The sequence below is a fragment of the Heloderma suspectum genome, chromosome 1 (genome assembly GCF_057233095.1).
Source record: "Heloderma suspectum isolate Gila_16-S chromosome 1, 16-S_ref, whole genome shotgun sequence".
NCBI classification, from domain to species: Eukaryota; Metazoa; Chordata; class Lepidosauria; order Squamata; family Helodermatidae; genus Heloderma; species Heloderma suspectum.
Window position 1 is genome coordinate 314,711,351 of NC_139458.1, and position 72,089 is coordinate 314,783,439.

Below are 72,089 nucleotides of genomic sequence, written 5' to 3' on the forward strand. Positions count from 1 at the left end.
TTGCCTTTGGCACAGAGGTTACGCAGGACAACAGTGCAACAATACTGCTAGGGTGACCCTGGAACAGGCAGTCACCTTCTCTGTTTAGTATGCATATGTGCTCACTCTGGGAAAACAACTGTGTAGACTGAACAACTATGTTGGTCCTGCATTGGACTGCGCTGGCAAAATATTGCATCTATGCACAATCTAACAGTTGGATGCAGTGAAAAACAATGCAGTTTGGGTGCGATCCTGTGTGTGTTTAGACAGAAAAAAGTCCTGCAACTCCCTGCCATGGGGCATGCTGAGAGTTGTAGGACTTTTTTCTGTCTAAACACACATAGGGTTGCACCCTTAGTGCCCCAGATTAGAGCAACGAGATGGAAATACTGGCAGCACACATCCCTAAGCCTGCATGCTTGAGAAAGCATCCCAGCTCCTTTGATCAGTCCTCTGCATGAGCAAAGAGTGAGAAAAACTCTCCTCTTTCCACAATGCAGCATTATTGCCGTGAGAGGAAGCAGTTGCACCAGGCAGTAGAATCCCAAGAAGGAGCCATTTCCTGCCTCCAGTGTCCATTTCTGTATGACCTTAAAAAAACCCAATCAGCTCCAGACCAGAGTGGGGGGGGGGGGAGGGCAACTTTGCTATCATTCAGGAACCAGCTAAAACCCTTTGTATTCTCTCAGGACTTTGAGCCATTTGTGTTTGTATGTATGAAGTATTTTAATACTCCGTAGCCTGCTGTTTTTAAAAATGTTCAGAGACATCACACTGACAACAAAGGTCCGCATAGTTAAATCAATGGTATTCCCCGTAGTAACCTATGGCTGCGAGAGCTGGACCATAAGGAAGGCTGAGCGAAGGAAGATAGATGCTTTTGAACTGTGGTGCTGGAGGAAAATTCTGAGAGTGCCTTGGACTGCAAGAAGATCAAACCAGTCCATACTCCAGGAAATAAAGCCAGACTGTTCACTTGAGGGAATGATCTTAAAGGCAAAACTGAAGTCCTTTGGCCACATAATGAGAAGACAGGATACCCTGGAGAAGATGCTGATGCTAGGGAAAGTGGAAGGCAAAAGGAAGAGGGACCGACCAAGGGCAAGGTGGATGGATGATATTCTGGAGGTGACGGGCTCGACCTTGGGGGAGCTGGGGGTGGCGATGGCCGACAGGAAGCGCTGGCGTGGGCTGGTCCATGAAGTCACGAAGAGTTGGAAGCGACTGACCGAATAAACAACATTTAACTGATTTTGTTGTTTGAGTCATTTTAGCGCCCCCCTCCGATCTGTTTTACACCTGTCAGGTGTAAAGACAGATCTTTTAAACAAAGCATAAGGAACTTCTAGGTTGTGGACTGGACGTTGCTCACAGGACCTTCCTCTCTGACTGACCAGCTTCCTGCCAGGCCCGCCTCACCCTGCCCCCTGCAATTCTCCTCCTTCCCTGTATTGTTGGAAAGCACCTGAACAGAGAAAAAAAAGAGGGGGCTATGGAATTCCATCTTCCCTGCTGCTCTGTTGTTTTCGAGCCCTCAGATGAGCAGTGTGCAATCAGTGGGGGATCACAGGATATGGTTTAAATCTCACATTCCCCATGATCTCTGCCTCCACCCCAAGCTGCTCAGCTGATCGAATGGTGTGTGTGCCTGTCTGTGAGTATATTCCTGCTTATGTGTATGTCTGTGTGTGTGAGTGTGTGTGTGTGTGTGAATTCTCACCCACTTTTGCCCCAGGAATGTGCATCCCAAGAACTTGCCCAGGGGTGAATGCAGCTCTCAAAAATGTTCTCCACTTGTGTTCTTTCTTTCTTTTTCTTTTTAATATACATACATGAATTTGTATATATCCATAGCAATTAGTACATATAAAATGCATATACGTATATGAAAAAACAACTTTCTAGCAATTATCCATAGTCTTCAACTAAAGCAGATCAGATATCCAAATAAGTATCCATTTGAAGGTGGTGCTATATGCCACCCGTTCAAGTGTTGAAAGCTTGGAACACTCCTGTTCTAAATAAACACACAAACAAAGTAGCCAGCCTGATGGTAGAAACAGCCCTCATTTTTGTTTACTGGAGTAACATTTCTAGGGATGCCAATTTGTGGCTTGGGAGGCCTGCCTCAGAATCCAAGCAATGTTTCAGATGGTGCTCAGGGTGCATACACCTATGCACAGTGTAAGAACCAATGCTGTGCTGCAATTTCTTCCACATTATTTTTGACCATTTTCATTCAATTTGACAGACAATAAATTGCTTTCAAAAAGAAATTCAAAGGAGAAGAAATTTTGGAGAAATTCTCATGGGTTGGGTTCAGGTTTTTTGTGTTTACCTCACTTATGAGATAGCTGAGGAATGTGTATGAGCATCCTGTCTTTCATTGTATAATCATCTCTCTGCACCTGCACTAGAGGCAAGATGCATCCACCATCACCCATCAGAAATTTAACATTTGGAAGATCCTGGAGAAGGTGCTGAATCCTAAAGAATGACAACTAGAGTGGAGACAAAATTTCTCAGAAGACGTTTTTTCTTAGAAAGGTCCTGAGATCTCTCTTCTCTCATCCCCCTAAAAATAAAAGGCCATTTTGTAGAATTTACCCAATTTTTCTTCCCCACATTTTGGTGGGTTTCACCTTCCCCACCCCCATGCCCCAGAATAATGATAGGTATGGGGTACTGTGGAGAAAGCAAAATGGGGGCCAGGCTGCCAACACAGTTCCTACTGTTGCCACTTGCAATGGTAGTGCAACCCCCCCCCCAAAAAAAAACCCTTAGGGAAAAAAGGAAGAAGCTGTGCTACAACCCTTGCCAGTGGTGAGCTCTAAGTTTGAGAAACCACTGGAGAATTTTTCCTCCCACTGGAGAAATTTGGTTAAATTGCCCCCCCCCCTCCCCACAAATAGGTTGGAGAATTTCAAGCAGTCATTTGTGCGCAGCTCTGGTAAGAATGTTCCAGCGACTGTTCCAGCGACCTTCAGTAGTATTGCAAGGGATCCTGGGGCATATTCCCTGATGCAATCTCCCATTCCAGGATAAAGGCCAAAAGGGCATGCCAGCAAAGCACAGCAAGAGTCTGGGGCAGACCACACACATGGTCAGTACTGTGGACAGCTCACTGTGGCCCAACTTTTAAGAAAAAGCTGAACATTAGGCAAATCAATAAACAGGAAATTTGAAGCGTTCTTCAGCAGTAGACTAGAGCCAAAAGTAGTCCTCTGGCAAGGGAGGGAGGGACGGAATCTACATGAAAATGGAATGAGAGACGCATTGGGGTATTATCTGGATTTTCATGAAATCCGCTTTGGTCCATCAGTGGCACATGAAGCAAGAAAAGCAGAGTAAAAAGTACCTAAAATCCTGGTTTTCCAAGGTCAAGCTGCAGTTAAAATTGCCTCACTTTGGGGTTGAGTGGGCAGAAGTCGTGCTAGTAGAAGTAAACATCATCACCCCATAGATGCTGCTCAGCCAATGAGAGAGGCTTGCTCCCTGCCCCGCTGCATGCACCTCTGCTCAGGGAAGTTTCATGGAGAAGTAACATTGTAGTTTTCCTTAAACACTCTGGAGCCAGCAGCAGGGCTGCTGCTGCCGCCGCCTCCACTTCCCGATCATGAACTAAGCCTCTGTCTCCTGCCCACACTTTTATGAAAGGGACATAAAGGCTAGATGCTCTGATGGGCGAAAGCAACAAATACGCAATTCCGAAGCCCCAAAACAGCGCTGTAGCACTTTTATGAATGAGAAATGCAGGGCCATTGAGAACAACAGGCTCGCTTCCCTCTGCAACCCCCCTTTCCATGCTCAGTGATATGTGAGAGGAGACAACCAGTTACTTCCCCAATGTGGTCCCCACGAGTGCCTTTTCAGCAAATTCGATCCCCAACCTGGCACCCTCAGAAAAAATAATAATCTGGGGCAAATTAAATTAAAAATGTATGGATTGAAAAGGCAGGCTAAGTACTCCCAGTGGTGAAAGAGTGAATGGGGCAGGGGGAGAGAGGGACCAACAACTGTGCAATTGCGAATGGCAGAAACAGCGCTGTAGCGCATTTACAAATTGAAAAAGCAGGATAGTTACTTCGACTGGTGAAAGAGTGACTGGGGGGAAAGGGCGCCCCCACCCCTTGACCACATCGCTGCCAGGTCACAGCCATACCACAGAGGCATGCCCAGGATTTAATGTGGAAGGATGGGGCACATGACAGCTGAACTGCTTGGGAGCCGCTTTAGGTAAAAAATATGGAGTAAAAGGACTTTCTGAAAATGCAGCTTTTCAAGAGGGAAGCTGCTGGTTGGCTGTGGATTGGTGACGATGTCACGTGTTGCAAAGGACCTCAACTGCTCTCTCTCTCTGCATGAAATCACTCATGTAGATTGGCCCAAGGTGTGTGTGTGTGTGTGTGTGCGTGCGTGTGTGTGTGTGCGTGTGTGTGTGTGATGAGTCTAAGCACCTTGAGATGTCTGACAGCTCCAGTTCTGAATCAGAGTTGGAGCAGCAGCTAGATCAAAGCCTGGGAGAGGTACCCGCTCTAGTGAGCCAAAACGCTGGAAGAGAGTCCTCCTAAGACCTTGACCAACAGATGGCCCAGACCGAGTCTTTGCCCCCTCCCTCCACCTTGAGAATGCATGTTTCTGAGGAGGAGGAGGAAGAGGGGTGTGACTTGAAAGATGCTAGGGCATGATGCAAAACAAAGCGGGAAAAGTTAGGGGCAGGGCTCAGATGCTCCACTCAGATAGCCACTCTTAGAAGCCAACATAGGAGGGAGCCACCCTAAGGGAGGGGCTTCACTGCAAAGCTAGCTTGGCCAGGAGGCTCATACCCCAAACACCTTGGCAACTTTCTTTCCCTCTGGTTTGTCTCCTCTGCTTAGAGATCATTGATTAGTTGTTTAGAACCTGCAGGCATCCTGAGAGCTTTCCTTGAATCTGCAATTGTAGAGAGACTAGGCTCTAACAAAATAAAGTCGTATTAGCCTGAAGCTTTGTCCGTTGTGGTGTTGATTGCGAAGGGAAAGGACGATCCATATCTAGCAGTGTGGATTGGGTGGGGTGGGGTGGGGATGGACTGGTGATGCATCAAGCTTCACCTCCTCAGAGGAAAACTGCTTGACCTTAAAGAGGCCAAACCCAGTTCACAGGGTGCATAGGGCTGGAAAGCTCCCTGTTGGATGAGCAAGGTAGTGAAAGCTGTGTGGATGGGTGGCTTACCAAGCTGAAGGTGGTTCTAGGGACAAGTCCTCAGAAACAGAGGACAGGACTATCTTCTTAGGCAGAGAAGATGGAGACATCACTGCTACCTGAGGCTCCTTATCCTTTCATAGGAGGTTCTGACATATAGCTGCCTGGGGCAGTTAATTTCTTTAGGTTCACCCTGCCCCTGCAAAACTAACATTGTACAAGCATCTGCAGGTGGCATCACGGGGATCCTGAAGAAAGCCCCTGAAGCATCTAGTTTTAAAAACCAAACCAAAACCAATGTGCCCGGAATGCTGTTTGGACAGTAAGGTTGCATCTTTCTGCTCCAGTGGCTCTTCTGATGTGATTGCAGAACGGCTCTGTCTAAAGAAGGAACTGTGTGGCACAGCAAAGGACAACCCAGCACTGATGCCTCTTCTGACACAGTGCACAAAATCACACTGCAAATGCACCAGTGATCACACTATTCGGCTGTGAAGATAAGCAGGTTGATAGCACATTCGATGTGCAACTAACCAGAGGCTCTATTGTGGGTCATGTGGGATTGTGTAGGTCAGTGGAATATTCGCTGTGTTATTGATGCACACAGATATATAAAACCCAACTTGACTATTTCAGTTTACTGTGCCCCTATTTTGTCCAACGGAGCGGGCGGAGGGACTGTTCTGAAAGGATCTCCTTAGTTCCACATTATAGATAACTGCCAGTGCCACCATAGCATAGTTTCCCTTTGCTCCAGCAAAGGTTGATAGAATGCTGTTCCCATCTATTATTAACATGGTTTAGTGAATGCTGTTGAATCTGCAACTGGGAACACCTACCACTGTGGTACAACACAATGCCACCATGCTGCTGAGGATCAGTGTTCCATCCCAGCTCTTATACGGCTTCCTTGAACCACAAAAATGATATTTTATTTATTAATTTTATTTATTGCATTTATACCCCGCCTTTTTTCCTCTTGCAAGGAGCCCAAGGCGGCTTACATTATCCTCCTCCTCTCCATTTTATCCTCACAATTTTCTGAAAGAAATGGGGGCAAAGAAGGGTATGGGCAGGAGAGAGAGAGGAAGGCAGGACGCACTGTCACAGTTGCTCTGGAGTAGAGACATGAAGCCTGGAGAAGAACTGGAAAAATTGGGGGAAAATGTGCTTCCCCCCCATTTTTTTCCAAGGACTGCTTTTGTTTTGTTTTTCTGAAAAATTGGAAAAATTGAACAGCTTTGGATTATGAAATATTTTCTTTTTGAATTTAAGACAAAGTATTTATACATTGCTACCCAGCCTTTAAGGTAAAGGTAAAGGTGTCCCCAACCAGTCGTGTCCGACTCTAGGGTGCAGTGCTCATCCCCGTTTCTAAGCCGAAGAGCCAGCACTGTTTGAAGATGCTTCTGTGGTCATGTGGCCGGCATGACTGAACACCGAGGTGCACGGAACGCTGTTACCTTTCCCGCCGAGGTGCTACCTATTTATCTACTTGCAATTTTTTGCTTTCGAACTGCTAGGTTGGCAGAAGCTGGGACTGAAGACGGGAGCTCACTCCGTCACGCAGCACTCGGGTCTCGAACTGCTGACCTGCCGACCTTCCAGTCTGCAGTTCAGCGTCTTAACCACTAAGCCACTGCAGCCCTTTACTCCCCACCAAAATGATTTCTAAAAATTATGTAATAAAAACACTTTTATAGAAATACTGGAGATATAAACTGTCTGGAAATAATGAAGCCATGGGGGAAAATATTTTTTAATCCTCTCTGTAAGATTCCCAGCATAGTTAGTTCTTTCATTCCTACTTAAAATTATTGATCTGAAGTATATTTTACTGCTAGACATTTATGCTTGGTATCCCAACATCTGTGTAGAGTCACCATTGTGCGTTCTTGAGAGTAAATGTGCATTCTTGATAGCGTGGGTTTTGTTCTGTAGAGCCTGTGTTTCTGATGCTGTAGCAGTCATTTAATGTAGTTCTAACCTATTCAGACAATTATTACAAATTTTCTAACGGGGTTTACTTGTAAAAGTTTTAAAAAATAATGATAATTTTATTAGCAAACTAAGTCATACATAAATAACATTAGAAAGAGAAAGACTACTAAAGCAGCACTAGCCAACCTGGTGCCCTCCGGATGTTTTGGACTACAGTGCCCAGCATTTCTTTCCATTGGCCATGCTGCCTGAGGCTGATGAGAGTGGAAGTCCAAAATATCTGGATGGCACCAAATTGGGGAAGGCTGTCTTAAAGCAACAAAGTGACTTTAGATCTGTAAAGCATGCTAACAAAATAAGTATTGCTTATTTTTCATTTTTTCTATTTTTTTCAATTCTCTAAAAACCCCTGGAAAAAAACTGTTTTTTTCCCATGGCCTCAAGATTTCCAGAAACTTTACATCTCTACTCTGGATTGTGAGAATAAAGACTTTTTGCAGTAGGGAGAACTTAAAGGCTTCCTATGGTAACTGGGAAAAGGCTGGATGATAATGGTTCTGGTACTAAACCTCTGCTCATACTGTAGTGGCTAAAAAAGAGGCATTGGACTAGGTTTCCCAAGACCTATCCACTTTCTGAATGGCTTCAGAAATGGTTGCAAACCTTGTCTGACTCTTCATCCTCACATATGGCCGGTTATACACACAAGACATTATAAAGGGCTTTCCACATGGCTGTAATGCATTGGTTTTCAGACTTTGCTCTGGGTATCTTCGGAGCTTATCAGCGGTCAATTCCAGTAATGGTGGACAGCTAGCCCATCTCTGTCAATCTTCTTCAGACATCTGCAGCTGAAGGGGAGTGTTGGATGTGGTCTAGGATACACTCTCAGTTAATACACGACAATGGTCAAGCCCAACTGGCCTGGATATTGCCCAGTGTAAATTGCATCTGGACTCAAGGATATGTTCCAGAATCCTCTGCAACACATAGGGATCTGATGGCAGACACTCAGGGACTCTTTAGCAAACAAAACAAGCTGATTTGGAAAGTGTCCCCTGGGAGTAGGAAGTCTGAAAAGCACTGTTGAAATTGTACCAAAACTGATAGTAATCCAAACAAATAAAAAACAAACAAACAAACAAACAAGACAAGAGATTCAACTCCCATGCATACATGGAATCTGAATAAAGGAGACAAATTTTATCTCAATTTAAACATGAGTGTGGATCACAAAATACGATGTCATAGAATCATATCACAGAATCAGAATAGTAGGGTTGGAAGGGGCCCACAAGACCATCGAGTCCAACCCCCCGCTCAGTGCAGGAATCTAAGTCAGAGCATCCTCAACAGATGGCTGTCCAGCCTCATCTTGAATGCCTCTAGTGTGGGAGAGCCCACTACCTCCCTAGGTAATTGGTTCCATTGTCATATTGCTCTAACAGCCAGGACGTTTTTCCTGATGTCCAGCTGGAATCTAGCTTCCTGTAACTTGAGCCCATTATTCCGTGTCCTGCACTGGGATCATAGAATCACAGAATAGTAGGGTTGGAAGGGACCTATAAGACCATGACTGAGAAGAGATCCTGGCCTTCCTCCCTGTGACAACCTTTCAAGTACTTGAACAGCGCTATCATATCTCCCCTCAGTCTTCTCTTCTAAAGGCTAAACACATCCAGTTCTTTCAGTCTCTCTTCATAGGACTTTGTTTCCAGTCCCCTGATCATCTTTGTTGCCCTCCTCTAAACCCTCTCCAGCGTGTCTGCATCCTTCTTAAAGTGCGGTGCCCAGAACTGGACACAGTACTCCAGATGAGGCCTTACCAGTGAGAGTAGAGGGGGACTAGTACTTCCCGGAATTTGGAAGCTATGCTTCTATTAATGCAGCCCAAAAGAGCATTTGCCTTTTTTGCAGCCACATCACATTGTTGGCTCATATTCAGCTTGCGATGGACAACAATTCCAAGATCCTTCTCACTTGTAGTGTTGTTGAGCCACGTATCCCCCATCTTGTAACTGTGCATTTGGCTTCTTTTTCCTAGGTGCAGAACTTGGCATTTATCCCTATTAAATGTCATTCTGTTGTTTTCTGCCCAGTCTTTTACTATGCACATAGGTGAAGAAAGCTTTTTTATTGCTTTTAGCATCCCTCGCTAACCTCAGCTCATTCTCACCTTCAGCCTTCCCTGCAATTCTGTGCTACCTGCCTGTACTCTTCCTTTGTTGCTTGGCCTTTTTTCCACTTCCTATATGTGTCCTTTTTTGTTTTCAGGTCATCTCTTAGCTTTTTGTGAAGCCACATTGGCTTCTTCTGTTGTCTTCCACCTTTCTTTCTTGTTGGAATTGTTTGTAATTGTGCCTTGAGAATTTCCTTTTTTAAAAACTCCCACCCATCTTGGACTCCTTTTCTCATTAGAGTCGCTTGCCATGGGACCTTACTGATCATTGTTCTGAGTTTATTAAAATCAGCTTTCCTAAAATCCAGGGTACATGTTTGGCTACACTCGGCTTTTGCTTCCCTTAGAACCAAGAACTCAGGTACATCATGGTCATTTCCTCCCAGAGTTCCTGTAACTGCTACTTTACCCACTAAGTCATCTCTGTGTGAAAATGGATGCGTGGGCTTCAAAAGCAAATGGCATGTGTATTCCCCCCCCCCACTACCGCTAACCAATATACCCTGAACTTATTTCAGTTCAAGCCATTTGCAACAAATGGCTCTGCAGTGAAGTAGATATTTCTTTCCTAAGTGGCTTTCCCTTTACACTTGGCCAATGTTTAGTTGTATATTCATAAGGAAGAGAAAAGATCTGAGGACCTGTGGCCTGGGCCTATTATGTGCTATTCCATCTGTTTTTGACAAACCAGAAAGAGCGACGCGTTAGGTCCTGCCTTATGGCAATCCCTGGTCTGCAGTTGCTACTTTCCCACACTTACTTAAGCTTCCCTGCACAGGGACACACACAAAGCAGATGCTGGTGCCGCAGCAGGCCTGAGAGGCTCCTCCTGCGTGTGACATATTTTTATATAGCCAGGCCCTCAGGACTGGCTGGCAGCAATACCAACCATGCAAACACAAAAAGCTGCTTATAGTTGACATCAGACAACCTGAAACTGGTTTATTGATTGTTTAAGGGGAACTAATATGTCAAATCATCAGTTATAGACTACAAGGCTTTCGAAAAACCTAATTGTTTTATGTAACCATATATATCTATATCTGTATATATCTCTTGAAGTTACATAAACATGTTTTAAACATAGGGACTTATAGTACAACCCTGTGCATGTCTGCTCAGAAGTAAGTCCTACTGAGTTCAAAGGGGCTTACTCCCATATAAGTGGTTATTGGATTGCAGCCTTAATAACATTTTCTTCAGTAGAAATAGATAATGAAAGCATACGTGAAAGCATAATGCGGGCAAATATTTAACCTGAATAAATTGATTAATGAGCTTTGTTGGGATTTAGATAGATGGGCATCTTTAAAGCTGAGTTTGTGGGGCAGGATAAATACACTCAAGATGAATACTATATTTCACATTGTTTATGTTATACATGGGATTCCTCTATCTATACCTGGCAAATATTTTCAAAAAATCAGTGCTTTGTTTCATAAATTGGGGTGGGGGGTCCTCTCTGCCACGATTATCTTTGAAACGGATGCAATTTCCAGTTAAAGAAGGTGGGCTTGCTTTTCTGGATCTTGCTTTATATCACGGAGCTTATTTGTTGACTTGCACTAAGTTTTGAACTTTTCTGTTTAGATCAGATTTTTCACCTTGGTCAGTTTTGGAATCTTCTTGGCTGGACCCTCTCTCTAAATGGATGGCATTAGGATCGAGATATATTAGAAGGGATAGGGTTGCTCCCACAGTTATGACGGTTAGGTATGTGGCATATAGTGTCACATCAATCACATTTTGATCCATTTTGTCATGCTAAATAGACACTATGGGGAAATCCAGATTTAAAAATTGGCAAGAAAACATTTTTGTGGTGGACATGGACAGATAAGAAAATGTTTACCTTAGATGAACTGGTGGGTTCTTATGATGAGTTTTTGTCAGTCTCTATTTTGCTGGCTAAATATGATTTGCCAGCTATGGCTGAATGGCAATACCTGCAGTTGCAAAATTTGTTTGTATCAAGATTTTACCCCACTACTTTTACAGTTTCAGCATCTCCCTCACTACTGGAAGCACTTGTTGAAGCTGATCAGGCAAATCGATCTATGATCCATGTCCATAAATACTTATTATTGGTGAATAAATATGATATACAGGGTCTTAAGCAAGAATGGAATAGGAAACGGGATTGTCTCATTTTCCCTAATTAATGGATCCACCTTGGCATCTGTATCTGATGCATCTATGGATCTCAGGTTGCATCTTATTCTGCAAAAAACATTTGTTTAGTATCTATGGGATGCCACAGTGTCTCTTTAATAAGGGTTTATCTAGGTCAGCTAATTGTTGGAGGTATAACACAGCTGATGCTTCTTTTAAGCATATGTTTTGGCAATGTTCAGTAGTTGCCTCTTTTTCGGAGGAGGTCATTATATGGATACATTTTGTATTGGAACACTCCTTAATATTTACTTATGTGCATGCTCTTTTAAATGATCTACCTGCTTCCTGGAAATTAATGCATGGTCAGTGCAAATGGATTCTCCGCACCCTTCTGACAGCTAATAGACTGATATTAAAATGTTGGAAGGATAAACACTCACCTCCTATAATGCAATGGGCTGAAGACCTTGCAGTGCTTTCAACATTTGAACAGGTGGTGTATAGATGCCATCTGCGAATGGATACTTATTTGAATATTTGGTCTGCTTTTGATATTTATGTATAGTTCTTAGAAACCTGTATTTTCATACGTATATACATTTCATACGTATGCATTGAAATGGATATATTCAAATCTACATAGCCACGTTTTTCTTTTCTTTTGTTGAAATTTTACAATAAAAAATAATTATAATAATTGTAACAATAATAATGTGGTCAAAATGAATAGCAACCTTTTAACACCTCCTCAGTGTTATATGGTGCAAATTTTTATGTATGTTCAGATATATGGAACGCTTAGCATTCATATATTCCTTTCAAGTATCCAAAGTGCTTCGCATACAATATTTCAACAATGCAGCCAAAAATCCTGCAAAGGTAGGTCAGCATTATATTTTACATTATTTTTCTCAGTTGCAGAGGGGGACTAAGAAAAGCATGACTTTCCTGACACCTCCTACTGAGTGGTTGACTGAGGCAGAATTTGAAACATGGACCTTCCGGTTTCCAACTGAATCATTTACGACTATGCTACATATGGCTGTGTGACGCTGCACAGCGTGGCTTATAGGTGCAGTTATCACTGATGTGGGACTAAAGCACCACATTTCTTGCTCTGATTCCTCTCAGTGCCAAGAAGCTGCTTTGGATTCGACAGGGAAAATGTATGACATAAAAACACTAAAACAGATTTAAATAAATACATAAATAAATGTTGATACATGTCGTTCGTTTTAATATTGCTTATCTAGGGCGCAAGACAGCCTTCTTGTTTGTGCATGGAGGGCAAACGAAGTGCAGAGACATCTGCATGTGCAAATAAGCCTTAGGGTGTGTGTGTGTGTGTGGCAGAGAGAGAGAGAGAGAGAGAGAGAGAGGAGAGAGAGCTTGAGATGTGGATGCTGCCCACACCAGCATCTAATCCCCAGGGTCAATGCACCCATGAGACAGCCCCAGGGCATGGCCTGAAGGTGGCCGATGCAGTGATTTTGCTGAAGCTAAGCAGGTTTAGGTCTGGTCTATGCTTGGATGGGAGACTGTTTAGGAACATCCTTGCATTCCATTGATCAACAGTGGGATCCACATTAGTAGTTCTGGGTAAATGAAAATGCACGGCACACAGTCATAGCAGCACACCAGACCTCAGAGAGGAGAGGAGGGAGACAGATCTCTCTCCATTCCCCTGCTGCCACTGGAGCAGCAATAAAGCAAAGTGTGGATGGAACAGGAGGCAGCTGGGTGGGTAAGGGCAGGAGTATTGGACTTTCACAGGGTGGTAATGGGAGCGATCAACCTTGTTGCACTCCCAGTGACATAATCAGAGATGTGACAAGACTGGAATCAGGTTTTTTGGGGAAAAACTGACTATTTTCTGAGCTGAGGTGTGTAATTAAGTTTTTACAAGCCCAGTTGTGAGCTTGATGGGGTGGGACAGGGGTTTCACACATTACTAGGGATTACTAGATTGTGTAAAATCCATTCCGTCCGTGTGTTGCAGTTATCAGGCACCTCTCGTTCTGTCATCTGCTCATTGATGGAATTAGTTTGTTTTTTTTTAGTTTCCAAATTTGTGCAAATTTGCACATGCACAAATGTGCAAAATCCCACAAAATGCAGACATCCTACAAAATGCACATCTTCACACTTTAGCCTATGGGGGAAATGCACATTTTCGGCTGTTTTTTTTTTTTTAAATTGTGTATTTTTCTGTGACAAAAGTTGTGCAAAATTCCGGAACGTTACAAAAATGGTTCACGAGTCAGCAGAATCTGTCAGACAGGGGGCAAGCTGGCCCACTGAGGAATCCGCCAGTTGGATTCATAAAAATCCGAACTCATTTGGTTCCATTGTGGATTTTTCCAGCACCCCTACCCATCACTACTTACAGTTTGTCTTCTTGCCCAGTTACCTGGTATGCAATAAAAGTTTGTCTAGAGCCAGAATGAAAACCTTTTAGTACTTACTCTTCTTGCAAGACTCACAAAAAGCAGAGGACGAAGACATGATGGCCTCTATTACATGGATGGGGAGCCAATGGGCTGGATGTGTCACGTTCCTTCATCCTTTCTCTCTTCGCAATCAACACACTCTAAGAAACCACAGTCAACACACTTTAAGATATCAGGCTTCAGGCTCACTACTTTATTAGTTGAAGACCAGGTTCTTTACAGATGGAAATTCTAGGAAACTCTCAAGCTACAAAGGAAGTAGCTACTCTACACAATTATGAATAAAAACAGAGGAGCCAAGGTGGAAGTTAAAGAAGTTGCCGGCAGTTTGAACAAGAACTTCCTGGCCAGACTAGCTTAGGGAGGACTCCCCTCCCTTACAGTTGCTCCCCCCTATGTAGGCTATCATGCATAGCCAACCTGGTGGAGCATCTGAGCCCCGCCTCTAACTTTTCCCGCTTCGCTCTGTGATGGACCCTAGCATCCCTCAAGTCACTCCCCTCAATCTCCTCCTCCCTCGAGACCTGGGTCCTCATGGAGAAGGAAAGGGGGCCCCTTCAGGTTGAGCCATCTGTGTGCCAAGGTCTTGAGAAGAAGGCCTTGCCATACCTGAGCTCACTAGGGAGGGAGCCTCCCCCGGTTCTGGCTGTTTCCATTCTGAGTCTGAGCTGCCAACTATCTCCACATGCTCAGATTCATACCTGACAGGATGTGGCTGTGCTCCCCTCCCAGTATGTAGCCAACATGATCTCTCTCCATCCCCCCGCAGCAGTTAGTTTTTTTCAGAAGGGTCTGTTGGTGCCAACAGAAGTTTTTGAAAAAGCATAATTGCCACATTGGTGGGCATTTTTTTTGGGTGGGATACAGATGGGGAGGGAACCCTCCCTTCCCCATTCACTGCAATCCCCTAAAAAAAAAAAATTACTGTCATGCTAATTGTGTTGCTGCTGCTGCTGGTGAGTGTAGAGTTGGAGAGGGAAGGGTTAACCCTGTCGTCCCTGCATTCTGTGATTCTCCAGAAAATGGCCTCCAGGCAGCAGTTAGTCATTAAAAAAACTTCCATTGGCACCACTGGAAATTTCTTTAAAAGCATAATCAGTGTATGTGTGTGTCTGACTGACTGGTTTCACACAACATGACAACACATACTCAAAACTGAGGTTGACTGTGGCTTGCTGTTGAACCATGGGTTATTGTTGAACCATGGGTTGTTGTGTAATATGAATCCAGCCCTGCTAACAAACCATGAAGGGCAGAATCCGATGGGGCACTTCTGCCTCCGCTGATTCTCTTGTGCCCCACTACTTGTCTTGCACAAGTGGTGGGTCCTGTTGATTACGTTGCACAAGTGGGACCCACCACTTGCGCAACAGGGATTTAGCGCTTCCCATAAGAAACTCTGAAATGAGCAGAAATGCTCTTACTCTTAATAGGGGCAGGTTGTAGGAGCTCCCATATGTGAGCTCCACTGACCTGCCTCATTCCACAAATGAGAGTTTTCACTCGTGTCCAGTTGCCTTGGAAGTGCTAAATCTTCCTTGTACAAGTAGTGGGTCCTGGTTGCAATCAGTAATTGGTGGGGTGTAAGCACCCCATTGGATTCCGCTCGAACAACCCACAGTTCGTAACCCAGCAACAAACCATGAGTTCTCTTTGTGGGTTGTTCGTGGTTAACAAACCATGGTTTGTTAGCATGGCTGAGTTCACTCTGGATTGTAGAAACAGACCATTATGCCCAGCTGTGTTGGAATTTGGGGAATGAGGAGGCATATCGAAACGGTTTCAGAAATTAGCCTTAATCCTTCTCTACACTGTTTATTTTGTTGTAGCATAGCTTTTAAGTTGATGATTAACAGAGTTGATTTTCATTCATTCATTAGCTTTCCTTTGGGGCTAGTCTAAGGGCATCTCGACACCAGCCTAAAATCCTGCATGTAAAACGGGGCTTTCTGCTTCTGTTTTAAATGCAGGATCACAACAACTTCATTTTTCACCCGCTTTCTTTCTTTCCTCCCTCCCCTTTCTCTCTCCTCCTCCCCGTATCTGAGTCTTCCATTATCTTTCATGGATCTCACTCCTCTTCTTGCCGCTTTAACTCTTTTCACGGAGGGAACTCAAGCGGAACACAACGGGGTGATTTGATAGCTCATTTTCTGCGATCTATTTAAAAACGGAACAAAGGGCATTTAGTGCAGGAGATGCCCTGGAGGGTTACGGCATCATGTAAAGAGCCCGCAAACTTCAGTGAAGGAGCAATCTCAGTCGCAGGATAAAAGCTCTGCCTGAAGAAAGCCTAAATGGCTACTAATATATTTTTCTTCTGCATGGAACATATACGTCATATTTGCCGAGTCACAAATATTTGTTGTTTTGATTTGTTAGTTGATCTATGTTTCATTTGAAAAATACACACTATCAAAATTCTATAAGGGATGTGTTTAAAAATATGGATCTGAGAAAGCCACCATGCAGATGTCTTTGCTTTTGTTACGCTTATGAGACATTATTAAATGTAAAGGCTAGTAAGGGTCTGGCCAGTGCTCAGAATTTATTTAGGACCTGAAGCATTTTGTAATTTGAATGAACACTTAAAAAAATGCATCTATGCAAACTGAGTAAAGTTAATCAAAGTTAAAGAAGTGTGCATTTTCAGGAAGCTAGAGATAATTATGCATTCGTCAGCCTTCATTGACTTCTCTGACAATAACTAACTTTGTTGCAACCAGGTAATTAAATTATAGCCCGCTTTCAGCTTGTCTTTTCCACATTGCTAGGATTTTCAGTAAGTTCAATATGTTATGTTTCATTGTATTAAGAGTCTTTTAGGCTTATTGTTTTAAATGCATTAGACATCATTATGGGTTTTTGGTTCTATTTTGAACCATCTGATACTTTATTTGTGGCTGTTCTAAATCAAACCTGCTAAAACTTAGTACCAAAACCGATGGTGGCTGGTGGTTACCGCGATGGTTCTCTTTACTTTGCTAGGCATTCTCTCATTACTACTAGGTAGTAGCTCCCTGGCTTCAGTTGCTGTTTCTGCTTCTTCACAATCACTACCACCTATCCCACTAATGACAAGGAGCACCCAACCTTTTGGGGATGGTGAGCTAGAATGGACATTTGGAATTTTGAGGGGGTATCACAAAATGGCTGCCATGGGCAGCTTGCCCATTCATAAAATGGCTGCCATTGTGAGCATGGTTTATCACAAAATACTCATTTCCCGGAAGGCAAACTGGTGAGACTAAAAGAAAAATAACTTGCACAAGAACCTAATTGCAAGGAAGAGGTGGGGTCTGAGCTCCAAAACACAAAAACGTTATTTTGAACCCAATAAAGATGGTGCTGGAGGGCAGTACTTTGCTTTTCAATATGCCAGCATCCCAGTTAATAAATCTTAATTACAACAAATCTTAAGAAATAAAATAAAAATCAGGAGGGGCAGGGAGCCTGATAGGCACCAAGAGAGATGCCCGCAGGCACAGTGCTGCCCATGGGTATCATGTTGGAGACCCCAGGACTATAGTAATGGCTCCAGCTGCTTTTGGCTTCAGTTGTGTTTGACTTGGGATGATGTTTCCTTGTTGGTATTTTATGTGTTATGGAGCCACAGCCAGACTCTTGCAAAGTTTATCTTAAGTTGCAGAGCACAAGCTTGTGGATGATTAACTAAAAGTAAAACCAAAGTAAACCTTGATGCTGTTGTTAGTGCAGTACCAGTCGAGGTGTCTGATGCCACCATCTGCCCGATTTTGTGGGATCAGTTCCAGTTGTTATGGCCTGATGATGTGGACAAGATGCTTGCAATAATGCGACCGACCACGTGCCCTCTTGATCCCTGTCCCTCCTGGCTAATAAAAGCTAGCCGAAGGGGTATGACTGGGTGGGTCCAGGGAGTGATAAATGCTTCCCTACGGGAAGGGGTGGTCCCTGCTGTCCTTAAGGAGGCAGTAGTGTGGCCACTCCTGAAGAAGCCCACCTGGAACCAACGGTATTAGACAACTACCGCCCAGTCGCAAATACCCCTTTTCTAGGGAAGGTACTTGAGAGGGTTGTGGAGAACCAATTGCAGGCACTCTTGGAGGATACTGATTATCTAGACCCATTTCAGTCTGGGTTTCGTTCTGGTTATGGGACTGAATCAGCCTTGGTCGCCCTGATGGATGACCTTCATCGAGAGAGGGACAGGGGGAGTGCAACCCTGTTAATTCTGCTCGATCTCTCATCAGCTTTTGATACCATTGACCATGATATCCTCCTGGATCGACTCCGTGGGATGGGTGTTGAAGGCACTGTGCTACAGCGCTTCTGGTCCTACCTACGGGGCTGAGTTCAGAAGGTAACATTGGGTGACTATTCCTCGGCACCTTGGCAATTGAGCTATGGGGTGCCGCAGGGTACCATCCTGTCCCCAATGTTGTTTAACATCTATATGAAGCTGCTGGGAGCAGTCATTAGGGGATTTGAAGCTAAATGCCATTAGTGTGCTGATGACACGCAGCTCTGTGTCCCTGTGACATCTGAATCAGGAGAGGCTGTGCAAGTCCTGAATCAGTGCCTAGACTCAGTAATGGGCTGGATGAGGGCCAATAAACTGAAGCTGAATCCTGGCAAGACGGAAGCCCTGTGGGTGAGTGGTTCCCGGGTCTGGGAGATAGGCTCATTGCCTCTTCTGGATGGGGTTGCACTTCCTCTGAAAGATCAGGTCTGTAGTCTGGGGGTACTCCTAGATCCATCATTGTCGCTGGAGGCCCAAGTGGTCGCGGCAGCTCGGAGTGCCTTTTACCAGCTTTGGCTGGTTCGCCAGCTACGGCCTCTCCTGGACAGGGATAGCTTGACCATGGTGGTACAGGCATTAGTAACCTCAAGACTGGATTACTGCAATGCGCTCTATGTGGAGCTGCCCTTAAGGCTGGTCAGGAAGCTGGAGCTAGTGCAGAATGCAGCAGCTTGGCTGTTGTTGGGAGCTGCCCCTTTTCAGCGTGTAACTCCTTTGCTGAGGGAACTGCACTGGCTGCCTATTCGCTACCGGGCCAGGTTTAAGGTATTAGTACTTGTGTACAAAGCCCTAAACAACTTGGGACCAGGATACCTGAGAGAGCGCCTCCTTCCCTACCAACCTGCCTGGTCACTGAGGTCATCAGAGGGCATGTTCCTGGTGGTTCCACATGGACCTATGGCCCGGTTGGAATCCACCAGGAGAACAGCCTTCACTGTGGTGGCCCCCTTCCTATGGAATTCCCTGCCTTTAGAGGTCAGGCAGGCGACAACATTGTGTTCTTTCCGGAGCCTCCTGAAGATGTTGTTCTTTCAAGAGGCCTTCCTTGCATGACCAGCCGTGGGTTGTTGAATTCCACTTCGTTGGGATTTGTCTTTTTAAAAATGTTTCAACTTTTTAAACTCTTTTAACCATTGTTTTATTCTTATGTTGTTCACCGCTCTGAAATCTTCTGATGAGGAGCGGTATATAAATATTGTAAATAAATAAAATAAATAAATAAACCAGCAGTTCAAGCATCCATAGAACATCAGACTTGCAGATGTATTCTGTCCTGCTTGTAAATGCTGAAGATGTAATTAAAATTCATTTTAAACAGTACAACCTGTTTCGCAAAGAGAAACCTTATGTGCATTTACTCATAAACATAGGACTTCCTCCTCCTTTGACTTGCTGACGTTTGTCACCTTAACAACGACACAGACAGTTGCTCCAGTTTTATATCTCTGTGTGCAGCCTCTCCCAGCAACCCCATTTCCCTGGCCTCTATATAGGCTCTATATAGAGGTCGGGGAAACAAAATTGCCAAGGGAGGATTATCTCTACTGTATGCCATTCTTTCTGACCCAAATGAGAGCAGGTCCCCTGCTTCAGACCTGCCCCTTCCTCACAAATGCATGGAAGGTGGTGGGGACAAGCGACAGGGATGTGAAAGAAACAGCAGGGCCAGCCAGCATGGTCCAGCTTTTCCCTCTGACGAGATTGGAGTCATGTGAGAGAGAATGCCTGAGTAGGGCTGTTATCTCTGGAATGGTGGTGATGACAAACTTGCAGGGTAGTGCTCTTATGCAGCTCCCGTCCTTTTCAACAGGGCCTGCACAGGAGAGACGTTCAGGGTGCCCACACTTTGTTTGGAAAGAGAATGCTACCCATTTGATGTTATGAAATCTGTGCCTATCTGATCTGAATTATTGCCCTTTTAATAAGGCCAGTACTTTGTTCAGATATTTCAGGCATTATGGTATAGAGGAGCAGGTGGCACTGTTCCTAGTGAAAAACTAATACTAAGATTATATACAACTTATTCTTTAAAAAATGCACAAAATCATGAACCTGTATAGCTTTTCATGGTAGTGTAGAGTTGTATATTGTAATCTAAAAAAAAAGAGAGTATATACCGGCTGACCATATGAACATGTTCTCATTCCCTACTCAAGCCTTTGAGCAATTTGCAGCCCTTTGTTAGTATATAAAAGCTTTCTGAGCCTCCTACTTGAGTGCAGAGTTTACCAGCTGCTATCCACTACTAGGCCTCATTAGAGGCCTGCTGTTCTGCTGAGAACCAAACCACATGCTACACCCTCCGTTGTCTGCCTATTAGCCTGTTGCTGCTCCTTAAATTACAAGGTACAAAAGGTTGTTCTATTTCTCCACAGAGAACAACTATTCTTACTCCCATTTCAAGAGGCTCTACATCATGATCTCTCTAACTAATTATGGTTTGTAGACAGGCCACAGGTTGCTAGAGAGAATTTGTCCCCATGGTTGATATAATTCCCCCCTCCTTTTTTTCTTTCTTCTGCTAAAGGTTTAAAGCTGGTGTATCCCATCTTCAATGGTGTCTAATAAAAATAAATACGAATGTATGATGAAAATTAAAAAGAAGAAAGAGAAGCCACCCCTTGGTTTCAATCAGGTATTAATGCAAATCTTTCTATAGCCACTCAGCAAGGTGAAGAAAAAAGGGGAAAAAAAGCCATATAGCAGGAGTGCACAACTTTTTTGGTCCCAAGGACTGCATCTGGTGTCAGGAGGAGGCCTCACATGCGTGAGCACACATACACATGCAGTATTGCTGGGATGGGGTGAGGGTTTAACCTGCCCCCCATCCCAGTAATTCTGTGCAAGACTGCTGAGGAAAGGAGGCTATATGGCGTATAACGGGTGGGGAACCTTTTTCAGTAGAAAGGCTGAGTTTCAATCTGGGAAAGGTCTCAGGGGCCACATTCCATCTGTGGACAGAGCCAAAGGCAAAGTGGGGATTTAAAGCCTACTCAGAAGTAAGCAGAGCAAGCCTCTGAGCATGTACGCAGCAATAGGCACGACTGAATCACCCAACAGCAATTTCAAATAGCAGCCCAAATACCAAGCCTCTGTACGTCTACTCAAAAGTAAGCAGGTCTGAATCACCCAGCAGCTTTCTCCCCAGGCCCCATCTCCCTTTCCCTACAGGGAAAAGCTCTATCTCCAATCTGCAGCTGATTGGAGATAAAAGCAGTGAATGCTTAGAAAGGAAGCCTTTTTTTCAGTGCCCAAGAAAAAAGCCCTGCGAAAACACCAGTGAAAGGTGTGGAGGGAGGACTGATCAAATATAAGAGGGGCATTTTTTAAAAAACGGGCATGTCCACCAGGAAAGGCTTCAGAGGTCAGATTAGACCTCTAATCTGGTCTAGGCATATAGTCTAGGCATATATAATCTGGTCTAGGCATATATCACCAGGCATATAGTCTTGGATGATAATTTGTATAAGTGAGCGGAACCTTCTTTTACATTTTCTCCATCATTTGTATTGTTGACACATAGTGTAACAACTATAATGCATTTGATTCATATGAATGTTTGTTCTCCCCCAACCTACATCCCTCCAGATATGTTCGACTACAGCTCCTATCATCTGATGGCAACTATAATCTAACATATTTGGAGGGCACCAAGTTGGCAAATACTGTCATAGGGAATACGTATGAAAAGCAATAATGTTTTGATACCCATATTTACCTAGAAGTTGGCCCCATGTATGTCAACAGAGTTTACTCTACTGTATTTCAAAATGAGCAGGAATTCAATGAGCTCTTCACTGAATAAACCAAGGAAATGTTCAAAATCACATACCTTCAGAAACTTGAAGATGATGAAGTGCCACTCCCATGTGAGCCTGCCCATGTATTAAGATAATTGTTAGAGTCCCTTCTCTGGGCATCCCTACCAAGAGAGGGCAGAGGTGGTGAATGGGAATTTATTTATTTATTACATTTATATAATGCCCATTCGCCAAAGCTCTATGGGCGGTTCACAAAGGAAAAGAGCCTCCTTTGTTGTGGCACCCTGTCTGCACAACACTCAGCCCAGGGATGCTTGCCTGGCACCAGATATCATGAGCTTCTGGCACTGGGCTAAGATACTTCTATTTAGCCAGGCCTTCCAATGCTTTTAATGATTGATCTGATCTGCTGCTCCTTTTTGTGTTTCTAGGGTTTTAAGCTTACGTGCTATTTTATTTGGTGTTATATTGCTGCTTGCTGCTTTTACTGTTTATGCCATAATTTTTGAAATTGTTTTATATTTTAAAATCCATAATTATTTGATTTTAGAAAGATAGGTGGATAGATAAGCTCTTACCCTGCTCCCTAATTCCAGCCATCTTGATCACTGCTACTACCACAACTGATCTTGTTTATTTTCTGTTTGAGAAGTAGGCAACAGCTCTACACTTTTAGATACAATAATCTTACTTTGTATTAGCATAGTTGACACCATTGGAGCTATGCACTTAATGGACTGGATCCAGACTTCTTCCTTCAGTTTGTGGAGGAAACTGAGATCCAGTGGAATCTTCCTCCTGGGGGAATGGGGTGGGGATGTTCTGAGATTCCCTGTAGCGCCTTGATACATATTAACTCTTGCAACAAGACCTAGCTTTCCTGAGGACTACATTCCTCAGGTACTGTTAAAGATTTATGCCAGGGGAGGCAATGATTGACACTTTAGATCAGAGCAGGGCAGGCTTGTTGGATCTACTTTTTTTTTTTTTTTTACTAGAACCCCGAGATCTACCAACCAGAGCCAGGTGCAAGAGACATACCCTTAGAATTAAAGAACAGGGTACATTCTGAGCTCAGGAATTTGTTTTCAGCTTATACTTAATTCCACTCCTGGTTATTCCAAGTTTTCTTCATTTCAGCAGCTGAATTTAGGTGGAAAACGTCACTTTGTTCTTGCTATTGTTAAACAGTTGGGAGCCAGAAAGAAACCCTTGCTGATCTACTGCAAATCACCCAGTGATGTAGCAGCAGATCCCTATCTACCTTCTGCTCACCCCTGGTTTAGGAGACATTCTGCTGTAATGTAAACGCCTTTGTGTAGAACATGGAATAAGAGATGACCAAAAACAGGATTTGGACTTTGGTCATGCGAGAGTTCTATATGAAGATTTTCTATCTGAAGATTTTCACATGCACAGCTGTGGGGTACTAGGCGCAATTAGTGTTTAACAAAAGGATGCTGATTATGTACAGACATACCAGGAACAAATGATTCTGAAACCTATTGTCATAATAGCTGGCAAGGTGGGGGTGGGAGGAGAGAAATGAATAGAGCAGGCTCAGTGACACCAGCTGAGTTAATACATGTGGCAAAGTTAACATATAGTTGCATGTGAATTTATATTCATATCAGCTGCTGAGTTGCTCTTTACCTCACTTTGTTATGCAATATATATTGGAGGACCTCAGCATTTTCTTCCTAAATCAGTAAAGAGAAATGGAAGATAGGAAAGCTACTCTGGAGTGGACATATCACTGCAAAGTCATTTCAAAGGGCAGGGTAAAACCATGGCATAGGTACATACTAATATTGCACTCTGTTTGGCTGGATCACCAGTGAAAATGTCCTGCCTCTGGAAAACTCCAACGTCTAGCACTCATTGAGGAGGTAAACCTGTGTCTGGGCTGTATCACTTAAGTTTGAAGATGGGGGCTCACATGAATGAATGCTCCTCTCCATATAAAGATTCCCTTCTTTATATAAGCTCTTTATGTATATTCAAAATATGTGAACACATGTAAAGGGGCCCTCTGTCCTCATTCCTCACCAGAGATGTCAAAGTCTAGAAAAAAAACCAGGGGCGGTGGCGGTGGCGGGGGGCGGGGGGCGGGGGGGGGGATCAGAACGGAAAAGAAGAAAAATTAGGGGAAAAACAGGGGTTCCCCCTCCCCCCCAGGGCAAAAAAAGTCCATGTGAAAATTATTTTTAATTTACCCCGTCCTCCCCCCCCCCCCGGCAATTATTTTCCTTTTTTCCCCCTGGGCCTTCACATCTCTATTCTTGACTTTTCACACACTGTTCACAGAGTTAATGAGTTGTAAGGACAACCTGCAAAATTCCTAGATGCATTTAAACCTGTGTAAAAGGCTGTAGAAAACTGGATAACAGGGAGAAAAATTCTAGCCTAACTTTGGATGATTAGAAAGGCAGAATATAAATGCTGTAAATAAACTACATGAAGAAATAAATTATCCCCGATATATTGATTTTGTATTTGCAAGGATTACTATTTTCTTTTTGATATGGAGGAGTATTCAGTTTTGTGAGTCCTCACCTCCAGGCTACAATGGTACAGTTGAGGCAGCAGTTTATTATCTGAGTGAGAACTTGGCCCAAGCCTTGGATGATGTTCTATTGGTGACTTTTTATCTGTTGCAACAGAGGACTCCATTGTTCTCTTCTGCCTAAACATACTCAGCCTTTTCCCTCTTCACTTCTCATTATCCCTAATTTATTCTTTCTATGGTTCTCCAGTACCAACCTAAGGAGAGCCTACTTAATAATGGTTCCTCTTTCAAATAATATCTGGATGGAACTGCTTGTTTCACTTCTGCTCCCCATCTTGGAGCTAAAGCTGGGCTAATCTTTTGACATAGTGAGGATGCTTTCATTGCTTAGTGCAGGGGTGGAGAACCTCAGGCTTGGGGGCCAAATTTGGCCCACCTGGGATCCCAGTTGGCCCTCTAGGGTTCCCTAAATGGCCACATCCCCTTCCCCTGATAACACCTCCTTTTCCTTGACCACAGATTGGTGGTTTCCCAGCTTTAGTGCAGTTCTTTTCCCATTCTAAAAGGTTCCAATGCCTCTCCTAAAGCTTAGTTACCGGCAGTAAGACCCTTAAGATAAGATATGCTGGCCTTCCCCCTTTTGACCTTAGGCCCACCCACCACTGGACTGTGGCCCCAAAGAGTGTCTCCAAAATTTAGCCAAGAGTTTCAGCACCCCTGGCTTAGTGGCTGAAGCACACTATTGAAAGCCAGAAGTCCTGCATTTAATTCCGGGGTGGTTTACAAGGTTAAAATATATCTTTATGTACACAAAACTCCTTACTACTAAAAAACCCCCCACACCTCAAAGTGGTTTGCAACACTGAAACATATATTAAAACGATATACAAAAAATCCCAAGTATCAGAAACAACAAAACATATCAAAGTATAGCAAAATGTAGAACTGCAGAATCCAGGCTAATGGTCAGAGAAAGCCTGCACAAAGAGATGTATAACCATCGGAAGCACACAGTACTGTTGGTACTTCCTCCTGCATAACAGAAGGGAGGGCATTCCAGAGAGTAGGGGCCACCACAGATAAAGCCCATTTTTGCCAAGTGACGTGCTAGAGAACATGGCCCAACCAACAAGTCCCCCCTCTGAAGATCTTAAAGATCTAACAGGTCTATATGGGGGAAGAGGGTTCCTCAAGTAACTTTAGACATGTGAAGACACATGGAGAAGGGCATTGGCAGATGACTGAGCCTGGGCAAGTTGATATGGAAGTGGGTGCTCCTTGAGGCACCTGGGTCCCAAGCCATTTAGGGTTATAAGCACCAGCACTTTGAACTGGGCTCAGAAGCGGGCAGGCAACCATGAACCTCTTTTAAAAGTGAAGGGAGATAATATGAGGGGTCCTTTACACAGGTTTTTTTGGGGTGCGATTATCATTCTTCACTCATGGTATTTCCCACGTGCAATACACAACGTCCTTGTCCTGCAGCAGCTGTCCCACACCTTCCCCCTGCTTTCCCCATAATATTTCTGTACATTATTTGGTATTATGTATTATTTGCAGTATTATTTGCAGCAGCGCAACAGATCCGCCATCACCCACCTGTGTGTTGCTAACATCATGCTATGCCATGCTTTGTACAGGTAAGTGTTGGGCAGTTTGGTGTTGACGTCACCTAGTGACAATGATCGGGTGGGAGTGTCACCCTCCCTTGCCTCCCTTGACCTCCAGCCCCTTCGCCATTCCACTCCTGGGAACAACACTGGGAACTTCAGAAATGCGGTATACCAGCATTTCACTAGTACTGCACGGCAGAGACTGCTGCTGCTTCCAATGCCTGCAGTGTTGCAACCCCTTTCCACTCAATTTCCTCTCCCAATGTATACTCAAATGAGAAAGGTGTTGCTGCTTGCTTTTATAAGGACAAACCCACTTTCGCACTTCAGGTTGGGGGTGGGGATTTCGGAAGTGCAGCATACCAGCATTTCACTAGTACAGCATGGTAAAGATTGACTTGCACACATAGGGGGCGAGCAGACTTCTGAAGTTGTGAACATACTGTGGATTGCATATAGAAGTTGCCGAGGTAGGGATCGGAGGCAGCAGCAGTGAAAAGGGGAGGCAAGGAAGTTGAAATGGAAACGTTCATGCCAAGAGCGGGGAGGAGCTACCCCAGGGGGTGGACAGAGGACGTACAACACTGCTGATATCTGATAACATCTCATCAGGCTCCACCCACCAGTGTAAATGGCAGGTAGCATTATGTAATAAAAGAAAAGCCAGCTGTGTAAAGAACCAATTTAAATCCCACAAGGAAACTGGAAACAGAAGCTCCAGCAAATTGCTGGATAAAAAGCCTGGGCTGTGTTTCCACCAGCGATGTACTCCAAATTTGCTGCACGGTGAGGTCTCTGTGTTTCCATGATGTCATGGCCATTCAGCACCAGCCCCATATTTTAATGTGGAAAAACCACTTCTTCTGAGACTGGTTATAGTCCGACTTTTCCAGCTTACTTTGTCTCCATTACCGACCTGTTTCCACAACTGCACTGGGTTCACTATCGTAGTCCTGCCCATGGGGCGTGTAGGCTGGCCTTTGTGGGTGTGTCGCTCTGAGCTCAGCGACCCAACCCTTTCCTTCCCTGTTTTCTGGAAGTTTCATCGCAGTTTTGGAGCAGGATGCCGAGGGACCATCCTTTAAAACATCATTGAAAATAAGCATCAGAACACAGCCCATGACCCCAGTCAAGGGGTGTTTTCTCCCATTGTGCTGAATGAGGCTTGCCCTCTCAATGCCCACAGAAATGACAGAGAAGCCCCTCAATTGACATGACCCATGTCAAAGCCCAATATGTTAAATGTGATTAAGCATTTAATCGCTCGAGACTCCGGTCCATTCCCTTAGGATGTAACTCCTTCACAGCTTCCATACGGAGATCCTGTGTGTTAAAATGGGGGCTGGTTTCAATCTTGTTCCCACAAAAAACCCATTATTGTCTCCTCAGAAGTAACTTCCTTTGTGGTCGATGAGGCTTGCCTTTGAATGCCCACATCAGAACTTACAGAAATTCCCCCTCAATTGAAATGGCACACGTTAAAGCCCAATTCCTTAAGTGTGATTAAGTGACCAAGCAGGATTACGAGGCTCCGATGAATTGCCTTAGGAAGAAAGTACTTCACAGCTTTGTTGTAGAGATCCTGCAGGTTACAATGGGGGCTGGTTTCTGTCTTTGTGTTTACTGCTGTCTTTCCCCCAACAAACCCATTACTGTCTCATCAGAAGTAACTCCCACTGTGGTAGTGAGGTCCTCTGGGTTAAAATGGGGGCTGGTTTCCCTCTTTGTGTTCTCCCCCACCCTTTCCAAGCACAAGCATATGTGTGTCTACTCAGAAGTAACTCCCATTATACTCAATGAGGCTTGCTCCTGAAATGCAGGTGTGTCTGGACTTTCAGGGGAAAGGAGAAAGGGGCGGAGAGAGGGGAAGCCTCTCTTCACAGCAAAGCTGATTCCTTTAAAAAAATCTCTTACTCCTCCATTAGCTTCTCCTTCCGTTGTCCTGGAAACAGGGCTGAGGTAGGAACACTGATGAAGTAATCAGACCCAACCCAGACTCCACACAGACTCCACCCAGCCATCAAGAAAACAATTCAATTAGAGCTCAGTGGAAACAGCACAGAGCCTCAGGCTACAGTGATGATAAGCTGGGACTTTAAGGGCTGTGGAAACAGGAAAAGGAGAAGATGGGATTGGGGAAACATCGCAACAAAGTTGCAAACGAAGTGAAGCCAATAGCATGGAAACACGACCCTGGTGTGGTGAAGCCCTGTGTGATCTGTCATCTGTCCCAGTTACAATCTGAGAAGTTGTATTCTTCTCCCACTGTGGCTTCTGAACCATCTTCAAAGGCAGCCCCACATGCAGTGCACTGCAGTAGTCCAATTGGGAGGTTATTGGAGCATGGAAAACTGTGGCTAAACTAGCCCTGCCCAGAAGAGGTTGCAAGGCAGCAGTCAAAGCTGGTAAACAGCACTCCGTGTCATTGAGGCTATCCAGTGACATAGATAATCCAATGAAAGTAATATGTGATAATGAATGTGATGAATCGCTCTGAAATGTGTTGCGCAAAACAGCACTATAATAGGTCATACTGAGTTGTTCAAATGTAAATGTTAGAAAGAAATTAGAATGTATCAGTATCTAGTTTAAATGTCAGTAGATAAAAGTAGAGAGTGCTTAATTCAGACATCTTAGTTGGATCACAGAATCATAGAATAGTAGGGTTGGAAGGGACCTATAAGACCAACGAGTCCAACCCCCTGCTCAATGCAGGAATCTAAGTCAAAGCATTCCTGACAAATGGCTTTCCAGCTTCATCTTGAATGCCTCCAGTGTGGGAGAGCCCACTGCTTTCCTAGGTAATTGGTTCCATTGTTGTATTGCTCTAACAGCCAGGATGTTTTTCCTGATGTTCAATCGGAATCTGGCTTCCTTTAACTTGAGCCCATTATTCCATGTCCTGCACTGTGGGATACTCAAGAAGAAATCCTGGCCTTCCTCTCTCTGACAACCTTTCAAGTACTTGAAGAACATGCCCAGTTCTTTCAGTCTCTGCTCATAGGGCTTTGTTTCCAGTCCCCTGATCATCTTCATTGCCATCCATTGAACCGTCTCCAGTTTGTCTACATCCTTCTTAAAGTGTGGTGCCCAGAACTGGACACAGTACTCCAGATGAGGCCTAACCAGTGCTGACTAGAGGGGAACTAGTACTTTCTGGGATTTGGAAGCTATACTTCTATTAATGCAGCCCAAAAGAGCATTTGCCTTTTTTGCAGCCACATCACATTGTTGGTTCATATTCAGTTTGTTTGTTATTGTTTATTCGGTCAGTTGCTTCCGACTCTTCGTGACTTCATGGACCAGCCCACACCAGAGCTTCCTGTCCACCGTCACCACCCCCAGCTCCCCCAAGGTCGAGCCCGTCACCTCCAGAATATCATCCATCCACCTTTCCCTTGGTCGGCCCCTTTTCCTTTTGCCTTCCACTTTCCCTAGCATCAGCATCTTCTGTCTTCTCATTATGTGGCCAAAGTACTTCAGTTTTGCCTTTAAGATCATTCCCTCAAGTGAGCAGTGAAATCTGGCTTTATTTCCTGGAGTATGGACTGGTTTGATCTTCTTGCAGTCCAAGGCACTCTCAGAATTTTCCTCCAGCACCACAGTTCAAAAGCATCTATCTGCCTTCGCTTCCTTATGGTCCAGCTCTCGCAGTCATAAGTTACTACGGGGAATACCATTGATTTAACTATGCGGACCGTTGTTGTCAGTTTGATGTCTCTGCTGTTAACTATTTTATCAAGATTTGTCATTGCTGTCCTCCCAAGAAGTAAACGTCTTCTGATTTCCTGGCTGCACTCAGCGTCTGCAGTAATCTTTGCGCCTAGAAAGACAAAATCTGTCACTGCCTCCACGTTTTCTCCCTCTATTTGCCAGTTATCAATCAAGCTGGTTGCCATAATCTTGGTTTTTTTGAGGTTGAACTGCAACCCAGCTTTTGCACTTTCTTCTTTCACCTTCGTCATGAGGTTTCTCAGCTCCTCCTCGCTTTCAGCCATCAAAGTGGTATCATCTGCATATCGGAGATTGTTAATGTTTCTTCCAGCGATTTTAACTCCAGCCTTGGCTTCATCAAGCCCAGCACGTCGCATGATGTGTTCTGCGTACAGGTTGAATAGGTAGGGTGAGAGTATACAACCCTGCCGTACTCCTTTCCCAATCTTAAACCAGTCCGTTGTTCCATGGTCTGTTCTTACCGTTGCTACTTGTTCGTTATACAGATTCCTCAGGAGGCAGACAAGATGACTTGGTATCCCCATACCACCAAGAACTTGCCACAATTTGTTATGATCCACACAGTCCAAGACTTTAGAATAGTCAATAAAACAGAAATAGATGTTTTTCTGAAACTACCTGGCTTTCTCCATTATCCAGCGGATATTGGCAATTTGGTCTCCAGTTCCTCCGCCTTTTCTAAACCCAGCTTGTACATCTGGCAATTCTCGTTCCATGAATTGCTGGAGTCTACCTTGCAAGATCTTGAGCATTCCCTTACTGGCATGTGAAATAAGTGCCACTGTTCAATAGTTTGAACATTCTTTGGTGCGTCCCTTTTTTGGTATGGGGATATAGGTTGATTTTTTCCACTCTGGTGGCCATTCTTGTGTTTTCCAAATTTGCTGGCATATGGCATGCATCACCTTGACAGCATCATCTTGCAAGATTTTAAACAGTTCAGCTGGGATACCATCATCTCCTGCTGCCTTGTTATTAGCAATGCTTCTTAAGGCCCATTCAACCTCACTCTTCAGGATGTCTGGCTCTAGCTCACTGACCACACTGTCAAATCTATACCCGATATTTTTTTATCCTTCCTATACAGATCTTCCGTATATTCTTGCCACCTTTTCTTGATCTCTTCTGCTTCTGTTATGTCCTTGCCATCTTTGTTTTTGATCATACCCATTTTTGCCTGGAATTTACCTCCGATGTTTCTAATTTTCTGGAAGAGGTCTCTTGTCCTTCCTATTCTATTATCTTCTTCCGCTTCCGCACATTGCTTGTTTAAAAATAATTCCTGATCTCTTCTGGCTAACCTCTGGAATTTTGCATTTAATTGGGCATATCTCCCCCGATCACTGTTGCCTTTTGCTTTCCTTCTTTCTTGGGCTGCTTCCAGTGTGTCAGCAGACAGCCATCTTGCCTTCTTGGTTTTCTTTTTCTTTGGGACGTTTTTTGTTGCTGCCTCCTGAACAATGTTGCGAACTTCTGTCCATAGTTCTTCCGGGAACTTATCTACTAAATCTAGTCCCTTAAATCTATTCTTCACCTCCACTGCATATTCATTAGGAACATTCGTGAGCTCATATATAACTGCTCTGTGGGGTGAGTCTTCCCTATTCTCTTTAGTCTGATTCAGCTTGTGATGTACCACAATTCCAAGATCTTTCTTGCTTGTAGTCTTGTTGAGCCAAGTATCCCCCATCTTGTAACTGTGCATTTGGTTTTTTTTTTCCTTAGGTGTGGAACTTGGCATTTATCCCTATTAAATTTCATCCTGATAGTTGTTTCATCTAGCCCACATATTATGTCTGTGATCTGCACTGCATTCCAGTCCATTTCCAGGGCCAGTTCAAAGTTCTAGTATTAACTTTGAACACCCCAAATAGCTTGGGACCAGGCTAACTGAAAGATCATCTCCCTCCATATGTACTTGGCTGGACACTAAGATCATCTCTTCTCCGAATGCCCCCTGCAAATGAGGTAAGGTAGGTGTCTACTAAGGAAAGGGCATTTTCAATGGTGGCGCTTTACTGGTTGTTCAATGTCCTCCTCAGAGAGGCTTGCCTGGGGCCTAAATTTCACTCTTTTCAGCACCAGGTGAAGACCTTCTTATTTTCATAGAATCATAGAATAGTAGGGTTGGAAGGGGCCTACAAGGCCATCGAGTCCAAAACCCTGCTCAGTGCAGGAATCCAAGTCAGAGCATCCTTGACAGATGGCTATCCAGCCTCGTCTTGAATGTCTCCAGTGTGGGAGAGCTAGGGATGGCGGAGAATTTCTCCACGAATCTCCGGGAGGCCGAATGCCAACGCATTCGGCCCCCCGAAATTAGTGGAGAAACGGTCCGCCACCCCCCCACCCCCCCGGGATGGGACTTACCTTTCCCGAATGTCCCTGGCGCTGGCGGCTCCTGGCGGTGGCGGCGGCAGAGGCTGGTCTTTCGACTGGCTGCCGCCGCCGCCATTTCCAAGTAAAAAAAAAAACCTCAAGCAAACGTGATAGGCTACGTAAGGATTTACGTAGCCTATCATGGCTAGATTTTAAAAAAACACCGTGATAGGCTACGTAAATCCTTACGTAGCCTATCACGGCTGACTTTGGGAGAAAAAAAAGCGCATACGCAAATTTACGTAGACTACGGTGAAAATAAGGGCAACGCAAATAGCGTTGCCCTTATTTTCGCCGTAGTCTACGTAAAGGTTTACGTAGACTACATGTGCCCAAATAAGGAATGCAGATGGCGTTGCCCATTTGCGTATGCGCTTTTTTTTTCCCCCAAAGTCAGCCGTGATAGACTACGTAAGGATTTATGTAGCCTATCACGGCTGACTGCAGGGACGCAAACGGCGGCGGCTACGGCTGCCGCCATTCGTGTCCCGGCCGGCAAGGAGGATTCGCGGCCGGAGGGACGGGGCACCTCCCCGCCCGCCAAGAATTTTGGGGGGAGGAACTGAGCGCCTCCCCCCCACCGCGAAGCAAGCTGCGGGACCAGTTAAGGGACTTTTGTCCATCCCTAGGGAGAGCCCACTACCTCCCTAGGGAATTGGTTCCATTGTCATATTGCTCTAGCAGTCAGGACGTTTGTCCTGATGTTCAACCAGAATCTGGCTTCCTGTAACTTGAGCCCATTATTCCGTGTCCTGCACTCTGGGATGATCAAGAAGAGATCCTGGCCTTCTTCTCTGTGACAACCTTTCAAGTACTTGAAGAGCGCTATCATATCTCCCTCAGTCTTTTCTTCTCAAGGCTAAACATGCCCAGTTCTTTCAGTCTCTCTTCATAGGGCTTTGTTTCCAGTCCCCTGATCATCTTTGTTGCCCTCCTCTGAACCCTCTCCAGTTTGTCTGCATTCTTCTTAAGGTGTGGTGCCCAGAACTGGACACAGTACTCCAGATGAGGCCTAACCAGTGCTGAGTAGAGGGGAAGTAGTACTTCCCGGGATTTGGAAGCTATGCTTCTATTAATGCAGCCCAAAAGAGCATTTGCCTTTTTTGCAGCCACATCACATTGTTGGCTCATATTCAGCTTGTGATTGACAACAGTTCCAAGATCCTTCTCGCTTGTAGTGTTGTTGAGCCACGTATCCCCCATCTTGTAACTGTGCATTTGGTTTCTTTTACCTAGGTGCAGAACTTGGCATTTATCCCTATTCAATGTCATTCTGTTGTTTTCTGCCCAGCGCTCCAGTCTATCCAGATCACTTTGAATTTTGTTTCTGTCTTCCAAAGTATTAGCTATCCCGCCCAATTTTGTGTCATCTGCAAATTTGATCAGCATTCCCTGCATCTCCTCCTCCAAGTCATTAATACAAATGTTGAAGAGCACTGGGCCCAGGACTGAGCCCTGCAGTACCCCACTCATTACCTCTCCACAGTTTGAGAAGATCCCATCGATAAGCACTCTTTGAGTCCGATTGTGTAGCCAACTGTGGATCCACCAGATCGTTGTTTCATCTAGCCCACTTTGAGCTAGTTTGCTCATCAGGATATCATAGGGCACTTTGTCGAAAGCTTTGCTGAAGTCGAGGTATATGATGTCTACAGCATTCCCACGGTCTACAAGGGAGGTTACTTGATCAAAAAATGAGATCAGATTTGTCTGGCAGGACTTGTTCTTGACAAATCCATGTTGGCTTCGAGTAATCACTGCATTGTTGTCAAGGTGCTTCCAGATGGATTGCTTTATCATCTGTTCCAGAATTTTCCCAGGGATTGATGTCCGACTGACTGGTCTGTAGTTCCCAGGTTCCTCCTTTTTACCCTTTTTGAAGATAGGGACAACATTACCCCTCCTCCAGTCATCTGGCACTTCCCCTGTCCTCCATGATTTCTCAAAGAGAATAGACAGCGGTTCTGAGAGTTCTTCTGCCAGTTCTTTTATTAATCTAGGATGCCGTTCATCTGGCCCTGGAGATTTGAACTCATTCAAAGTAATGAGGTGTTCCTTGACCATATGCCTATCGATCTCAAGCTGCAATCCTGCCCCTTCAGCCTGTACTTCGCCTTTGCCAGGGGGGTCATAGACCCTCTTTTGGGAGAAGACTGAGCCAAAGTAGGAATTGAGCACCTCTGCCTTTTCTTTGTCATCTGTTATCGTTTTGCCATCCTTATTTATAATAGCTGAACAACCATTTCTTTCCTCTGCCTTTTACTATGCACGTAGCTGAAGAAAGCCTTTTTGTTGTTTTTAGCATCCCCCGCTAACCTCAGCTCGTTCTCAGGTTTAGCCTTCCTGACACCATCCCTGCAATTCTGTGCTACCTACCTGTAGTCTTCCTTTGTTACTTGGCCTACTTTCCATTTCCTATATGTGTCCTTTTTTGTTTTCAGGTCATCCCTAAGCTTTTTGTGAAGCCACATTGGCTTCTTCTGTTGTCTTCCACCTTTTCTTCTTGTTGGAATTGTTTGTAATTGTGCCTTGAGAATTTCCTTTTTTAAACGCTCCCACCTATCTTGGACTCCTTTTCTCATTAGCGTCGCTTGCCATGGGACCTTACTGATCATTGTTCTGAGTTTATTAAAATCAGCTTTCCTAAAATCCAGGGTACGCGTATGACTACACTCGGCTTTTGCTTCCCTTAGAACCAAGAACTCAAGTACAACATGGTCGCTTTCCCCCAGAGTTTCTGTAACTGCTACTTTATCCACTAAGTCATCTCTTAGTTTTCCCTGGCTTTAATCATGTTTCATTGTTTTTTAAATCTTGAGTACTACTGCTGTTTATTTTATTCTGATGTTTTAACTTGTTTTTATGTTTGCTTTTGTGTTTTTATATTTTATTCTTTTATATATTTCTTGCACATCATGTAGAGAATTTACTATTAATTGGCGGTATAAAAATGCTGTACATAAGCAAATGAATGTTAACAGTCACTAAGTTAGTGGCCATGAACACAACTTGTGGCAGTCAATTGCATCACTTCTTTTTATCTGTCCTGAATTTCTCACCATTCAGCTTCATTGGATGATAATTAATACTCATTCTAGTATTATGAAAAAGTCCTCCCTACCCACTGTACCATAGCAAAACAATAAAGTCATATTTTATGGGCTGGTTAAGTGTTGCTAGACAGATTTAAATTAGTCAGCACAGGACAAATGCTATTAAGTTCTTTGGGCAGCTGTGCAAGTCAGGATGGCTCAGGAAAGATGATAAGGTCAGCCTTTTGGAGCACACAGAGTTCTGGACTATAAAGTTCAAAGGGAAAGTATCTCATGTGATTTGATGAGTGAGGTCCTTAAGTAAATAGGCAAGGGAATAAAACTTGTGCTAGAAAGCCCATGTCCTATAGATATAAATAGCTGTCACACACACACACACACACACACCCTCTGTAGCATGACCAAGAAACAGAACGCATGATGGGACTATGCGAATATAAAGGCAGGAATGTGCAGATAGGAGAAATTAACATAAGAAGAGCCATGATGGATCAGACAAAAAGTCAGAAACCCACATGAGTGCAATAGCACCCTTCCACCCGTGTTCCCCAGAAACTCGTATATGGAGGGATACTGCCTCTGAGGCTAGAAGTATATAGCCATCAGGACTAGTAGCCATTGATAGCCTTATCCTCCATGAACTTGTCCAATCCCCTTTTAAAGCCATCCAAGTTGGTGGCCATCACAACATCTTATGGTAGCAAATGCCATAGTTTAACTATATGCTATGTGAATAAGTACTTTCTGTGCAGGTTTGAATTTTAATTTGTGGGCCACGGGTACAGACCCCAATGGTGACCCACAGTATGCCTGTTTACTTTCTCCTGTGTAAGGAAATGGTTATCAGTGATGGGGAACCTGTGGCCCTCCAGATGTTGTTGGCCTCCAACTCCCATCAGCCCCAGCCAGAATGGTGAATGGTAATGAATGCTGGGAGATGTAGCCAACAATATCTGGGTGGCCACAGGTTTTCCACCACTGCTTTACCCCAGCACTGGGTGACCTAGCTGCCATTAAAAGGCATCTAATAGTGAGGTGCAGTATGTATGTTATTCACCAGTAGCTATTATAGTATATTATAATCTGCATCCTATCTGCTTTAATGAAAGGCATGTTGTGAATTTACTAAGGGCACAATTCTATGGCTGCTAGACAGCGGCTGGATGGCCATAGGATTATTTGGTTTTTGCGAACTAGCCTTGGAGCCCATGCTCCGACGTCGGTTCACAGGAAACCGCCTCCCCTCTCCCTCCCCTGCCACCTTGTAGGCGGCGTGGATCATAAGAGCAGCGAGGAGTGGGAGGAAAGGGAGTGCTCCTGGGGGAGGAGAAGGGACCTTGGAAGGGATGGTATGCTTCGTATGTGTTGTACGGCCGGCCGCCTGCTCTGAAGTGCTACGGCTAGACAGCTGAAATTGGCCATCTAGTCACAAATGCAGGGCAGCCGGAGCGCGGAGGAGAAGATCTCCGTTCTCCATCTGCCCTGCATTAAATAGGCAGTTGCCTCAGAGTTAGGGATGTACAGAAGTGACTTAACTTTCGCGGATTCTGTTGATGGTGGTGGGGGAGGCGTTCCGTCCCTCCCCCCGGAATCCTGGCCGGGGGGGAGGCGCTCCGTTCCTCCCCCCCAGAATCCTCAAACGGCCGGCTGTGCACTGCGGCAGCTCTGCGGAGCAGCTGGCCAGGCCCAGCCCAGCCAGGCCAGAGCCGTCCGCAGCCGGATTTCCGGCCGCGGAGGGCTCTGGGTAAAAAAACAAAAACAAAAAACCAATGCTTACGCAAATGGCGGCGGCTACGGCTGCCGCCACTTGTGTTCCTTCTTTTTACTGTCTTAATCTATGTAAATATTTACGTAGACTATGCTGGCGAAAATCAAGGGGAACGCAAATAGCGTATCGGGCGCCATTTGCGTCCCCTTTTGATTCCCTGTTTTAGCCTACATAAAGATTTACGTAGGCTAAAATGGTGAATGAAAAAGGGACGCAAATAGCGCCCGCTACGCTATTTACGTTCTCCTTGATTTTCACCGTCATAGTCTACGTAAATATTTATGTAGATTAAGACGGCCAAAAAGAAGGAACGCAAATGGCGGCAGCCGTAGCTGCCGCCATTTGCGTACGCGTGTTTTTTTTTTAACCCACCCCCAACCATGATAGGCTACGTAAAGATTTACGTAGCCTATCACGTCTTTTTTTCTTTTTTTTTAAAACCTAGCCATGATAGGCTACGTAAATCTTTATGTAGCCTATCACGTCTTTTTTTTTTTTTTTCACAAGCCTGGAAATGGCGGCAGCGGCAGCCGGTCGGAAGACCGGCCTTCGCCGGAGCCGCCCGGAAGATCCGCCCCACGTAAGTCTCGTCCCGGGGGGGATCCGCGGGGGGGTGGGGGGGCAGGCCGTTCCTCCACAGATTTTGGGGGGCTGAATGCACTGCTATTCGGCCTCACCGAGATCCGTGGCGGAATTCTCTGACATCCCTACTCAGAGTTCAGAGATGGCGGCCTATCCCCATAGGTTTGCTCCCTAAGGCACTTAGAGTTGTGCCTACATAGCTGACTAGGTGATGGATGAAACAGTTTTAGGACTGTGTATAGGTGAAGCTTCCTAGTTTTGTCCCTGCCACCTGCCAAATCCTCTTCCACCAAATTCTGTACTTCATAATAGTTTTGATTTAAATTGTGATGAATGAACTTTGAGAAAAAGTTTACATGATGGAAAGAAAAATACAAACACTAAAATGTTTGGACATTGCACAGTTCCATATTTCCCATAAACCTTAGAGGACAACAGCTGTGCTCTAAATGGGACTACCCTGGAAAAGTGTCCGGAAACTTCAGTTGGTCCAAAATGCAGTAGATTTGGCTGCTAACATGATATCGGGATCACATGATTCCAATACTGAAAGATCTGCATTGACTACCAGTTGTACTCCAGATGCAATTGAAGGTGTTGGTTTTAACCTTTAAGCCCCTAATGGCTTAGAGCATGGCTATCTGAGGGACCGGTATGAACCTGCGTGGTTATTAAGATCAGCATGAACGGCCTTTCTGGAGACACCCTCAGTTGCAGAGGCCTGCTTATCAGGCGTTTGGGAAAGGGCTTTATCTCATATTGTTCCCAAACTCTGTAGCGCAGTCCTTCTGGGCTTATGACTGGTCCCCCATTCTCTGCATTCAGAAAGGGGTCAAGATGCATCTTTTTAATTTGGGTTTTTTAATTGTTATAGTTTAAAGGTTATTTATTTATTTATTTATTATTGCATTTATATCCCGCCTTTTTTCCTCTTGCAAGGAACCCAAGGCGGTTTACATTATCCTCCTCCTCTCTGTTGTATCCTCACAACAACAACCCTGTGAGGTAGGTTGGGCTGAGAGTCTGTGACTGGCCCAAAGTCACCCAGTGAGCTTCCATGGCCAAGTGGGGACTAGAACCCGGATCTCCCAGCTCCCAGTCCGTCACACTACACTGTTGTATTAAATTTGTATTTGCATATCATTCTTGTTTTGGAATGTTTATAAACTGACTTCATTGTTACCAGATAGGTGGTACAGAAATACAATAATAATAATATATATATACTTTGCTATTGTCATTTCACAGTTGATTGGAAAACTGTTCAGGTTTCCTTCCAGTGCTGTTTGGAGTTATCTGTTCCATAACTCCAACATGGCTGTGCAATTAACGTTAGAATGATAATGGTGTGTGCGTGTGTGATGAAGACACCTGTCTACTAGGAACTAGGCTGAGACCATTAAATTGTTTTAGATGGATCAGTAAACAGCTGTCAGACAGTGTAATTTAGTTTTCTTGATTTGGAAAGGGATCTTATTCACAGGCTATGTTGTCTGTCCGCTGATAAGCTCAAGCGCATTATAGTGTATACAATGTGCATGATGAATGCGTGTTGATTGGAATGATTCTGTGCAGTGACAAAGATATGGCCTGCCTCCATTTTTCCCTCTTCTTTTAGAAATCACAATGTTACGACAAACATCTCTAGGGTGGAGGAGACAAATACTACTAGCTGGGTGAGTAAGAATCTGGATGCGCTAGCTGTATAGCAAGCCAGAATTTTCTATAGTTGTTAATTACCAGTCTTTAAATCAGTGCTAATTTTAATGCATTTCAGCCTGCATTGCCATTGCCTATAATACAATGCAATTTCTTCAAACATACTTTGCCTCTGTATGTACACTGGAAATGAACCAGATTCCCACTTTGTTATCTGCTGTCCCTGGCAAAGTATGTACTCCATGTACTTCTCTATGTATCCCTGGGAAGCAGGAGAGGAGAGCCTCATTGCTATAAGACTAAGAAGACAAGGGGAGAGAAGAGGGGATTCAAGTTGCTGTGAACATGCAAGAAGGAGCTCTGTGTTGAAAAGCAAGTTGCCCACAGCAAGTAGCAAGACATTACTCTTCACAGGAGAAAGCAGGAAGAGAATTCTGTGTTGACATAGGCTACAGTCCAGTATGGGCTGCAGTCCAGTATTTAGTCACTTAGGGTGCAATCCTATGGCCTCTAGTCAGCGGCTAGACAGCCATCAGATAGGTTGGTTCACTGACCTCTACCCCCTCCCACACTGCCTCGTAGGCAGCGCAGAACGGCGCCACGCTCCGCGCTTGGAAGAGGAGTGGTGGAAACCGGGTGTTCTGGGGGCGTGCTGGGGCGGGGAGGGTGGAAGTGCCATTGCGACGCTTCCTACGCATCGTCTAGCATCCGCCACCACGCCCCTGCTCTGACTTTGCTGTGGCTAAACAGTCAAAATTGGCTGTCTAGCTGTGAATTCAGGGAGGCTGAAATGCGGAGGGGACGATCCCCTCCACGCTTCTCCTGCCCTGCACTGGATAGGCGGTTGCCTTCGAGTTCCTGATAGGATTGTGCCTGGTCAGCTCTATTTTATTATAGGGCCGCTACAGTGGCCCTATGTTAAGGATGAGTCGGCTGAATCACATTCTGCCATTATAACCAGAAATTGGGAGGGGGCAGTTGGTTCTATGGCTTGTACTGAGAAAACGACTCAACAGGCTGATCTGAAACTTAGCAGTGTTGGCGAGAGGGGTTTGAGAATGGTCCGTGGCAATTTTGTGGTAGAAAGGGCAAGAAATAGCCTATTTATGGGAGTTTAAAGTTTGACAAGTGCTCACCAGAAATTTGACAGGTATTGTCTGTTTTTCCTCCCTATAGACTTACATGGGGCTAACTTCGTAGTAACATTTCTCTGTTTGTATAGCGCCTTTTGGAAAATGGTTTGTCATGTTAGGTCAAGGAGAACGTATAGTATGTGCTGTGTCCCAGAAGAAGTATAAGGTATTTGTAGGTTTGAAAAAAGTGTGATTTTCCACCCCATTTTAGCCCATGGAATTTCATAAGCTCATATTTACAGATGGGGGGGGGGGAATAGATTGGAATGTGAGTGCATCCCTCAGGTGGAATGGCCCCACTCTGCCACTAACAGCCATCCAGCTCCAAGGTAGTGGTGAAGCTGGAATACAGCTAGGATACCATACTATATGCATATCACATACATAACATGCCTGTTAAGGGCATGTCCTTAACAGCCACAATTTCCCAGCATTTTGGAGCTTGAGTGAACATGGAAAGCCCTTAACACTATATGCTAAAATGAAAGTTTTTTTTTTAAAAAATGAAATATTAGTTATATGAAGCTGCAATCTTACGTATACTTTCCTGGGAGTGTTACTTCTGAGTAAACATGCATAGGATCGCACTGTTCATCATATTTTAAACCTCCGAACTGTTTTATTCTGCTTTTATGATTTTGCAACTTTAATTTTATCATGTTTTTTAGATTTGCATCTTAATTGTTTTGTTCCTTTGGGAATATAAACAAAGGGTAGCATAAATACATATAAACAAACAAACTCAACATAATAAACTTTGAGAACTGTGACACAGATTTACCAAACAGAATCTTATAAACAAAGTGAGGTTATGCACTTTATGTGACAGCACTGTAAATTTTTCAGTTTTGTTTTTTATACCCACCTTTTAATTTATACTTCAGTTTCTAATACAATATAACATCTTGTTTGCCTTTTTTGGGTACCGCTGCACTTTGGTGCATGTTTTGTTAAGCCGAACAACGATTTCTAGGTCTTTCTCCTGAGTGTTTACAGTTAATGTAAAAGCCATCAACATGTAGGCGCAGTTCATATTGTTCCTTCCTTCCATTGTGAACTAGCTTGCCTTTGTCTAAACCAAATCTAATCAGCCAATTTCACCTCATCTAGCCTACTCAAAATAGCTTTATTAGTTCTTCCTGTAGACATTTTCAGTCACCCAAACCTAAAATTTCTGCCTGACCATTGGATTTGTGGCCATCTGAGCAGAAGGTGATGCAGTGTCTTCACAAGTCTGGACTTGAAAATGAGGGTCCCATTAGAGGGTCAAAGGATACCCCTTGTCTTGAAAGAACCTGTGAGGGGGATTGCGCTCTATGTTTGGCCAGTGTGTGAAGGGTGACTAGTGCACAGAGCTCCTCCTTGTGGGCCAGGGGCCCTCCTCACATGTGGAAGGTCTGAGGCTCAGTGGTAGAGCACTCGCTTTGCATGCAGAAAGTCCCAGGTTCAATCCCCGGTGTCTCCAGGTAGGGATGGCAAAATTCCTGCCTGAAACCCTGGAGAACTGCTGCCAATCAGTGTTGACAATACCGGGCTAGTTGGACCCATGGTCTGACTCAGTATAAGGCAGCTTCCTATGTTCCTGTGGAGGCTCTCTACACACATATGCACATAGGACCCCTTCATGCAGTGGCCAATGCATAAATCTGTCTAAAATCTGAACCCACCTATCAAGTTCCTTTCAGCCTAGACCCAAGCTACACATCACACTGACTGCATAGTGTGTGGCCAAGGATTAGCTTTTTCTTTACTTTTTAGTACAACAGTGCTCAAGGAGGCTAACAATGCAGTACAGAAATAATGGCAGTTACAATTAACAGATTAAAACTCAACAATTAAAGACACATCCAATAAAATCCCCACACCAGATAAAACACAAATTGTATTTATTATTATTTATTTGTGGCATTTATATACCCCTGAATAAAATTAAAATAAAAATGAATGACAAATAAAAGCACATCCATAAAAAAGGAATAGCGGCACCTACCACATTGAAAACCCAATTTAGCAGCAAATCAGCTTAGATGCCGAGCTCCAATTTACCTCCATTCTAATGTGTAGATCAAAATCCTTGCTCTCCCAATAAAGGTCTTTACCCTACGCTCCCAAACTAGTTTTTTTTCCCCTAGAGTCATCACTACTATGATCTCAGGATTGTCACCAACTCCATCCACAGATTATCAAAAAATAAATTGGCAATTAAAAATAATGTTACATATTCTTGGGTTATGGATGATGCATTCATGAAGGTGGCAGGATCTGGGACGATATATATGGGAAAGGGTAAAATTCTCCCTTTTGGGGGAGGATTCAGATGAGCAGTTGAGATGTTGACTGAGGTCGGAAGGGGTTTTGTTTTTGGTGTGGCAAGCTGTTTTAGCATTATGGCACCCAACAACTGGCTATCTCAGATAGTCAGACTATGATAATAATAAGGCCAAGCCATTGGACTCAAGTCCTGTGCTTCCTTTGTGGCTCTAACATCCCCTTTTAAAATGCAGGAGCTGGGTTCTATGTGGTTCTGGAGCACATAATTTGAAATGAACAAGTTCCCGAGTTCAGTTCACCAACGCTTTGATTAAAAAGGGACATGCCAGTCAGAGTAGATGATACTAGATGGCCTGACTCGCTATAAGGCAATTCCATAACAGGGCCCAAATGTTGTAGGCATGTGGCAAGACTGCAGCTCATTATCTCCTGGCTTGCCCCAGTTTTTCTAAGTTTCCTGGGACAGAATAAGCCATATGGCAAGATAGAAATGGCTCAATTAATTAATTAATTAATTATGTTGCCATGCTCCCTTATATGTCAGAAAGTATGCAAACAACCAGTCATTTAAACAGTCAGGTATTGGTATAATAGATATAAACGTAATAGGTATAAAGGTAACAGCTATTATAATAGGTATATTCTAGCCATTATAGTAGGTATAAAAGTAATAGCTATTATAGTACATTGACAACTTTTATACTTGTCAATATACAATATGTATATTGACAAGTATACATATTGTTTTATTCTACTCGTTTTGAGATTCATTTGTCATTTTCTTCCATCTCTGCCCGTAATTCTGTGTATTTTCTGAGTGCTGTCTGTATTTCTCTTTTATGTTGCCATAGTCCATAGTGGGTAATACATGCAGTGTAGTGGATTTATCATGAGCTTCTATACATTCATACGTACACACACACACACACACACACACACAAATATGGTGCATTTATTCCTCGATATTAAACGTACAATACAGAAGCAGGTCCTACTGAAATTAATATCAGTGGGCATTTTGCATGAATTTATAACTGGGATGTTAATAGTGATAAAAGTAGATTGCATTTTTACACTGATAATTTTCACTAATTCGGAGGCAGAGGTGAACCAGATATGGTTCAACCCAGACCCAGATTTAACCTATCAGTGAGAACTAGACCTAAGTTTAGGGATGTGTATGGGCTAATGTTTTGTGAATATAGTGTTTCTGTTCCCTCTGACTTTTACTGCTATATTATAATAAACCAATCACTATTTTTGTTGGGATATATCTGGTAATACAAAGTGGCCACCATACTTGGTAGTTTTGACAGTTATTCCATGAAAGTTTTATCAGGCATCCTAGGATTATATCATCTGTACCGGTAAACAGGTGCATTTTTTCTGGTTCTGGTTGGTTCTGGCTGTTAGAGCCTACCCCAGCCCTGTTTTCCACAGGGCCAGTTCTAGTAATAATCTTCCAACGTCAAATTCCCTCAACTTGACATAAGCAGTAACACTTTGTCTTTAATTGCAAATCTATTTGCTCTATTGCTCGTCAGCTCAATTGAGCTGTTTAATGCTGACTGACATGGCATAAGCCTAGCACTGTTGGACTGCTAGATTGCCAGCATGACCCACAGATCAGGGCTACACTGTCACAATGGGGATGTAGTTGCACGTTGCTCCAGTATCCCCCATTGTTTGAGAATAGCTTTGGAATCCTCGGATGTACAAGAGGTTCGCACAATGGCCCCCATACGCATTTGACAGTCTCTCAGTCCTTAAGCTTCCATTACAGGCAACGCTGGTGGCACAGGTGTTCAATGTGTTAAAGGCCAGAGGGCTGAGCGCAGTTAGCCTGGTGAAGGGAAACCCCTTCTGAGAGCCTTCACACGGGATGTTGAGTGATCAAGGAGAAAATATATCGGCGCGGTGTTGAAGTTCTTACCCACCTAAACAGCCAAAGCAGGCCCGGTGTCACAAGTCAGAATTGTTGAGCAACTGTCAAGGCCCATGCTCCAATAGGGGGACCGCTGCCATCTTCTGACCCTCCTCTGCCTCCTTGTTGTTGATGTCTCTTCATTTGTCCTCTCCTAGTCAGTGAGAGGAGTGAGGGGAAGGAGCAGCAACCTCTTCATGCCTTATTCTCTGTCCAACCTTTCTGGCAGGGACTGGGCTCAGAGGGAGAGGCAAGCCAACAGGCACTGGCAACAGCAGCAAGGAGATGGGCACACTCAGGGAAGGGGACCCACTGAAAGCATCTTGCTGAAGGGCTTCCCCAAAGCTGGAACCGGTGCTGAGCTGAAGCACAAAGAAGTGTTTAGACTGACTCCCAAGATGTTTCAAGTGACAAGGGCATTTATATGGTGCTTTGGAGTGTTCAAAGTGCCTACTGCCCCCACCCCCTGCCAGGCCCACTGTAGGCTGGATGATGCCAGGGGTGTGTGGCCCTGTCCCCGGATGTCATCCCCCCTTTCCTCCTCTTCTGTCTTCCTCACTCTTCCTTCCGTCTCACAGGGCAGATGATGGTCAGTTGGCCCTATTCGGGGGGGGGGCAGTCCAACTGGACCAGGACCTGATGTCCCCTTGGCCTGCTCTTGTCTCCTTTGCTCCTTCCTTCTCACAGGGCAGTTGAGTTTAATTTGTTGGGTGTGGTTATTTCTTTAATTGTGTGTTTTTAATTGTGTTTTTATTTTTGGGTGTTTATGTTATGTCTTAAGTAAGATTTTGTTTTTAATCTGTGTTTTATTGTCAGCCACTTTGAGCACTATTTTTTGGTGGAAAGGTGGGTGACAGGCAGTGTGGTGTCGTGATTAGGGTATTGGACTGGGACTCAGGAGACCCGGACTCAGCCATGAGGCTCACTGGGTGACTTTGAACCACTCGCTGACTCTTAGCCCAACCTACCTCACAGGGTTGTTGTGGGATAAAATGGAGAAGAGGAAGACCAGGTAAGGAACCGCTTTGGGTTCCTTACCTGAGAAAAAAAAGGCAGGATATAAGTGTAACAACAACACCAGCGGCGGCAACAACAACAAGCCACATTGTGTTTTTCGAAACACAATATTGCCATTGTCTTTGCTCCTTCTCAGTTTCTGTGTAGTATTCTCGGAGGTCACGTGGACAGCACGCTTGAGGATGACATGATGACAGCCTGTGGTGCTGTGCATGCTTCCCATTTAAGTGCAGTACAGTCTGTCACCTGTGCCCTAGTGAAACAGTCCCATCAACCTGTAAGCAGGCATGATGCCAGTGTAGCAGATGGGGATGAGCAGAGGCAGCCAAGAGGCCATGCACTAAATGTTAATCAAGTGTGCTAGCTGAGGGCAGGATTCCCAGGGAGACAAGCAAATGGAAGATCATTCTTGTAAGGAGCTAGAAAATAGACAGCAAGAAAGCCCCAACACCTCACACCCCACCCCCAGCAAGCAAGCAAGCAAGCAAACACAACAGCAGCAGATCCATGTATGTGCATACATCCCCTCTGTGTGTAAAACAGGGTTAGTGTAACTCAGCTGAAAGTGCCAAGGAAGCATGTGGGTTGTGGAATGCTGTACTTCTCCCATGCTGTACTCCCACCACCCTTGTGCTTTTTTCAATTGTGTGTGTGTGTTGTTAGCCTTCTAAGACACTTTTCTTCCAGCAGTGCTCACTTCTTGTTTTGGAGCCTGGCTGGGTGTATAGCTTCAGGAAGAAGGGAACGTGAGGGTAAGAGTGGGGAATGGGGAATGGTTCAGCATCGCTCAGCCTCACATCTCTTTGGCCCTTTCATTTGCAACCCCTGCTTTACACATGAATGGGGTCTAAGAAGAAATGAAATAAAGACAAGGCAAAACTCTGTCCCAAGTCAGTGGTAGTTTTGGTATTCAGTTCACAATCTACCTGACTCCCTTGGCATGTGGGAAGCACCAACTGAGGCATGTTCCAGGGGCCAGTTAAAGATCTATCTTTTCACCCAGTCCTTCTCTGACTGATTGTACTGTCCAGTTTGTTGATTGCTAGTTGTCCAGTTTTAAATGTTTTAACTGAGAATGGTTTTTAAAAATGTTTTAACTGAGATGTTTTGGATTGTGTTTTTAAATGTTTAACAGTGGACATTACAACTTTTATGTTGTAAACTGCTTCGAGATGTATTTCCAGTGTCCAATGGAAATGTCCAATCCACTGTACAACCGGTTGCACAAGCATAAGGCACAACTGCTTGCACAACAGGTTATGTAACAACCTGCACAACTGCACTTGCACAAATGTAACTTTAGTTGATTCCGTTCTTGCACATAGTTCAGAACCTAGTTCCTGCTAGCACAATGTCATTTGTGCTAGCAGAATGACACAGTTGGACACTGCCCTAAAAATATGGATACTGCGGTGCATAACAGTATCTTTCTACTACTTTGTTTTTTTCACATATTTGCTTACATCATTTGAAAGAATGACCTAATTCAGCCTTCCTCAACATGATGCCCTCCAGATATTTTAGATTATAACTCCCAGTGTTCCTGACCATTGGCCATGCTAGCTGGGACTGATGGGAGTTGAAGTCTGAAACATCTGGAGGGCACCGGGTTGGGGAAGGCTGCTCTAGCATCATACAAATAGGATACTAAGGAATAGCAACGTATCACAGCCATCCCAATACAACTGTATCTTCTCCATCTTACAAAGCTGTTGTTGCACTCTTTTTACTCTTCCAACAAGGAGCACAACTTCCACCACCCCATTTGGTCATATAACATGTTATCCCTAAGGGCATGCCATTTCTTCTCCCCCCTGGACGGAATGTGTTCGTTCCCGTGTCCAGAATAGAACTGCTGACCATTTTGCTGTATGTACGCAGCATCCCACAGGGGGAAAATAACACTCCACTTTTCCTTCAATACAGCTTTATTATGTAGCAGTGCAAATGACAACACTGTGCTGCTGCAAGATCTACTGAATACTTCTGGCAAGTTACTAGCAAACCTTAAATATAAATTGAATTTTCACTCTCTCTTTATGGTGGCAATTTGGTCAGGCCCTCATTTTCAGCTTCTCAAATCAGAATTTAGCTATGGTTTGTACATCGTATGGGTTTAAAATCATTGTTACCAATGCAGCTCTCTGTCCTTGTTGCCAAAGGCACTAAATAAAGAAAATCAAACTTATTATGAACTGTTGTACTAATAGATTACTCCTTTTGCTGGCTGTACATGTAAAGTACAGGACATGGAAGACGAGCTTGTTTCTATTTATGGATCTGTCAAAGAGTTGCTCTACAACCTCGAGCAAGCCCCTTCTGAAGCTTATTAATGCATTTCCTGTCTAAGTTAATATGGGGTGAACATATCCCATGAGGGCTACCTAAATTTAGGCATATGAGTTTGAAATGTTTTGCCCAAGGATACCCTCCTTCAGGCATCCAAGATCACTCCTAAGGAAGCACACAACACTTTGCAAGACTTCTGTTTATCAACTTTCAGTTATTCAGATTTCATACACCAACAAATGGATTGTATACATCCACCTCCTCCTGAGTTACTATGTGTAACAGCATTCACATGCTTATCCAACTGGTTGATTATCTGGGGCCCCTTCCACGTTTATTATTCCATGTCATGGATTTTCTGCATCAGCAAGGCAGGACTAGATGACCTTTGAGGTAATTTCCAACTCTATAATTCTATGAGTCTCTGTCTGTTATATATTATTTAGATCAATTTATCTAAATTGAACCATTTTACATACAGCACCTAAGGTAAATTCATACAAATGAGGGTGTCAGGACTGTGTTATCCAGACCTAGAAGCACTCTTGATAATGCAGATACTCCAAAACTTACAAAGTCCCATGATAACAGGGACAGATCTATGCTGGATGGACCATAGCTCAATGGAAGATGACATGCTTTGAATGGAGAAGTCCCAGACACTCAGGTAAGATCTTTGTCTGTAATCTTGGGGAACAACTGGCAGTCTAAGTCATCATTACTGGGCTAGATGGACCAGTGATCTGGCTCACTATAATTAAAGAAAGGGTGGCCCATAGAGACTCAATGCAACACTGAACAGTGATACAGTCACAATTATGGTAGCAATAGAAAAAGTGATTCATAGATAAAACAACAGAATGTATTACACAATTAATTATCTTCCAAAGTCACACAGTCAGAACTTTGAAGCCTGTCTGTATATTTATTTATGTATTTATTTAATCAATTTATAGACCACTTGACTATATCTGGAAATACACTATTCTCTTTGAGAAATCAGGGAGGACGGGTGAAGTGCCAGATGACTGGAGGAAGGCTAATGTTGTCCCTATCTTCAAAAAGGGCAAAAAGGAGGAACCTGGGAACTGCAGACCAGTCAGTCTGACATCAATCCCTGGGAAAATTCTGGAGCAGATGACAAAGCAATCCATCTGGAGGCACCTTGAGAACAATGCAGTGATTCTTGAAGCCAACATGGATTTGTCAAGAACAAGTCCTGCCAGACAAATCTGATCTCATTTTTTGATCAAGTAACCTCCCTTGTGGTCTGTGGGAATGCTGTAGACATAATATACCTCAACTTCAGCAAAGCTTTCGACAAAGCGCTCCATGATATCCTGATGAGCAAACTAGCTCAAAGTGGGCTAGATGAAACAACGATCCGGTGGATCCACAGTTGGCTACAGAATTGGACTCAAACAGTGCTTATCAATGGGATCTTCTCAAACTGGGGAGAGGTAACTAGCGGGGTACCTCAGGGTTCAGTCCTGGGCCCAGTGCTCTTCAACATTTTTATTAATGACTCGGAGGACAAGGTGCAGGGAATGCTGATCAAATTTGCAGATGACACAAAATTGGGCGGGATAGCTAATACTTTGGAAGACAGCAACAAAATTCAAAGTGATCTTGATAAACTGAAGTGCTGGGCAGAAAACAGAATGACATTTAATAGGGATAAATGCCAAGTTTTGCACCTGGGAAAAAGAAACCAAATGCACAGTTACAAGATGGGGGATACATAGCTCAAAAACACTACAAGCGAGAAGGATCTTGGAATTGTTGTCGATCACAAGCTGAATATGAGCCAACAATGTGATGTGGCTGCAAAAAAGGCAAATGCTCTTTTGGGCTGCATTAATAGAAGTATAGTTTCCAAATCCCGGGAAGTACTAGTTCCCCTCTACTCAGCACTGGTTAGGCCTCATCTGGAGTTCTGGGCACCGCATTTTAAGAAGGATGCAGACAAATTGGAGGGGGTTCAGAGGAGGGCAACAAAGTTGATCAGGGGACTGGAAACAAAGCCCTATGAAGAGACTGAAGGAACTGGGCATGTTTAGCCTTGAGAAGAGAAGACTGAGGGGAGATATGATAGCGCTCTTCAAGTACTTGAAAGGTTGTCACAGAGAGGAAGGCCAGGATCTCTTCTTGATCATCCCAGAGTGCAGGACACGGAATAATGGGCTCAAGTTACAGGAAGCCAGATTCTGGCTGAACATCAGGACAAACGTCCTGACTGCTAGAGCAATACGACAATGGAACCAATTCCCTAGGGAGGTGGTGGGCTCTCCCACACTGGAGGCATTCAAGATGAGGCTGGACAGCCATCTGTCAGGGATGCTCTGACTTGGATTCCTGCATTGAGCAGGGGGTTGGACTCGATGGCCTTGTAGGCCCCTTCCAACCCTACTATTCTATGATTCTATGTCATCATCTGAAACCTCCGTAAAATTATGTGACATGGTATGGCAACTGCACATTAAAAGCCTCATCTGGAAGCAACCCTATATAGTATTTTTTAGAGTAGCATATAGATTATTAAGCTCTTGTTAAATGGAATAAAATAACAATTAAAGGAAGTAGAATTATAATGAAAATCAGCGTACTATTTTCTTCTTCTTGACTAATAATGTTAATACAGCTGCCTGTGTTGGTTTCTTCCTTTTTATGAGTGTTTGTCAGGTTAATTTGTTGAAATTGTTTTCTTCCTGCTGCTGAAGCATTTTTAGCTCACCCTCCCCCATTTTTATGGGGCATCCCAGACAACTTAATAGGTGAATGACCAGGTTTTTATTTATTTTGATTTTATTTAAAATTATTTCTTTTTAAATCTATTTTTATTTTATTTTTATAAATGGAATAAACACTACCAACAACATAATCAGAATCTTCAATTTCCAACGTTACAGTATTCCGAGGAAAAGAAAAAAGGGAGGATAGCAAAGAAGGAAGAAAAAAAAAAGAAAGAAAAAAGAAAGAAAGAAAGAAAAGGATTATATTAAACTTCAATAAGAACAAATGAAATATCAGATTATATATCCAATTGCAGATTATACCTATACAGCATTCTTCCAAACATTGCAAGTATTATTACATCTTCAATCTGCTACACCACAAACGGTAAACCTTATCTTTCAATATCATAACCTCAGTCTTATAGCAAAGGAATGGGAACAAACAATCCATTTCCATTGGCCATATGTTACCATTCAGTTAACATGTATTAATAAACATTAAAGGTTTAACCAACAAGAAATAGTAATAATAATAATAATAATAATAATAATCAAATAATAATAATAATTAAAAGAAAAAAGTTTACAAAAAAGATAAAAAGTAAAAAACAAAAGCAAACCATTTGTATATTTTAATTAATATCCTATCTAAAGGCTTATTTATATGTGTACACACACATATACAAATAGGCATTTATATTTAAAATTACTTCTATGCTGCCTTTAAGAGACGCTCCCAAGGAACACTCCCAAGGTACCATACAAGATAAAAACAATATTAAACAGGTATAATAAAAATTCAATATGTATTTAATTAAAGTTCCATTAAAACAGTGGTTTTCATTTTTTTTTAAATCAATAAAAAGACATACTATCATTAAAAACTAGAAGCCCAAAACACAATGGGAAGGCCATTGAAAAGAGGTGTGTCTTCAGAGCTATCCTGAAGACTTCCGTAGAAGGGGTCTGACAAACTCCTGATGAAACCCCAGATGCGATGCCTGCTATCAGGAATCAAACTTGTGACCTTCTGACTTATACCACAGCCTGAAGTGCAGAAACTGACACGACTGGTTGCAACTGATAGTGGCTGGTTCAGAGGATACACTGCTTACACCTCCTTAATTTGTTGAAATTGTTTCCTTCCTGCTACTGAAGCATCTTTAGCTCACCCTCCCCATTTTTATAGGGCATCCAGGACAAATAAAATAAAATAAGTTCATGATGTAGGGTGTGAGGCATTTTGGATCTTTTCTGGAGTCCCCAAAGCTTCCTGGGTGCCTTCCCTCAAATTTGCAAGAGAAGACCCAAGATAATGCTACTGAAAAGCTTGGTACGATGTTAAACTAGCATTGGCCTTTAGACAATGTGTGTTGATGCACAGGATGAAACTGATTAAAGCAGTGTTCATGATTGATGTCAGATCACATGAGTTGCATTTCAAGTATAGGGATGTACCAAAAGACCACTTGCCACCTGGAGGGCCAATTTATTTTTAAATAAAAAGGGTGGCTGAATTTGGATGATTTCCTCTCTAGTTGTAATGCACAAGAAAGGCTTATATCATTTCATTTCCAGACTTTATAGCCCACCTTACTAATACAAATAGGATACTGAAGCAGCTTCCAAAATATAAAAACATAAACACAACAACCACACCACAAGAAAAATTAACACCATCAGTTAAAACACTAAGACAGAGTTCCAAATCCATAGAATATAATAGACCAACCTCACTTTCTCCTGAGTCTCCCCAAATCTTCCTGAACAAGAAGGTCTTGGCTAATATTTTGATGGTCATGATTTGGCTTTTCATGTTTTCCTGTGTAAGGTGTTCCAGTGAAATGGTGCCCTCATCCTTATCTCAGTGATGTGGAAAACAAAGCAGATCCTCATCCAAAGACATTTTAGCAGGGGGGGAGGAGTATTCCTTAAGATGCCCAGCCTGAACGCAGTCTGTTTAAGGCATTAAAGCTCAACAGCAGAACTTGAAATTAGTTTGAGAAACAAACTGGCAACCAGTGCTGGTAGTAAACGTAATATGTTCCCTCCAACTAGCACCAGTTAAGAGTTTAGATGCTACTTTCTGGACTAAATGGAGTTTCCAAACAGTTTTCAAAGGCAGCCCTGTGTTACTGATCATTTTCTCAGTAATACAGCCTACAATCTAACTTGATTAATGGAACTAAAATTACAAAGAGCAGGTTGCCAGGTGAACAGCTCCCAGACTCATTTTGGACACAGCTCTCAGTTCAATAAGGCTCTTGTAGCTGGTCTCTGTTTTGCCTCTCTCTCTCTCCCCCTCCCTCCATTATACATGGTGGTAGTGGTGAGGAATCCCATTTATGGCTTTTTCAAAGTATCTCTAGTTATATACTCATATGACTGACACATGAACATCGCTTTCTTATTGCGGGACTGACACTGCAGCTATCTCTGCCAGGTGCATTTGCACATTAGTTGCTCTTCCCCCTGAATATAGTTTTGGGGTGGGAGTGGGGGCTGTTCTGCTCAGTTTTGGGTCTTATCCTGCTGTGATAAGACAGAACAGTGGCCAGACTAAATGCATGATACTTTTACTTAGTCTCAGGTTAGTGTGTGCAGCCTGATTTGAACCAATAGAGTCAAGGGATGCTTTTTTCCCCCCCTCTCCCCCTGGTGAGTGTATGCAATTTTCAGACAAAAATGGGTGTGAGGAGAAGGTTTGAGCCCCCCCTCCCAGAGCACCATGGTCTTCATCCAAACTGGAGCTGTGCATGCTTACACAAGAGTAAGGAAAGCTATCACACATATCTACAGTATGTCTGATTAGGCTAATGCTTTGTTTGGCCCTGGGTGTCTTGTTTCTCCGGTAGGGCTCACACTTAAGACATATGGATGGAGGCTTGTTTGCTGTGGCCCTCAGACCATATTCCCTTAGGGTGGCCAGACTGCAGCTTTAATAATTGTATAGAGGGGAATCTCTGCAGGTATAGCCTACAGGACAACCTATACCTGCTGCAATTCCTCTTCCATACAGCTATTAAAACTCCAGGACCCCAGTCGTTTTTCGCAACTGGCCACCCTATATTCCAGGGGTGAGAACCTCTTTCAGTCATTTCAGAAAAGCTGTCAGGGGCCACATTCCAGTGGTGGATGGGGCCAAAGACAAAAAAGGCAGGGCCAAAATAGCAGCATATTTTAGCTGAAAGTTCTTATTGCCAGTAACTATGAGCTTTTCTACACAAGGCTGTTAATTGCTGTAGCTACTTTCAGTTTTGACACAGAATTGAGATCCGAACTCTACACGAGCTTTTCCTTTCCTGCTTTCCTGGCACATAACCCCTAGGTGGAGCTGTGCTATAGCAGAATAGTGCAAGTACACAAGTGGAAACAGAGCTTTCAGAAATAATACCCAATTTTTCCTGTTCTACCCCCGCCGAAAGTGCTCTGAAAAAACAGGAGCGAAACTGGGGGATCACAATAAAGAACCCGTGAACAAACATGAATAAGGAATCATGAGCGCATAATAAATGCTTTGTGTTGGAAAGCTCTAACCCTTAGGAGAGGCATTTCAACCTTTTAGAATGGGGATAAAACTACACAAAAGCCAGGAAACCACCAAAAGATCGGTGGTTTGGGAAAGAAGGCCTGGCCATCTGGGGAACTCTGGAAGGCTGCATTTAGACCCCAAGAGGACTGGATTTGGCCCCCAGCCTGAAGTTCTGCACTCCTCCTATATTCCTTTCTCTTGCAACTTCTCTTCATTCTTATTTCAGCTCCCTGTAACGTAGCATCATCACATTCCTGAAAAGTCTCCTACATGTAGGGGTGTACAAAACCCCACTTACCTCCGTCCGCTGGGGTCCACGGGAGGGGGAAGGCAATCCATCCCTCCCCCCCCCCGGAATCCTCCGGCCGGACTTCCCCCTGGACTTCTGGAAGTCCCCCCTGGACTTCTGGCCGCAACGCCGGCCGCCATTTGCATCCCTGCCAAGCCATGATAGGCTACGTAAATATTTACGTAGCCTATCACAGCAAAAGATAGGGATGTAAATGGCGTAGTGGCCACCATTGGCGTCCCTGCCTTTTGCCGTGATAGGCTACATAGATACTTACACAGCCTAACACGGCTTGGCAGGGATGCAAATGGCGGCCATTACGACGGCTGCCATTTGCAGCCACAGCAGCCCAGCAGCGGCCAGAAGATGACCCGGAGCTGCTGCCGGAGCCGCCGCCAGAGCCTCCGCATAGGTCCATTCTGGGGGGGATTTCGGGGGTGGCAGGGGGGGTAGTCCATTCTGCCACAGACTCCAGGGGGCTGGATTCTAAAGAATCTGGCCTCACTGGAGTCCGTGGCGGAATTCTCCAACATCCCTACCTACATGACCTTCTGTTCACTTAAGCTGCCTCATCCAACTCCTGTTCTGATCTGCCTTCCTCTATGTTTCTTTCTTCATCCAGTGCTTCATGCTCCCAACATATTTCCTTCTTATGCCATCAGGAATTAGGGTGGTTATGAAAGCAGCAGGGTGACAAATAGGCAAGTAAGACATGTGCTTATTTGCCCTTGGGATATTAACGGTTATGGAGAGAAGGGATCTGCTCCTCCCCTTTTCATGAATGGGGTGAAAAAAAAGTGCTACTGTAGCCACCATCAGATTCTCTTACCAGTCCTATCTGCCTGTCCTGAGGCTGCATAATGGGTGACAGCGAAAAGGTTGGCTTATTACTCTTCTTTCCCACCACGTCTGACATCCTTGGCCAGTAAATAGGTAGCAGTAGCTATCACTGGATCTTGCGGTTCTTCTTTATCCAATCCTGCAAGCCTTTCTGTCAGGCAGGACCTTTTAAGGTTTTAGGGGATCTGTGACAACAGGAATCTAACCAGACATATAGGATTCTGTACTCTAACAGAAAATGTGCTTCTTGAAAAGATCCTTTGCCTGTATTATAGTTAATACAGAAAAAACCAGACATCAGAAGACATGAGAGCATTGCCCTCTGTTGGCTCAATAAATAGGGACATACTTTGATTCCTTTGCAAGAATTAACAATATTGCATCTTATGATGTAGGGGACAATACAATAAACTAGTTAGGGCTGTTTTGGACATGAACTTACTATACACAAATTCATTCATTCACATATGTTGTACGCTCCCAGTCCCTAGCACACACAAAGAATGTGTTCTCAGTAATTAGTATGTCCAAACGGGATCTGCTCTGCAACAAAATGTTACAGTGTGCTCCAGTGCCTAAAAGGAGACAACCTGAAACAGGAGCCTGTAGTCCTCTTCAGGCATCTCAGGGGAGGGGAAGTTTCAGGAGGGATGAAGATAAAATAATAACATGTTTTTCTTTTGTTTTCCATCCATTCTAGCCTTTTCTGCTATGCCACATTGTGCTAGAGGGATTCCAGCCTGGAATCTGGGCTCTGGAGAGTGGGCAAGGGAAAGGGTGTCCTTTTATTTTTCTTGGTCCCTAAACATATCTGGATAGTGGGGATGGGGGTTAACCTCATGGCACACTTCCCTTCAGCCATATGCCCCTACCTCTCCAGTATATAAGCTGTCAGGAACTTGAGCAGGGCAATTTTGTCTCAGCTCTTCAATTGATACCCCAACGATCTGTGTCTCTTGATGATAGACTGAACTACTAGAGTTGCACAGGCTGGCTGACTTCTAGTTCCTTTAGACCCCCTTTCCCTCTCTTTATAGGCTCAACTGCCATCAACATTCTGTAAGTCTTAGAAGCTCATGCATGCTTGTTGGACAGGTTTTCTTTTTAACCCTCTTTGGCTCACATATATTTCTGCATACTTAGGGAGTCTAGGTATATAGAAATACTCTCTATATATTCTGAGTATATAGAAATGACACCTTTATTTTGGAGTGGCCCCATTTTGCTTCCAAACTGTTAGGTGTTCACCCACCTGAATTTTCTATTAAAAAGAAAAAGTGGGACCTGTAACAAAATGTTGCAGTGTATCCTAATACCCCAACAGGTTCACTCCTGTTCAGGATTCCAATCACCCAGCTTTGCCTTCTTCCAGATTACTGGCCAATTCATTCTCACTCCCCTGCCATAGTCTGGTTTTCTTTATTAACGGACCCTCAATATTCTATGGTTTCTGAAGGCCACTGAGCATGCTACCTTTGTATCTTTGTTATTTAACCCCCCCCCCACACACACACTTTTTAAAATGTTTTGTATTTCTCCATGCCTTGGGGTTTATCGAAACACACTGATAGTTGCCTCTTGTTTCTCACCGGCCTTGCTTTGGCTTGAATCCTATTGGCACTTAACCATCTCAGTTTGCTATTAGAGGGAATCATGATGTGTGATGAGGAAATATATCGCAAATCATGGACTTCAGTGTGGTAAATACAGTCCTAAACCAGCTTTAATCCTTAAGGTATCACAGTACTCTTTTGTCATCTTCATAGAATTATGTAATTGCTATTCTAAAATGCCTCAATTCTTCTTTATTTCATTGATAGCGGCCATGCAACGTATGATGTGTTTGGGCACTTTCAGTTGTAGTATTTAATATCCCAGCGTCAGTCATCTTGACCTTCTTTACAAACATGAAACACAATTTGCTTCTTCTGTTCTAATGTAGGCTTGAAATTACTAGACCTTGTAGTAATTACTTTAATGATGTTCTTCCATTATAAGAGCATGCAATTATTAGCCTAATATAAGAAACTTTGGAGGAAATATAGTAGCCAAGATGAAAATCTCATTAGGGCTCATGGGATAAATAAAGCTTTTCTGTTTTTTCCTGTAATGTCCTATAACATTATGATCTCTGGAGCAACATTTTTAAAATATAGAAAAAGGTTTGTAGTGATGACTTTGCTTGCCTACTAGTTAGGAGAAAGTGTACATGGAGAAAATATATGTACCATCAATAGAGCATTATATTTTATTTGCCTTTATTTGTGACATTGCTTTGAGTGACAATTGAGCAGAGGGGCAATCCAAAAATATTCCAAGTAAAGAAATAAAATAAACGTATAGAAGTAATATTACATGCTAATGTATTGCTACAAAGAAATAAATATGTCTGTGAACTGACATTGTTGTCCATCATGGCTCTGGTACTGAAGAAGATGGCGGCCAACCCAACTGTGGCACCTGTCACCCAGAAAGAAGATCACAGAATGGTGATGGCAAGCCAGGACTGGGGCTGGAAGAAGGTGCTGAGCAGTAGTAGCAATGCAGAGGAAAGGGAACTGGTGATAGGGTGAAGTCTGTCCCAGGAAGAAGCAAGAGGCAGTGGAGAAAGGCAGAGACAGAGAGAGACACAGGGAGAGTGGAAGTTTGGAGAGTGGGATAGTAGAGGAAACCAGAGACAGAAAAGGGGCTCAGAGGGAGAGTGGAGAGGGAGTGGCTGATCAAAAGCAGGAACCTGAGGAGAAAGTGAGAAGATGGTGGCTAAAGGAGCAGGAAGAGACAGAGGGAGAGGCAGTGGCCAGAGCTAGGGGTTTGGAGACCCATGTAGCTTGGGCTCCGTGGAGTCAGAGGTGGTCAGGGACCTTTTGATCCATCAGACATAAGCTGTATGATGGATCATACAGTTTATGATCCACCCCAGGAGCCCTGTGCAGGGCAATAGTGAGACTGAGGAGATAAATGGAAGATGAAAGTAACCCCAGGCTCTGTAATAGTACCTCAGTAAAGACTTACCTGTTAATACTGAGGATGCTGTGTCACCACCTCTTCAAGAAGGGAAATAACGGGTACTTTTCATGTGGATTTGTTCCTCAGTTTGCCACAACCCCATCCAATATGTGTGTGAGTTAATGCTAAATCCCTACTGCTTGAAATTAAGGCTGCAATCCTATATGTATTTTCTGTGAGTAAGTCCCACTGAATTCAGTGAGGCTTATTTCTTAGTAGACATGCATAGGATTGCACTGTATGCCTTCCTGGTGGAACCAGAGCAGTTACATTAGATGAAGAGAAATTAAAACTATCTGCTAATACGTTGTGTGGCCTTGAACGGTGCAATTATAGTCAGGGCCAGAAATATTGGAACAAGGATAACTGTTTTGGCAGTTGGCCTCTGTACACCACCATATTGAAGTTGAAAGGAAACACGCCCAGATGGAAGCGAAGTCAGGACTTTCAGCTGTAATTCAAGGGGTTTGACAGAAGCGGGGCACTAACCATTCAGGAAGGACAGCCAGTGGCATACACACACACCCATCATTGGTGGCTCATAAGTAATGGAATGAATGGCTGACAAGCAGCTGCATGGCCAGGTATGGCCTGTTTCCTGGGTACCCCATGACCAATCAATCAGATAAAAGGCCTGGAGGTGGTTCTGAGTGTTACATTTGCATTTGGTAGCTGTTCACTGGAACTCCCAGCATGAGGCCCAAAGAGGTGTCCATGCGAGTGAAGGAGGCCATCATTAGGCTGAGGAAACAAAATAAACTAATCAGAGAGATAGCAAAAACATTGAGAGTGGCCAACATAACAGTTTGGAAAATCCTGAAAAAGAAGGAATGAACTAGCAAGCTCAGCAACAGCAAAAGGCCTGGAAGACCACAGAAGACAACTAAAGTGGATGACCACAGAATTCTGCTCATGGTGAAGAGGAACCCTTTCACAACATCTAGTCAGGTCAAGAATGCTCTTGCGGAGGTAGGCATGTCATTGTCAACATCTACAGTCAAGAGACGGCTTTATGAATGTAAATACAGAGGCTTCACAACAAGGTGCAAACCACTGGTAACGCTCAAGAACAGAAAGGCCAGATTAGCCTTTGCCAGCAAACACCTAAAAAAGCCTGCCCAGTTCTGGAATAAGATTCTTTGGACTGATGAAACCAAGATTAACTTGTGCCAGAATGATGGCAAGAGAAAAGTATGGAGAAGCAAAGGAACAGCTCATCATCTGTCAAACATGGTGGAGGCAGTGTTATGGCATGGGCATGTATAGATGCCAATGGAAGCGGGTCACTGGTGTTTATTGATGACCTGACTGCTGATAAAAGCAGCAGGATGAATTCTGAAGTGTATAGGGCTATACTTTCTGCTCAGATTCAGCCAAATGCTACCAAACTGATAGGATGCAGCTTCATATTGTGGATGGATAATGACCCAAAACATGCAGCAAAAAAGAGTTTCTCAAGGCAAAGAAGTGGGATGTTCTTCAATGGCCAAGTCAGTCACCTGATCTCCACCCAACAGAGCATGCTTTTCACTTCCTGAAGACAAGACTGAAGGCAGAAAGACCCACAAACAAGCAGCAGCTGAAGGCAGCTGCAGTGAAGGCCTGGCAAAGCATCTCCAGGGAGGAAACTCAGCATTTGGTCATGTCCATGGGTTCCAGACTTCAGGCAGTCATTGACTGCAAAGGATTTTCCTCCAGGTATTAAAGGCGATCCTTAAGTTTGAAATGATGTTGGTTTGTTCCATTACTTATGAGCCACCAACGATGGGTGTGTGTGTATGCCCCTGGCTGTCCTTCCTGAATGGTTAGTGCCCCACTTTTGTCAAACCCCTTGAATTACAGCTGAAAGTCCTGACTTCGTTCCCATCTGGCTGGGTGTGTTTCCTTTCAACTTCAATGTGGTGATGTACAGAGGCCAACTGCCAAAACAGTTATCCTTGTTCCAATATTTCTGGCCCTGACTGTACCAGGGAGTAAGTCCCATTGAACTCAGTGGGACTTACTTCTGAGTAGACATGCAAAGGTCTATGTTGTAAATCTCTTCAACTAGAAATCGTAAGCTCAAAACACAAGGTCATATAAATGGAAAATTTGCAACTGGCTACTAAACAGATTTACAGTGCAACCCTACATGTATACTCAGAAATAAGTCCTGTTGAATTCAGTGGGGCTTACCCATAGGTAAATGTGTATAGCACTGCAGCCTTAATTGGATTAGGTTCTTTGCAGGCTGGTTCCAGGTTGATTTCAATGAAACCTATTTTTCAAAGAAGTGGGCAGGATCCTTTAGGCACACAGTGAAGATCTTGGGCATGCCAACTGTTTTGTTCTTTTCAAAATGTCTTCCAACAGCAGACCTCATTCAGGCCAAACTGCTACTGAAACTTCACTCAGTTTGCCAATGGCAGGGTTGCCATGTGGCTATTTGCCCATGGTATGCACAACTAGGAGCATCTCTACACCAGCCTAAAATCCCGCATTTAAAATGGGGCTTTCTGCTTCCGTTTTAAATGCAGGATCACAACAAACTCCCTTTACACATGCTTCCTTTCCCCCCTCCTTCGCCTCCTTATCTGAGTCTTCCATTTGTTTCACTGATTTTGCTCCTCTTCTTGTGGCTTTTCCTTTATCATGGAGGGAACTCAGGTGGGATAATTTGATAGCTCATTATCTCCGATTTATTTAAAAATGGAATAAAGGTTGTTTAGGGTACAATCCTATGCATGCATAGGATTGTGCCCTTAGTGCAGGAGATGCCCTGGGACGTCATCTAAAGGGCCAGCAAACTTCTGTGAGTGAGCAATCTCAATAACAGGATAAAAGCTCTGTATGAAGAAGCCCTAGGTGTGTAGTTCTTCACATCCTATATAGCATATTTAAGATGGCAGCAGATTTAGGCTTCAATCCTATACCCACTTACCGGGGAGTAAGCCTCAATGAACTTGCGGGGACTTATTTCTGAGTAGACAGATTTAGCAGGGATATAGAACTTCAGGCAGGGAGGGGCCAAATCTGGCCTGGATAGGCCAAATCTGGTCATGGTTCCCCAGAAGGTCATCTCCCCTTCCCCCCAACCACAGATCACTTGGGGTTTTCCAGGATTCTGTGCAGTTTTTTTCCCCTATTCTAAAAGGTTGAAACACCTCTCCTAAGGCTCAGTTACTGGCAGGAAAAGCTTTAAACTAAAATACACTGGTATTTATGGTTTGGTGTCCTGTTCCCTTTCCCTTCAGCCCTACCTACCACTGGAACATGGCCCCTGAGAGCATCTTCAAAATGGAATTTGGCCCTTGTGATGAAAGAGGCTCTGCACCCCTGATGTATAACAGGATTACACTGCAAATTGCATTTACTTCAATGAGACAAAAATGGCTTAAGTCTACATATTTTAAGCTTACTGAGTCAGACAATAATTCAGTTTAAATGCTGGCATTTTGGACAAGCTATTTAATCCAGCAGAGGTTATTTAGGTCAGTGGGGTAATTATTAGAATCTTTAGACTACTTATCCTAAATTAGGGCCAAACTAGATAATATATTTTCATGCAGTTTGTATTGAATGTTTCTTTCTTTCTTTCTTTCTTTCTTTCTTTCTTTCTTTCTTTCTTTCTTTCTTTCTTTCTTTCTAAATAGCCATCATAGAGGAGCCTGATCAAGATCAGTGCAACTGAAATGCAGACATGCATTTAATGATTTATCTCATTTGGCCCTTTGTCCCATTGACTTGTAGAGAAGTCTTCCAAAGTAAGTAGTTGAGAGATTATAGCCCAAAACATATCAGCACACTTACTTGGAAGTAAATGATACTTAAAAAAAAAAAGGTAAAGGTGTCCCCAACCAGTCGTGTCCGACTCTAGGTTGCGGTGCTCATCCCCGTTTCTAAGCCGAAGAGCCAGCGCCGTCCGAAGACGCTTCCGTGGTCATGTGGCCGGCATGACTGAACACCGAGGTGCACGGAACACTGTTGCCTTTCCCACCGAGGCGGTACCTATTTATCTACTTGCAATTTCTTGCTTTCGAACTGCTAGGTTGGCAGAAGCTGGGACTGGAGACGGGCGCTCACTCCGTCGCGCAGCACTCGGGTCTCGAACTGCTGACCTACCAGTCTGCAGTTCAGCATCTTAACCACTAAGCCACTGCAGCCCCAAATGATACTTACATCCCAGTAATTTGTTTAAAACCAGAATATGTGCTGGCTTCCAGATGAGGATTTTATTATGCAATTGTGCTGCCTCATTCACAGAATTTTACGCGTGTGTTTCCCTCCCGGTGGGGGGGCCCCCCCCCATGTTGCCATCTTCAAGTTTTAGGCCTCCTGTGCTTTCCCACTACTTCCTCCATCCTTTTTCTCACCAGAAAAAATCTAATAAGGAAGAAACGACAGAATAGCTGCATAATGCCTTTTGAGTGTTACCATGAGGATCCCTTAATCTGGAAGCACCCAGTATTAAGTGGGCTCTGAATCACAGTCTAAATCAGTGTTTTTGAGAAAATGTAAGGCTTCTGTTATGACTAACATGCCTGTTTTGAAAAGACTGGAAAGGCTAAAGAATTATACACTTAAAAAGCAGGGTATGTAGTCATGTTGTATAGTAACACAAGGTACTTTCAGTCAGTACCTTTTGACATAGCTAGATTAAAGATTTACAAGCTATTAGTAAGAGAAAATATACTGCAGATCTGAAAAGAAATATACTGCTATTACTTTGAAATGATCACATATGCCATTATACTTCCGTTGACCACATAATATCAGGTAATGCTAGGCTTTTGAGATGTATTTATATATATTTAAAGATATCCACATATACATACTTAGAAGCACATTCCAGTCTCTCTCTCTCTCTCTCTCTCTGTCACACACACACACACACACACACACACACAGGTCCATAATGAGAACATTATTTTTCATGTGCTTATTTTCTTGGCACTTGCAGTTTGGTTCTATGTGCGATAGCTGAAGCATTTGCATCTCCTATCTGCATAATGAGCCCAGTATAAAATGACTGCAGCTCATGTAAAAGACAGGGTGGCATGTTTTCAGTTTTTAATGGGGACACTCTGAAAACTACCAATCTTTCTTGACATTTCTTATAGCAAAATAAATGTGGTTGAGGTTGGAGTGTCTATTATGAAAATAAGAGAAGAGCAAGTCAATTATATTTCAATGACTGAATAGCCAGGGGTCCTCATTAAAATGATCAGAAAGGCTACACTGTTGCTTTCCTGTATGTAGCCACTGATTAAGTTGTATAAGAATGACATGGCCCTTTTAGGAGGAAAACAGAGGAGCCTTGGTATCAAGCCAGCCAGCCAGAAATCGTTGACACTTACAAAAGTGAGATGTGCACGCTGTCAAGAAAGGGAAGTTACTACTTATGGGGTCATGGACTCCTGATGTATTTAAAAATAGTTATAGCTCTTTTCTTCATTGCAGACAGTTACAGAAAGCTTTGGATTTGCACTAGGTTGTATGAAAAATGCCTGCGGTTTGGTGGTGATATGGTATATTTTCCTTTCCGCTGGCTCCAATGACATATACATAGAGTAACAGGGCAGGGAAATACAATTACAGCAACAATCTTAGCCATGTCTACTCAGAAGTAAGCCCCACTGATTTCAGTGGGGCTTACACCTGGGAAAATGGGAACAGGATTGGAGCCTTAATATCTCATAGTTGCCTGTTTGGACTTTTAAACAATATTCTTGTTATCAGTTCATTACTATTCATATAAACTCTTCCACCTATTATCGGTTGGTATGAAACCATTCTCGGAAAAAGCACTGCTGTTTTATTCCCCACAGACACTGTATCCTGTAACTCAGAAGAGATTATTGGTTTAACCCTCTTGATTGTTGGCTGTTTAAGGAAATGTAGCATGAGCTGCATAATCATAAACCAACCTCCCCTGCCTTCTGATACATTTTAATTTGGCTACTTGTCATTTATTCTTAAAACTTCACACAATATATACTTCATAATGATTGCTTGTGCTCAGAATAGCTACACTGTATTATATGACATTTTTAGGTCCTGTCAGAAGGCAGTGCACTCACTGACCTGGTTCGCACCATCACCGTGGCTTCAACATGGCTGGTTGTTGGGTTATTTCAGCGTTGTTTCTCCCTTAAACAAGCCATGCTGCGACGGTTTGTATGACCCAGCAAGCTGTGTCTGGGCAGGTAATTGGGCAAATGGCTCCCAACATGCACCATCACACCTGTTTAAGCCATGGTGATCATGTGAACAGGCCTCTGTATACATTCTTTATTTCTAGATTGGTTTTCCAATGGAACTCCGAATGGTGAACAACATTGAAAATGTCATTTTGGTGCATCACTAAGGAGCACATTAAGATGCAGCAGTGTAGATGGCTGGGAAAAAGACACCACAGGTTAAAGTTTAAGTGAATATTCCCAAATATTCAAAATTTGCCAAATAGTCCAATTTTGTTGTTCAATTTATAGATAAGAAATTTGGACTGGATGACCCTTCAAAGACAGGATGTTTTCAAATAGAGGATTGTCCTCTGTAAAATAGGACAGATGGCCACCCTAGGAGAGTTCTGAAGAAAATGTTTTGGAGCAAATTAATTTCTGCTCTATTACAAAGCAGGCTGTAAAAAAACACTGAAAAATGTTTGAATGGTTTCTGGGTTTTTCTTCATTACTGATTTTATAAATTTGTGTCTTGCCTTTCTTAGATGTACCCACCAACAATGTTTTTAACAGGAACTATAGATGAGACAGAACACTTGAACAGAATACTATTCTATTATGAACAGAACAGTTCAAGCTTCCCATTCCTCCAAAATATAAGTAGCATGTTGGGGAGATCATATTATATGTTGCTTAAATTCTAGAATCAAAGGCTCTGCTGAGTGATGTTGGTCTAAATTTGTAGGCCAAATCAAAATGGGTAATGTAAATATTTGTTATTCAGAATGAGGCTTCTGTATAAGCGAGAACCACTGGGAACTTGTAATTACAAATCAACTATCTTTGCAAAGTACATTGTTCGTGAAGCAAAATTGCAGATAACAAAGGAAGCTGGAATTGTTGAATTTATGAGCTGTTTAAAACAATAATTTGGTCTGCTAAAATTACAGTTGGAGCATAATTTGGAGAATGCAATGACATCGCCCTCATTTGTAATTACAATACATGGCATTATAGGCAGAAAAGATTGTAAGCTATTCGCAAACAAGAATGAACCTAGTTGTAGGTCTGTATTTAATCCAGCACTATTCTTTCATTTTTAATTATACACACACCCTTTACATCCTGTGTAACATTTAAATAAAATGCTTCATAAAAGTCTCAAAAGTAACCAATTTCATTGCTTTTCATTTTGTTACTTTTAACATTTGATTCGTATGCGAGCCGAGATGTTGCTTTATAGCAAAAGGATGTGCTAAATCTCTTTGTGATAGGTTGAAACAGAAGCATGTTGTGACAAAATAACAGCAACCCAGTTTTGTTTCCTTCAGGCCTGTAGCCAGAAATGTTATGGTGAGGCGGCTTGAGGAATCTTTGCAGAACAGACAGAACATAACCGACAGGTATCCTATTGTGTGTAAAGTTATCACCTGTGTAATCCTTTAAATATCTACTTGGAAGTAAATCCAATTGAGTTCATTGGGGCTTACTCTCAGGTACGTTTGTATAGCATTGCACCTTTACAGTGCAATCCTATGCATGTCCACTCAGGTAACTGGATGAGGCGCTCCTGGTGGTTCTGCATGGATCAGAAGTCTGTTTAGACTCTACTCAGAATAGAGCTTTCAGTGTACTAGCTGAGCTCTACCTCTGTGGAACTCCCTGTCAGTTGATGTCAGGCAGGTGCCAATGTTGCTTTTGTTTTGGCATCTGCTATAGACATTTTTATTTAAATAAGCCTTTTCTGAACGACTAGCCATGATTTCATTGGTATAACTTGATTTTAAATATTTTTATTCTTTTGTATTTAGTGAGACTAACTCCCAGGTGTGTGTATAGGATTTCAGCCTTAATTGCATTAGCTGTTAGTGAGCACTTGGTCAGAGTGCAACAGGCACACTTTCTCTTATCTCTGCATGTGCAAGGGCCAGAAGGTTACTTTTAACAATGAAATTTGAACATGGGGTGTGGTGTAATATCTTGGCACCTACACCACTACACACACACACACACTCACACACACACTTTGGCTATAGTCTTTGTTTCCTCCTTGACTTAAAATATATAAATATGCTGGCTTGGGTGCCTTAGTTTTGGATAACAGAAACTGAGGTTCCAATCTAGGGTGGAGGGAAAATGGCCTTCCAAAATTATCCACCCTATTTGTGGGCAGTGAAACTGAGATAGCAGTTTTGCTAAATATTCTCTCTAGGTGGGGGCTGAAATTACCCAACAGTTCAAGGGAAGCCTAAAAAAAAGATCATTCTCAGAAAATGGATCAGCAAATTCTTTCCTGGGAAAGTTTGGCCCTGTTCTATGAAGCTATTGGCTCTGGGCCAGTTTAACCTCACCACGTTCCAGTAGAGTTATAGATGAGGAACGGTGGATCAAACAAAGAAACAAATGCATCTGCTCCTCATCAGAACCCTATCATATTTCAAAGCATAATTTAAAAGGCATGTGAAGTGTGCCAGAGAAAAGGTTTATTCTTTCTTTCTTTCTTTCTTTCTTTCTTTCTTCATTCATTCATTCATTTTCTAATCTGCCCAAGAACTAATGTTCTCTGGGCAGATTACAAACAGTTAAAAAATGCCAATAGAGATTTGGGGCATCTCTACACCAGCCTAAATCCTGCTTTTAAAACAGGGCTTTCTGCTTCCATTTTAAATGCGAGATCATGACAGACTCCCTTTACGCGTGCTTCCTTTCCCCCCTCCCCGTCCCCCCTCCTTCTCCGCGTATCTGAGTCTTCCATTATCTTTCATTGATCTCGCTCCTCTTCTTGCTGCCTTTCCTCTTTTCACGGAGGGAACTGAAGCAGAACACAACGGGGTAATTTGATAGCTCATTATCTGTGATCTATTTAAAAACTGAACAAAGGGCATTTAGTGCGGGAGACACCCTGGAGGGTCATGGCAGGGTCACGGCATCATGTAAATAAATAGCCTGCAAACGTCTGTGAAAGAACAATCTCAATCGCAGGATAAAAGCTCCGTGTGAATGAGCCCTTAGGGGACATCCTGGAACTTCTCCTACTTACACCCCACTGAAATTAGGGCAAATGATGGTCCTGGTGGATTGTGCCCTTAGGACCCAGTTCTTGAACACTGCTATAGTGTAAACATTGTATCAGTGAATGGGGCTTGAGCAGGAACAGTTCTGGACAGATTATTCTTGCTCCGAAAAGAACAGAATATATTATCTTTTTTTTTTATGTATTCTCTAATAATTGTCATAATTATCTGGAGATATTTACATCATATCTGGGAGCTTGTGTGTAAATGCCTTTTAAAACTCTAAAACCTACAAAGAAAATATGTTCCCTGAATCCTTGATTTTCTCACATAGCATGGAATGCATACATTAGGGGCGCAATCTTATATACATTTACCTGGCAGAAAGTCCCATTGAACTTAGTAATAGAACAGTAAGGTAGAAAGCGTGTGTTGTTGTGCTACAAGATACATCAAAGACAGTATATAATCAGCTGCATATCTTCAGAGAGGATAAAGCATATGGCAGAATATACCTAAAGCATCATATTATTGACAACTGCTAGTAAGATTTTAAGAATTATACATTCACTTTAGGGTCAAGGAATAATAATACAATACTTAGTATTTATAATATAAATGTTATATAGTGCTTTTTCTAAGTATTAAAAACATTTCATGGATGCTAGCTCAGCAAAACAGTTGTTTTAAGTCAGTGTATATAATTGTTTTATATCATTCCTATACAATAGATTTGAGGGTGATGCCTAAGGCCACAGATCATGGCTGATACAAGATTTGAATTAGGGGCTTCCAACTTATGGTTCATGCTCTTAACCACCATCGTTGGGCAAAGACATTGTAGAGTTTTACCCACCATTGTAACTAATGGGAGACACCTTGCATATGTTAAGTTCTGTGTGCACATTGAAGCTGCTAGATAGACACTGGACTTGCTGAGTACTTTTTCAGTGGTGCAGATAAATGATATGATGATTTCAGTGTAGTTTAATATAGTCCAGGGTATTATTTGTAGCATCAGTTGTGTATGTGTGTGTGTGTGTGTGTGTATACACACACACACACACATACACACACACACACTGGTACATGGGCAGCTAGGCCATTATGCACTGTATGCATATTTTAACATAAAAATTTTCCAAGCTACTGGGTTGGATCGAGGCCTAGTCACACTTAGAGCAGACCCTTTGAAATCAATGGGAATTAGATTAATTATAACTCCCACTGATCTCCATGGATCTATCCCAAGTATGACTAAGTCTTGATCCAACCAGTGTCTATATAGCAATGTATAGATAGAATGCGTATTATGGAATTTTATGCTTCATGACCCAAGCTATTTGCATCAGAATACTCTATAGCAGCCTTCCCGATCCTGGCTGGGAATCATGGGAGTAGTAGTACAACATGTCTGGAGGGCACCAGGTTGGGGAAGGCAGGTCTGTATAAACAAACAAAGTTCCTTTCAGTTGGGCAGTTTAGGGAAAGCAGCCTTTATTGGTATCTCTTCATTGATACGCTTTTTACTCCTAGAAAAATAAGGCCAAAATCACATTTAATGGTGACCGCTAATGCACATGAACACTTATCACAAAGTATGCTTCCACTGTCTCCAGCTATGGGGAGACAAAATAGTCATGAGTTGCCTATCCCAGATGCCGACTCATATTGTCCTGCAACCAGATTTGGTTGCAATTATACGGGCATCTTTCAGGTCTGCCCCACTGCTGTTTCCTTCACACATACACACTCCCTAGTCAAGGGTAAGGTCAAGAGAAAGCCTGATGGGTTTTTACCAATGCCTTGTCAGTTTCTTTTTTAACAATGAAGTCTTACTCAGTACACCAGCATTAGTGGTGCACATACATATTCTTTTGAAGGCCCACTCCACAAAACTCCCCTTCCCCTCTTCAGAGCAGTACCAGTGGCAGCAGAAAAAAGGAGGGGATATGGGTAAAGCTTTCTCAGGATAAATGAAACTGTTGAGGCTTTCCTCCAACCTTGTCAGTTTCACTGGAGAAGGGAATATACTAAATCTGGCAAGACTTTTCCTCATACTCATATACAGGTAGAAGAGGTGGAAATGTGAAGAGGGGGAAAAACCATTCCCAAATATGTACAACTCCATGGAGAAAAAATGTTGGGCTCCATCTAGAATGCAACCGTTGACAGGTGACACACACACATGTTTTGTTTTGTTTTTTGTAATGCAGGGAAGTTGTAAAGTAGATGTAAATCCACCTTCCAGCATGGCCATCGATAAATGTAAACACCTGATACAAGTACTCTCAAAATTATATTTCTGGCATTCATATATGCATACCAACATGGGAAAGAGATCAGAAGTGCTTTACATGACACATGCAAAATCTTTTTGAGAGATGCAGTTCAGTGCATGTGTGTATATATATATACACACACACACACACACACACACTGATGAGAAGTTCTTCAATCAATAGTGAAGAATGTAACAGACTCTTGATTTGAACATACATGTATCCTGTTATACATGATTGTCGTAATTACTCATTCTGTGACAGGTCTTCTTGGACATGTTGTGATTCCAGGGATCACTGGAATTGTGTGTAGCCAGCTATACTTACACTTCCAGTTCATATAGTGCATCTGTTATGCAATTGCATGTGTACATGATTCTTGGGACTTCTAAGAGAAGAGGCTGCAGCATGCCTGACCTGGTCTACATCATCACAGGCACACATGATGTCCATGTAGAGGAGGTTGTTGCATGTCTGAACAGCCCTGTGGCTTGGATCCTGAATTTCCCTTCTACTAACAGTAGGTCCAGCGGAGACTCCTGATGGCAGAAGAGGGAGGCAATTTTCACCAGTTTCCCATGCATTCCCTCCCATGCTATTCCATGAGTCCCCCAATCGCTGGAGCAGATTTTCAAGGGGTCCCCTTATGCCAGCCGGAATGTCCCATGAATAGAGTTCTGCTCACTGGATCTCAGGATCCAAGCTTCTGAGTTTGCTGTTTGCTTTTTGGGGGATGGGGATGGGGTGGGGGATAGATTCTGTGAATTAATGAATTAATAAGGGTTAAAATGCAGATGATGCCAAAAAGTTACTCTCAGTCTAAATGTAAACTATCCGCATTATTATAATTGCCATGAAAAAAAAAATTCTTGCTGAACCCCAACTCACTAAACATGACCTAATGTCAACAACAAACTCTGTTTTAGCCAGCCTTTCAACCTATGTATCATCAGAATAATTGGTCTTTTAGATGATTCGACTAACTGACAGCTAAGGCACGAATAATTATCTATGGCAGCATTTAGATTTTTTTGGGGTGGTGGTGGTTACATTAGGACACCACACTAACGAATGTATGTATGTTAAGCAACAACTGCATTTGGATGCTTAGATTATCATTTAAACAATTCTTTGTGGAAATATGACCCCACTCCCATGGGTATATTGAAGAATCTTTTTAATTAAAGGGGTAAAAACATCAGCATGTCTCACTAGCTCTCTTTTATGCTTAAGGAGCTCATCATACTGTATATTAATTTGGTCAATTTGTTAAAGTATCATTTCAACTTTTTGACAAGCTTTCAGTTCTATTTAGAAGGAGTCAGAATTCAAGAGGATGCTTATTTAATACCTTATGCTTTATGGGAACTTCATGCAGAAGGTATTCTAACCACTGGCCATAGTTTATCCATGTTGTTATAATAACCTTCAATGCTAGTTATATTTCCACATACAAACAATACCACAGCCACAGCATATGTTATAGGTCTATGGCAGCAAGTCTCTATAAAAGACTCCAAGAGGCAGCTACGTTGGGCAGCTGAGGTCTGGGGTAAGTTGTATGCAAAGGTATTTGATGAAACTACGGTGGCTTTCCCCCCAAACTATGTATAACCCATCTTTTGAATGCTTATTTATTTATGATTGAGAGGATTCATATATTTTTAATAATAAAAATATGTATTTAGAAGAAATCTCTATTTAAAAATCGGTTAATGTCCAGCTGTCTTAAAAGGCTTGGTGTTAAATTAATGTAAATCAATTGTAAGAGAAGCAGCTAGAGTTATTTAGTGTTTAAATACATTTTTGTTTCAGATAACTGCTTTTTAGAAGGTATGGCTGTTTGAAACAGCCTACAGTTTTCCAACTAAAAGTATACCTATTATATTAATTTAAGTATTTGTTGTGCATGACAAGATGATGCATATCCAGCATTGAAAGATGTGCTATGAAGAGAGCAAACTTCACACAGATCTACTATTCTGTCTATGCACAAATTAAGCATTTGTCATGGAGAGTGGATGGCATGTTCAAAATCCTCTTCTTTCCTTATATTGTTTCTAGTCAAGATTTTCTCATATATACTTTGATATTACCAGCAGTCATATTAAATTAATTTAGATTATTACATTTATTAAAAATGAGATTTTATGTTGAGAAATAATATGCTACAATTAGAGAATTGCAAACATATACTGTAATTAAAGCATTAGTTGAATAGTCAGTTATATATAATATAATATGGAACACTCACATACAGGGAGAAAGGAAAGCCACATGAAAAGAAATAAACTAGAATCTTTTGTATTATTACCTTTCTTCTAGTAAGCATACATATATATATATAGGGGGAGAGAGAGAGAGAGAGAGAGAGACTTCTTTTGAATTGAAGTCCTCAGCTAATAAA